General features: G+C 36.1%; 3 protein-coding genes across 7 annotated transcripts; 1 reads left to right on the top strand and 2 right to left on the bottom strand.

Annotated features, from left to right (window-relative positions):
• Positions 1-8,493: 8,493 nt before the first annotated feature.
• On the bottom strand, positions 8,494-10,124 carry LOC149941231 (uncharacterized). Its single transcript, XM_090179434.1, has 3 exons — positions 10,013-10,124; positions 8,894-9,959; positions 8,494-8,839 (listed from the first exon to the last, which is right to left on the bottom strand). The coding sequence occupies exons 1-3, from the start codon at positions 10,122-10,124 to the stop codon at positions 8,494-8,496; spliced, it is 1,524 nt and encodes a 507-aa protein (XP_090035560.1).
• Positions 10,125-16,307: 6,183 nt separating this feature from the next.
• Positions 16,308-28,233, top strand: LOC149941232 (phospholipid-transporting ATPase ABCA1-like). 5 transcript variants are annotated; one of them, XM_090177028.1, is made up of 45 exons: positions 16,308-16,358; positions 16,478-16,628; positions 16,685-16,767; positions 16,828-17,057; positions 17,118-17,266; positions 17,322-17,458; positions 17,549-17,743; positions 17,795-17,890; positions 18,095-18,350; positions 18,414-18,553; positions 18,623-18,916; positions 19,318-19,526; positions 19,585-19,819; positions 19,889-20,053; positions 20,115-20,169; positions 20,227-20,393; positions 20,452-20,656; positions 21,164-21,274; positions 21,337-21,475; positions 21,536-21,574; positions 21,656-21,787; positions 21,844-22,121; positions 22,181-22,420; positions 22,502-22,678; positions 22,740-22,765; positions 22,835-22,898; positions 23,370-23,462; positions 23,523-23,659; positions 23,715-23,772; positions 24,091-24,157; positions 24,350-24,448; positions 24,507-24,752; positions 24,935-25,288; positions 25,349-25,526; positions 25,590-25,705; positions 25,770-25,914; positions 25,974-26,097; positions 26,159-26,594; positions 26,647-26,788; positions 26,842-26,976; positions 27,068-27,171; positions 27,227-27,319; positions 27,381-27,612; positions 27,672-27,753; positions 27,819-28,233. In XM_090177028.1, exons 3-45 carry the CDS (start codon positions 16,702-16,704, stop codon positions 27,914-27,916), a joined length of 6,744 nt encoding a protein of 2,247 aa, XP_090033154.1. In that variant the 5' UTR covers positions 16,308-16,358; positions 16,478-16,628; positions 16,685-16,701; the 3' UTR covers positions 27,917-28,233. The 5 variants fall into 5 exon arrangements, 4 of the variants coding, with proteins under 4 accessions (XP_090033154.1, XP_090033157.1, XP_090033158.1 ...); XM_090177031.1 differs by having other exon boundaries at positions 27,822-28,233; XM_090177029.1 differs by lacking the exon at positions 16,308-16,358 and having other exon boundaries at positions 16,383-16,628.
• An 8,901-nt stretch (positions 28,234-37,134) lies between these two features.
• Positions 37,135-50,699, bottom strand: LOC149941233 (uncharacterized). Its single transcript, XM_090179435.1, has 9 exons — positions 50,616-50,699; positions 49,569-49,707; positions 49,197-49,515; positions 48,674-48,864; positions 48,411-48,620; positions 48,248-48,358; positions 37,932-38,037; positions 37,229-37,345; positions 37,135-37,159 (listed from the first exon to the last, which is right to left on the bottom strand). The coding sequence occupies exons 1-9, from the start codon at positions 50,697-50,699 to the stop codon at positions 37,135-37,137; spliced, it is 1,302 nt and encodes a 433-aa protein (XP_090035561.1).
• Positions 50,700-57,520: the final 6,821 nt, after the last annotated feature.

Raw genomic sequence — 57,520 nt, forward strand, 5'->3', positions numbered from 1 at the left:
AGCAAGACTAGAGGATTGCGAGTTTGAGGCTTTGAGGCCAGAGGGGGTTTGGACCATGGATTATTCAATGTATGCTTGGACAGTTTGACTCTTTCGAGGGATGCGAGCGAGGTACTCTGCAATGCCTCGACGTGCAACGGTAGTACCAAGGATTCTATATTTTTAGAAGGATAGGATGCGACTAGGTTCCCCTGTATAAACGGCCTGGCGGGAAGAGCGTGGATTTTTACAAAAGAGTGACGTCACTTTTAGCGCTTTTATTCAGCCCCAAGGTCAAATCGCTCAACGGCGAAATGGGCTTTGGCGCCTTCACGATAGCGATATTTGACCTTGGCTGGGTAATTTTTGGAATGAGCTACTGCGCAGTCGCGCGTTTTCTTCCCGGCGCGAAAGCGCCATCACTTCCTATCCTTCTAAAAATATAGAATCCTTGGTAGTACGCGGTACATAGAAATCCGGTGAAAAGGGAAATCAAAATTGATAGAAACTTTTAATTATTAAACTGGTCATCTCCTATTATTTGATATTATTTCGAATTAATAAACTGGACATGGTGACCAGTGACCCCCCAAATTTTGAATAAATAAACTGGTCTTTGACCACCTGACCACCGTTATTTCCAAGGCTGGTTGCGATTGCTAACGTGACGTAGTATGCTACTGAACGGCTCCAGGCAAATTGACTGAATTTTACGTTGAGTCGTCTGCTATTTTTTTCTGCATCTTAAAAGCTCAATTAAGTTATTTTGACCGAGGCTTATGCTAATTAAAGTATTTTGAATAAATTTGGTAACTTAATAGCTGAAAAATTAATAAAACAACACTTACTAATTAGTATCCTGTCATAATCGTCCGATGGCACTGCTATGTTATAAATATTTCCTTCATTATCGGACAAATCAATTTGTTTAAAACTACTAGGCAGATTAGAAGTCGCCATGCTTGCAACGTCACGATTGCGTTTATCAACAAAATAAGCGCGGCTCTTCCAGCCGCTTATTTCGGGTTCGTTCAGTAACGCTCATCAAAAACATCGCTGAGTAATCGATGCCAACATTTTGTTACTGTACGATTTTTCACGTTTCCGATTTGACGTCACGATAGGCATCCGATGCTCATCAAAAAAACCATCTCGGTGAGAAGGTTTTTTTTATGACTTGACGTCAAACGCGTCTGTGTTAACATTTATAGCCGCCATCTTTAAAAACAGCGCTGACTAAAATAACACCGTTCAGTAACTTCCTACGTCACTATGACGATGAGTGGTCATCAAGCAAACATCAAGTAAAAACCGTTTTTTCCCAGATTCGCGTTACTGAACGTACCCATGGATTGCTATTCGATTGCAAACGTGACGTCAATCCCGGAAGTGAAAAAAGTCGTACTGTAGCGAATGCGCATTCAACGGTTAAACCGTTTGCTGTTACTGAACGCGGCCTAGATATGAGCGCCAATTCCATGGAGCAATGAGCAATTTCTAATCCATTACCCTATAGTATGCTCTATAGTCTATAGTGAGACTAGCGCGAAGGTAGAATTGACACACTTTGGGGTCTTATGTCGCTTTTGCTAGTACCAAGAAACTCTTGCAATGTCTAAGCAAGGATGTATTGTAGTCGGGGCTCAATTAACAAAAAGCTCGCATGTTTGGCCGAAAGGGATTTTATGGTCTTTAAAAATAAATAAAAATACGGAGAATCTGATTTTGCTTGTTGTCCAATTGTCAAACCACTACAACATGTCTAAAAATGGCCGCCATTTTGTCTATTTTTGGTTTTTGGCGTCTGGAGCCCTAACGGTTAGCGATACGCCGTTTTGGTCGATTAGACGAAATAGTCCTTGGACTGTTTCCTATAAAACGATAGAGGGTGCAGGGGGACAAATATCAATGAAAATTTCAATGACCTTGAACCAGGTCTTCAAGGTCATTCAAATTTTATCTCAAGAACCGTTAGGATTAGAAGAATAGTTCCAATTATAAATGTGTTCTACGTTTAATTTTTAGTCTAAAAACCTTTGACCGATCTAATTTGACCAATGGGAAGCCGATAAATGTTAGACCAAATACCATAAGGTCGTGTGTGGTATTCTAATCAAGACACGACATTTAAGGGCTTATAAATCGAAAACTACCAGATCTTATGGATAAAAATTGTCGTGACACTCTAAACTGAGTGGGGGAGTTCGTCATTTGTAACTTATGATGACCTTGAAACATTAGTTCAAGGTCATTCAATTTATTTTTAGTTTATTTTGTGTTTAAAGGATTTAAAAGTTAATAAAAATACTTGGTACGTCTTAAATAAATTAATTTACGTTTATTTTTTAGTTTTATTGGTTTATTTACCTCGGGTAAAAGGTAATTTGACTTAAAAAAACCTTGGCGAGCATTTTTCTAATGGTTCTCGAGATAAATTTTGAATGACCTTGAAATAATGTTTCAAGGTCATCATAATTTACAAATTACGAACTCCCCCACTCAGTTAAGATTGTCACGACAATATTTATCCATATGATCTGGTAGTTGGCGATTTATGAGCCCTTAAATGTCGTGTCTTGATTAGAATACCACACACGACCTTATGGTTTTTGGTCTAACATTTCTCGGCTTCCCATTGGTCAAATTAGATCGGGTCAAAGTTGTTAAGACTAAAAAGTAAACGTAGAACACATTTCTAATTGGAACTATTCTTCTAATCCTAACGGTTCTTGAGATATAATTTTAATGGCCTTGAAGACCTGGTTCAAGGTCATTGAAATTTTCATAGATATTTGTCCCCCTGCACCCTCTATGTAACCTGAAAATTTCAAATTCTTACATAAAACACATTTTGAGTAATTGGCTCTGTATCGTTTTTTTAGTTAACACCCTGTATAACACTTATTAATGCACTAAGCGCCACCTAGTGAAAATGCAGAAAAACATTTGTAATGGGCGCCATTTTGTCTCTATAGTCTTCAACAATCAGTGATACACCTTATAACAAGGTAAATCCCCATTCGTTATAACATAATATTTTAGTTTAAATATACAAGTAGTGCCATCTAACGGGAGAAAGCTTTAATTAATTTAATTCTTTAAAAAATCTATTATTATCAAATTTAGAAAATGTAAATAAAAAATAAAGTTTTATTTTACACATTTGTAATATAATTTTTTAATATAGCTTGAGTTATTTGAAACATTTATAATTGGAAATTATGTTCTTTAATATATCAATTAGTTTTTAAACAAAGTCTACATCACAATCTTGAAAACTTTCTAGTTGACGGTTTTGGCAAAGGTCATCGCATGTGCACATATCGGTACATTGCAGGCCGTTCTTCAAACAGTAACAGGTTCTAGCACTGCTTCCACATTTTCGAAGTTCAAGCAACGCTTTGGGCGCTGGTAAATTTAAGCACATTACTGGCTTAAAACCATCCACAGTATCTTCAAAGTGATACTTTGTTGGAGAAGGTATCGTAGGGCATGGCTTGCAAGATAATTTCCAAACAAGTGCCATATAATATGCCCTAGAAATATGTGGAAGTAGTGTACCTTGAGTGGGGGGAGCTGTCGACCCTCTTTTCCTCCACGTGCAAATAGAGTCCATCTAAGTTCGGCGAGCGAGTCGATATGGCTTCCAGGTGTACCGTACAAGGAACAAAAGAAGCGTTCCATTAGTAATTAAATGTTTTCGGGGATATGTTGTTCCGTAGGCTGTAAAAGCCTCAAGTATATCTTTATCGGCATCCATGTACGCTTGGAACTGTGGTTTTATCCCTTTAGTAGCAAATGAACCAGTGTTGTCCGTACCTTTGAACGCGTACCACCAGGCTCCCCGCCAGCAATAGGCACAAGTAGGCCTACGTTGAAAAAGTGTAGGCCTACTTTGTGGGCCTCTAAATTTTTGAAACGGTGCCTATTATAACCCTCAATATTTTTAGTTACTAGTTTGTAAAATAAGATTTGATATTTCCATTTTTAGCCTACTGAGAGTAATATAACAGATTGGAAACGAAGAAAATCGAAAGTTAATTTTATCGAAATGTACTATAATTAGAGTACGGTTGGCAACGCTGTCCGTGATTATAGATTTTCCCCTTGAAAAAACTTTTTCTTTTGAATTGACTGATACGAGATAGTGACGCCGGGAGGGGGGAATACGTCATGCTAGGCCGCAAAGGCGGCAAAGTGCAGGGACACCTGTCTTTTTGCCTCGGTGTCAGTGAGAAGCTACAATACACACAACCAAAGAATTTAGCGTGTCAGGTTAATGGCCACCATAGACTTGACGTAATTAGAAATAGAGTGGTATTATCTGCACACGTGGAAGTCATAATTTTATGTTCTCAACAAGATTTAGCACTTCAGGGGAATACATCTGCCGATAAAATTGGAAACAGAGGAAATTTTATTGAAATTTTAGAACTTCTGAAAAGAAAATGTCCTGATTTGAAAGCCAAATGCGAGAGTATGCCCAATAATGCAAAATATATTCACAGCACTGTACAAAATGAAATAATTGACATTTGTGCAAATTTAGTAAGGAAAATGATTGTCGAAGAGGTCATCGAATCCGGTGGGTTTTACTCTGTAATTGCCGATGAAACCCGAGACAATGCAGGGGTGGAGCAGCTAAGCGTTTGTATTCGATATACTAGAATAGAAATAGTTGTCGTAGAAAGATTTCTAGGTTTCACTGATTTACATAAGTTCGATTCTGAGAATATCAGCTTGGCAATTATAAATATTTTGACAGAGGGTGGTTTAAAACTGGAGAATTGCGTTGGACAGACATATGACGGGGCAAGTGTAATGAGCGGACACGTAAAAGGAGTGAAGGTGAAAGTAGAAGAGGCAGTAGGCGGACATTGTCCGTACGTGCATTGCTACGCGCACCGCTTAAATTTAGTTTTAGTTGACTGTTGCTCCAAAATATTGGCAGTTAGGGAACTACTTGGTTTGGTTCAGGCAATATACAATTTTCAAAACAATTCGGTTATTAGAAGCGAATATTTTGAAAACTCCCAAAAAGATCTGGGCTATGAGATACTTAAAATGCCACAAAGCTGCGATACTCGGTGGTGGAGTAAAAAAAAGGTGTTAGTTATTTTAGAAATAGACTCGATTCCGTAGTTTTAACGTTAGAGAATCTAATTGAAAACGGAAAACCAGAGGAAGCTGCTGAGTGTCGTGGGTATATCCCAATTACATAACTTTAACAACTTAATATTAATTGTCGCACTAGACGAAGTATTAGGCGTAACGAATTCCCTGTCGGAATACTTGCAAAGTTCGAAAGTTATTTTAACGGAAGCCGTTGCCATTTGCCAAGCTACCGTTAAGACCTTAGAAGAATGTAGGAACTCGGAACGTTTTGATTTAATTTGGGTAGAAGCTACTAAAATCGCAGAATCTGCTTTTATTGCAATACCTGATCGTAACAGCGAACCGATAGCTTTACAGAAACGTAAAATAATCCCTAACAAGAGATTAAAACATAGTGTGGTAACGAGTACAACGGGTAGCAGGGAAACGGAAGCAAAAACCCTGATTGACCAGTTGAGGTCCACCTATTTCGAATTAGTTGATAAATTTATTTCAGAAATGAAAATTCGACTATTGGAAAACTCTGGCTTATTCAAAGGTCTGACCCTAACTCGGAAAACTTTCTTAACGAAAACGATATCGTAACCCATTGTAACACTTATAATCGGTTTCAATTCGACCTGAATTCGTTAAAAAGCCAAATTAAAATAGCCAGAAATTTAATTATCCCCAAGAAATTTACCAGCGTAATCGACTGCTTCCACTATTTAATTAAAATGGCAGATGGGTTCCCCGACCTAGTGAAATACTACAAAATTGTTTCTTGCATTCCTGTGGCAAATACAATCTCAGAAAGAAGTTTCAGTTCACTCAAAAGAATTGAAACACGTCTACGGACAACTATGGGATAATTTAGGCTTTCAAATCTGGCTACACTGTCGATAAATCGTGATTTGTCGAATTGTTTAAAAGAAAACCCAAAGTTAGTAGTCGACGAATTTGGAAAAAAAAACTAATCGAAGAGTGTCATTCCTTGATTAAAATGCCTTTAAAAAATTCAATGGGAAAATAGAAATCATGTCAAAATTTAAAACATTTAAATAAAAAAAATCCTTGAAACTCGGGAATTTTTTAAATAAACATTATAGATGGGGCCTCTAATTCAGGCTGGGCCTACGTGCATAAAATCCCTGGCGGGGCTACTGCGTACCACCCTATCAGAGCGTTAGCACGTTCTTCTCCAAGTCGGTGAAATATGTCTTTTAAAGATATCTTCTCTCCATTTCGATGTACAATTGTTGATCTTGGAAAAGACTTAAAAAAACCGACTAGTAACACGATAATATCGGTGTCCATTGCATAAACAGTCAATTGACAATTTGGTGTTTTCTTTGCCAAGTCAATGGCGTTCAACCAAATGAGTTGATCTGCTTCTTCCACAGTGTGTCTACCATAAGCCATATCTTGTAATGCAACGATATTCGTTATGTCCGAATTGCACAATATTTGGTCATGAAAAGCAACCATAACCTTCTTGGAACTGTTTTTGAAGTGCTTAGCACTTTATAAGCCAGATATTTGGTAAGTTCCTCCTTGGTTTCAACGTGAGCGAGAAACTCTCTAGTAGTTTTTATTGGGGTGTCATCGTTAACGTTTTAATTTAATGGACAGCGTTTTGCTTCTTAGTGCGCTTTTGTCTAGTGGCTTCCTTTAACGAACCTTTTACGTATTGGTCGAATAGTAATCTCATTTCTTGGTATCCTTTACTAATATTATTCAGGCGCTCAAGGAAATTGAGTGCTGAGGTATTGTGGAACGCATATTATAACTAGTGAGCCAGTGCTTGAGCTCCTGTTAAAATACAAATTACTTCGAGCTCCATAAAAACTTGTTGAGGTTAACGGTAATAGTTAGTGTAGGGAGCTGTTGGCTCGATCGTGTGGCATGCAGAGCTTGCCACCACCCTCCTACGCATTGTAACCCGGCCACCTGAATTAAAGGCTTCAAAAGTCGCTTGATGACTTAGGCCTAAGGTGGTGCATTGGGTATTAGCCTAGCTGATTATTATTACTTGAACCCATTTCATGCTTCACATTACTTGGAGCTCGAACCCGAGCTCGTATGAAAAATTAGCGTACTAAGAGCTCAATCTTGAGCTCGACGTAATACTTGAGCCCGAGCTCGAGACTGATTTTGGTAGTTTTCATATCTGATGAGCCCGAGCTCAACTCACGATTACTATTGAGTCCGAGAACGAGACTTATTTGAATACTGTTTTCGTATCTGAGAATGCGCTCGATCTCCTTCCAATTCACGATATTGTTTAGCCCTAAACCCACGTTCAATATTTATTTTGGCAAAGAAAGCGTTAGAGGCTAGAGTGGCCTAGCGCCGTCTGGATTCCCAGGCTCAGGGCTGCCTGACCTTGGAGGAGAGAAGGGGTTACTCGTGAAAATGCCACGTATAGTTGACCATTGGCGAAAACGGGTTCTGGCAAATAAATGCCAACATTTTGAAGAGTTTGACCCTGCGCCTTATTTCTAACCGGAAATTGGCGGCGCCTCAAAACGAACGGCATATTAGAATCGGACGGCGCAAGTTCGATTCTAGGTATAAACACTATATCGCCTTTTGAGCGACCGGTTAAAACTTCGGCAATGATGACGTTTGCCTTTAACTCGGTGACAATCAATCTTGCGCCGTTACATAGTCCTTTTTTCGTATTTAAATTCCGTAGGAGCATAATGATGGATCCAACTTTTAACGTCAAAGCGTAAACTGGCATCCCAGAAGGAGTTAGTGTGTTTCAAAATTGAGTCTTTCTTGATCGTCGTCCGTTTGAACAGAGTCAACCGAATAATACACTTTTTTATTTCCTTCGCTGGCCATAAAGTAGAATATTTAATGGTTGTTTGAATAATGGCAACTTTGTTTTTCCGCGGTACAACCGGCAAGGTTTGTCGGAAATCGCCACCTAGCAACATGACTTTGCCTCCGAATGGAATACTTTTCCCCATTAGTTCTCTTAATAAACGATCCACAGCCATAAGGGCGTGGCTCGGGGTCATACTGGCTTCATCCCAAATGATAAGCGAGGCTTCTTTGATTTTGTGACCATCGTTAGTGTTGCTACGGATATTAGAAACCGAGTTTTCAAACAAAGGAACCGGAAGTTTGAACTGGGAATGGAATGTCCGACCGCCTTTCAACAATGTTGCTGCGATTCCGGTAGGTGCGACTGGTAGAACTATTTTGCCTCAGCCTCTTAATACGCTGAGAAGTGTGTTGTATAAAAAGGTCTTTCTGGTTCTACCGGGACCATCAACAAAGAAACGTCTTTGTGGTTCGTTTTCATCTTCCACGGCACGCATAATCAAATCAAAAGCGTTCTTTTGCCCCGAATTTAATTGCGATTGAAAAAGCTCTCCTTCAATGGCCTCAGATGCAGCGCAATATTCTTTATCCGCTACTGAAGAGATGGGCGCTATTGGTTCCATTAAACGAAAGGCTGAACAGTTCTTCCCATGAACCGCGAGAGTGATTCTCTGAATTTGTTTCTTTACGGAAGACAAAATCTTCGCAAAGGGATGTTTTGTTATTTTCCCAAAGCAGTGGAATATTTGTAGCCTCTCCGAATATGCATATGAAGGCGAAGAGCTGACGAAGCTGTGTAGGCATTTTGGATAAAGCCGCTTCTTTGAGCGCCGCATCCCACTCGGCGTCATCAGCCAGTAAATGTCTCTGAGATGCAGCCTCCTTGAAATTTTTGTAGACAACTCCATCCACGGTTCTTAACGCTTCAAAACTGGTCGCACCGCGCACGTTTAAAAGAAGTAGTCTTCATTAATACGGTTAATACCTTTCTTGATCGCACAGGCTTACAGTAAACATCCTACTTATGATGTTACCACTGAGTCTGGGTTTCCACTCGCACTTCTGCTTGTTGAAAACGTAATGGTCCGGAATTTCTGTATTAAGGTATTTATGAGCGTCCGGATCGAGTTCATTGAGCTTAAACCAAGCGGTTAGAGTCGTATTTTTAACGCTCGCTCTGTCTAACGCTTGTTTTTCTCCACCTTCCTGGAAATAGACGGGCTGCATCTTCGGCATGTGGATTGAAAAGCGTATAATGGGATGGGATTGGTGTTGCATTTTAAAAACATTTAACTTCCACATGGATTCTGGGGCGCTAACGTACCGCGAATCTACGAAAGATTTAATTTCATCGTTGTCGAGAGTTTTATCATCAGAATCTTCGCCAACTTCGATATTTGCGCAATCGTAGCCTTTATACACATACTTGGAAAGGTATTTCACGCTTTTGACGGAAGCGCAAATCTCGACGTTTATGTGGCAGCAGTTGTATTTTTTCGATAAATATGGGTTGAATGGAACAACCCAATTATTGTCGATAAATTTGTAATCAACCACGTAAGGTGAGCGACCAAGTGACGCTAGAGGTCTTCTTTGGTAGCGAGGATATCCATCGACATTTTCTCTTGTATCATTTTCAAATTCTTTTGGAAATTCTTTACTGCATTTGCCATCTACCATGCACGGCGAACTGGGATTTATTTTCCCACACGGGCCATGAATCATATTTTTCATGACTATACCGTGCAGAATTGGGTGATCATCAGGATTTGGTATTTCAGCCCAAACTAATTTGTTGATATCATCTCTTGATCTCGGTTTGTCTTCGCTGTGAAAAATAAGCAATATATGTGCATGTGGTAAACGCCTCTTTTGAAATTCAATTGCGTGTACTTTCCCTTGGACTCGACCCAAAACAGAATTGTCGGTTACATCTTGCAGCAGACTCTTAAGCTTTTGATGGAAAACTCTGGCGTTTATTAACAGCTTCCGTCGTATCCAGGAAGTATAGCTGAGCGTAGCGAGGAGCGTCACCGGTTTCTGGTATTGCACTTTTGGAAGTTAAGTGATATGTTTGACCATGGACTCTAAAAGCAATAGGGACCATAGTCAGGAACTTGAGATATCCCAGCACCCATTGACGTGAACGCTAAGGCACTGTTAAACTGTCTAATGTTGTTCTGATAGTTTTTACAGTGCGATTCATTGCCGGTCATACAACGTTGTAAAACATCTGGATATTGGGGTAATGGCGTGACCTTGACCTTCCCTTTCTAACAACAATATGTAAATTTGCCATCCGATGGGCGCTCTGCGCTGAAGTTTTTCGAATAACAAAATTGGCATAACTCATTAAATTCTCCAATAGAAAGTTCTGAACCATCACACGGTGCATTTTTTAAAATGCGCCTGGTATTATGGTGCCCACGACGATTTCTTATAATGTTAGTGTTCGAGATTCGTTTAGTAGTTGTTGCTCCTTGGATGATATAGCCGCTCTACTTTCGGCGTATGCTTCCCTGCGAGATTCATTAAAGCGTTGCAGTTCTTCGGGTGTTAATTTGTTAAAGCCGCTCTTAGCTCTACGCTTCAGCCTTTTTTCGTCGGGAGTGAGAGGATCCTGTAGTTGTTCACTGAGTTTGGTCTTTTTAGCAGCGTAGCTTTGCCTTGCCTGTTCGTTTCGCTTCAGCCTTTTTTCGTCGGGAGTGAGAGGATCCTGTTGTGGTTGTTCACTGAGTTCGGCCTTTTTAGTAGCGTAACTTTGCCTTGCCTGTTCGTTTCGCTTCAGCCTTTTTTCATCGGGAGTGAGAGGATCCTGCAGTTGTTCACTGAGTTTGGCCTTTTTAGCAGCGTAGCTTTGCCATGCTTTACTTCATACTGTGCGGTGTTTTTAAAAGATATGTAGACTTACCAGATATATTGTGCGGTGTTTTCAGTCTCAGGGCCTTTTTAGCAGCGGATTACCTGTTCGTTTTTACCGGATATTTCAGACACTGTGCGGTGTTTTTTCGGCGTTTGAAGAAAAAAACGCATTTTTTTATTTTGGCTTGCTACCCCCCCCCCCCCCCCCCGATTTCGAAAAGAGAATAAAACAAATTCCCCCCGATTTCACAACGCATGGATTTTTGAACTTCACCCAGTCAACAGTCAACTAAAGGGAAAAACCCCGAGAGCCTCCGTCGTGACGAATAGAAAACGACGCTCGTCCTTGAGCCCCGACTTCCCTCTGTCCCGCTGGCCGCTCTGACTATAGTCGAACCACCTCAGTAACGAAGCGAAAGGCAGTCTCGGTTTCCCTCTGTTCCGCGGGTCGCTTTCTCTTCGCCGGTCCGCCTTCACCTTCGTTATTGACTAACGCTGGCCGTGGGAAAAACCCCCGAGAGAGAGAAGCTCGAAAACGAACGAACGAACCAAGTGGTTTTTAGTTTCACATCGAACATATATTCGAAGTGACACTATTGCTATGGACCAAGGACAGTAGATACAGGGACGAGAAAGCAGGGGAAAAAAATCGATTTTAAACGTCTTCATATTCACGGGGAGTTAGATGTAAATAAACCGCGGCCATTGTTAAGACGTGGTTCACCATGGACAGTATTATTGTAGTTAGTTTTTACTATTTTGATGTTAAATAGACCCATGTTGAAAGTTGGGGGGCCAAAAATTAACATTTTTAACTGGCAACTCAGCATTTGGACGGAACATCCGTTTCCTTACTTCCGCCTGTATATTTCAATGGCGGTCACGTGGTTCAAAACGTCACAAACAGGATGTTCCGTCCAAAGGTCTCACTTAAGCCTCGTCTGCGGCCCCTCTTTTGTTATGGGTCTATTAAAAATAAAACTACGAGCGTAAATAAAACAAGTTAGCAAGCCACAATATACCTCTCCTCGGAAGAATTGTCCCTAGTGGTATTAATTTCTCGAAAGGACCCTTAAAGATATCTACCCAATTCGGGTCCATTAATCTGGCCCGCCCAAATAAGCATAACTAAAATAACATAGCCTATCAATACGCACCCATTATGTACCATTACGCACCGTTAATTTCAAATTATGCACGTGTAAAGCCCGCATTTGCATCCGCAAATGTAGGCTTTGTCCCTAACAGTCTTTCCCTTTACTTCAGAGAGTTATCTCGTTGTTTTGGGCCAACGCTGCTGGGGAAGGTAGGGATGACTCATCCTCGCTCGCGTCGTCCACCTTCGAAATTCTCCAAAAGTGGCGACCTCTGACCCGAAGGGTTAAGAGCGGGGTAAAGTTACCGGTGACGCTTACCCCCGCAATTCAGAGTTATTTACTAAAAACGTAATCCCGGTTCAATCCCGCCCGGTATAAAATTTTAATTTTAATTAAAATAATTGAGACGAAACAACCGAGTTTAATTTATTCAGAATAATATAACTTAAGTAGTTACAACAGCGAGTTAGACGTACTAAAACAATGCACAATTGAATTTAACCCTATTTACAGAACAAAATTATCATTTAAATATAATACGAAGCAAATTTTAATGAAAGAAATATCTACAGAGGGTATTTGTATTTTTCTCGCTTACGTCATACTTGCCGCATCTTTAACGCTCATTTTATTTCAACACTCGCCCTTGATGAAGATAAAGTAGAATAGCTATATTCGACATCTGGTAGTGGACGACTCGTAGACTTCCTGTTGACGTTGTGACACATGCCGCATGAAAAAGACCAATACCGTCCAATTTCCAATATCATATAATGACTCGCACACCCACTAAATCAATGACTGCATTAGGAATCGTAGATGTATAAATATCCACACCAATAAAAAATGAATTAACTAGAAGCGAAAAACTTACCATTCACAAAGCACAGAAAGCCACTTGACAGCTCGTATATCAATAAATGACCGTAGACGGAATAGTTAGGGCTCTTTATAAATAAAACAAACGAACCCAATTGATGAACTGCATTAAACATTTTAATCAGTCGAGAAAACGTTTAAAATAAATTACGAAGTAATGACGACCCAGTTAAAAACCCAGACCACTATGTAAACAACTCAATATTTTCTTCATAAATGAACTAATACGCTAAACACACAATATATTAAAAATAAGACTGAAAAACGAAATAAATTACAAAAAACTAACGGGTTCTACCCTTTAACTGCTGATTGCGCTAAAACAAGATTTGACGTTTAAATTTCCGTACGTAAATTATTTAGATTTTAACAAGTTCACAAAAATTAAAAAACAAAGTTCAATAAACAATATATACAGATATTTTATTCATCCGTTTAGTAAAAAAACCGCCTTATCATAATGATTCCTTTACTTTAATAGTTTCCCTAAGGGGGTCAATGGCTCGGCGGTGAACTATCCGCATTGGAACAATGCGATCCGATTTCAATAGGCGAAACTATAAAGTCTAGGGGGGCTGAAAAGATGGTAGTCACGTGACTTTGTGGAGAATAGCAACGCCATCTATCCTAAGAATTACGAACTATTATTTATTTTATTTTGCTAATAGCGGCTTAAATTTTGATCGATTCATCTAAATTATCTAATTATTATTATTGTTTAGAACATTTTGTAATATAAAAGTTTAAGTTAATTAGCTGTCTGCAGTATTTGGAAGGAATATTTTTTTCTTTACCGTCGCACGGCCACCTAGAAACACGAGTTACCGAATCGAAGTTGGCTGTGATATGGTAGTCACGTGATTTTGTTTACCCATTTTAGACCAAATTTACTTTATAGTTTCGCCTATTCCTGATCACGATCAAATTTTACATTAAAATACTAAAATATTTAATTAAATATAAGATTAATATAATTTATAAATATTTAATTAAATATAAGATTAATATAATTTATAAATATTTAATTAAATATAAGATTAATATAATTTATAAATATTTAATTAAATATAAGATTAATATAATTTATAAATATTTAATTAAATATAAGATTAATATAATTTATAAATATTTAATTAAATATAAGATTAATATAATTTATAAATATTTAATTAAATATAAGATTAATATAATTTATAAATATTTAATTAAATATAAGATTAATATAAGATTAATATAATTTATAAATATTTAATTAAATATAAGATTAATATAATTTATAAATATTTAATTAAATATAAGATTAATATAATTTATAAATATTTAATTAAATATAAGATTAATATAATTTATAAATATTTAATTAAATATAAGATTAATATAATTTATAAATATTTAAAATGATGTAGAATAAATTATAGTACCTAACGTTATAACTTCGTAAAGGACATAGGTCGTTTTAGGTGATATATTCCACCAGAGGCCGCCAATACACTTTCTCGTCCCTGTATCTACGGTTCTTTTATGGACGGAATGTCGTTAAGTGTTTGTTAGTTTGTTGTTATTAATTTTAAGACTTTTAGTCATGGTTATTTTTGAGATATTTAAAATTTTTTATTTAATGATAAGACACGATACTTCATGACCGGTTATAATAAAATTTTTATTTTACAATATATAAAATAAAAACATTTAAAAGCGGACAAGCTTTCGAACCGTAGTTCCTCGTCAGGTCCCAAAAATCCTTCTGATTACATCTTACAATCTTGTTTGATGTTGTTTGTCGTGGAAAGCGACGACACGGTAGATGGAGCTGCGAAAAATAATTTATAATATTGACGACACCGGGATTCGAAGTTTCGAACCGAGATTTCTGACCGCGTAGTCTCCAAAACCGACGTCTTATTCAAGTGAGCAACGCCGTCCTCTTCAGAAATGTTGCTTGGACTTTTAGCCTTGAACACTTTTATTGTTTGTATAGTTGGTCCAGAGATGTCACTCTTGTCCGAAAGTTTCAGCGCGTTTTTTTGTTTGAATATTTCATCGAGCAGTTAGTTTGGCGGGAAGTTTGAATTAAATCCGGGTCTCCTGAGGGTGGGCGGGTTGGTCTCATTCGATAGAACTCTTTTTTCTGCCCCCCTTCCACCAACCCCCTTAAAGGAAAAAAAACAAGTGGGTCTCATTCGATAGAACTCTTTGACGCGCACGCAGTGCCGTTAATTTCCACCCCCTCCGACCAACCCCCTTAAAGGGAGAGTGACCGAAAAAAACAAGTTGGTCTCATTCTATAGAACTCTTTGACGCGCACGCAGTGCCGTTAATTTCCGCCCCCTCCGACCAACCCCCTTAAAGGGAGAGTGACAGAAAAAAACAAGTTGGTCTCATTCGATAGAACTTATATATTATCGAAAATTAACATTAGTATGTTCCTTATACACGTGAGCCGACGCGTTTCTTATCTGACGCAAAATGCTCATGAGGGCAAAAACGCGTCTGCAATTGGCTTAAATGTGACTTTTTGGCTAGCCATTCTAACCGTTTAACCAACCGACCGGCAATAGTTCCTTCCCAGATGAATTTGGAGAGGGGAGTAGAAACCGAGTATCTTTTATTGAAGCGTCCATTAAAGTGTTTCCTCTTTGTGACCCAGATGGTGGGCGGCATCCACTCTTTAACTTAGGATGGCAATTTATATATCAAACATTAAGAAATCACCAAGCCTCAACAGCTTTTGTATTAGTTAGCCTACCTGTGTCTACTAAGGGTGTATGGGTTTGCCCACCCGAATACACCGATGTGGAACTAATATTACGGCCTGGGCCGACTTGTTATAATATAGATACTACCAGGAAACTATTTCTGCATACAAATGGAATTGCAACTGTGCTAGAATGCGTCTGGAGTAGAGCTCTGAGGAACAGAAAAACTAACCGCTAAAATTTCGATTATTCATAAAAATTTCGGTTAACTGTTTATTTATGGATATTATTTGCGTGTTCAATTGCGTTTACCCACTTCCTGCGGGAACTCCGAAAAATTAAGCTCTATAGTTACCATGGTAACTAGCTATAGAAAACGCCCTACAGCAACCGATGGAGGGAAGCCGAATTTTCGGAGGTCACATGCCAGAAGTGGGAAATCGCTTCGTTCTGAATTCGAATATAGGGTACCGAGTTCTATATTCGAAGCTTGATCGTGGGTGTGGCTTATGTTCGTCACCATGGTAACGAGTATAGGTCGGTCGGCCATGACATTAAGACGCCAATGGTGGTCACGTGATTATTTCGCTGGATCGTGTGGCGTTTAACCTCGTGATCTGTGACGTGAAACTAATGTCATGGCGGCCGTTTCAAGGCGGGGCTTAGCTATGACGTATGCCTTTGACGCTACGAGCCTAAAGTATTACATGTAAAATGGATTTGTTTGATTAGGATTATATATGAAACTCAATTTTCTTGAAACTTAAAAGTAGACTTTCCTTTAAATAAAACAAAATAATGTGGTATTCCGGTAGCATGCATTTGGGGATGCAAAAGTTTCTTTTTAAACCCCCCCCCCCCCCCCGGTGGATTCATGTAGCCAGTTTGGCCAGTCCTTAGCCCTAGGAGGATGAAAGTACGGAGTATTATAATATTCCTAGCTTAGCCAGACCTAACGTTAAAATCCCATTCGTTTCACACTTAGGGGGGGCCTTGATATTCTTATAATCTTATGATTATACTTCTATCCCCTAGGAAATATAGCGGTACCACAGAATGAAGGCTATTAAAATTTTGGCGAGCTATTACATTCCTTCCTTAAAGGAAAATTGTTTTAAAGCCTCAAACGATTTCTTGCATAATAAATCTTACTTGATAGTAGTAGGAAATAAATTCTCAAATTTGTGTAAGTAAATTATGACAGGGCATGGATTAAATAAGTAAATGTTTACTTTCTCATAGAAATAGAGACTCTCCAAATGGCAAATGGCAGAAAACTTTACCTTCTTCTTTGGAAGAACTTCACTCTTCACAGGAGGCATAAGGTTTAAATTCCATCTGCTCCCTTCACTATAGTTAATAGTAATACTTATGTTGAATTTCAGCTTCGATTATTTGTGGAGATCATTCTGCCACTGTTCTTATTTGTAATTTTGCTGGTACTGAGGAAACAGGGTCATCAATATGACATGCCGAAATGCCATTTTGATCAAAAGGCTATGCCTTCGACTGGTTTTTGGAGTTTTTTCCAAAGCATCTGTACGTTTAATAACACTTGCCACCCTTATGAGAGAAATCAGGTGGTGTTGGAATCTGTCCAGACATCTCAGCAGTTGTATGTTTATTTCGTTATGAGACCATTTGGATCTGCCAATAACCATATTTTATATTTCAGTGTAAATAATATAATAAATGATATAGAAAATATTACTACAAATTACATCACCGAAACAAAACTCAAGAAATTTGCGGTTATGTTTAGAGATTTAGAAGGTTTTAGTAAATTATTGCGCAAATTAACTGATCCATATATTGAAGTTCAGGGTAAATGTTTTTTCTAAGAAAATTGTTACAAAATACTGAATATTTATTGATACAGGAGTGCTGAATGCTTCTGTGATATTTGATAATGTCAGTGAAGTGGCAAATTCAATTGAAAATTTGAATATATCACTTTCATCTGACTCTTTGCAAACTCTCTTATCGTCTCAAATAAAGGTTTCTGGTATACAAGGAGTAAGGTTTTTTCTGTCATAACACTGTATCATTAATTGATTGTCCTTTTAACACTTTGAGCTAATACTTAACTTTTCATTTAATCTCCAGCTATTTGATCTACAACGTTTATCTGTTTATGCGCATTTGTGTCACAGAGATGGAATTAGCAATTTAATTTATGTTGAAAATAGGTTCCGATTTCGTCATTTGAAGATCCAACTTTGTTCATTATCAAACACAGAGGGTTCATCACTAATTTTTGAATTGTTGAAACAAATCAATTGGAAAAACTTTTATAAACAAGTAAGTATAAGAATTTTGTTTGTAAAATTATTTTGATGAAACATTTTTTAGCTCTCTGATCTAACATTTTTAAATGTTGGACAACGTCCTCCTAAAGCTGAAAGCTTTGTAGAAGTTATTGATACGGTCAATAGAATAGTCAAGGAGGTAAATACCACCTATATTATTTAATATTTTTCAAACTCTGTAAAAATAGTGATATGGAATAGAAATTGTAGGCAAAATGATTTTGAGCTACAACTTTTGTTACTTATTTATAAATCAATGGAGCTTATGTTGTAACATTACCAGAATTAAATAGTTCCGTATCTCCATTTTATTTGCTACCTCTGACTTTATTATTTTTAAAAGCTTTCAGACATTTCTAGTCTGTCTTTTATACGTGACAGAGTACGTTCGTTAAGAGAAACAAGAGGTTCCACTGAAATAGCTTCATTTGTTGCGCAAATGTTTCAAACATTTATTTGTGGTCGTAACTCTTCTGTGATATTTGACCCTGACAATCAAGGTGTAGAGAAGAAGTTTGAGGAGCTGAAGGAACAAATGAAAAAATCAACAAAGGGTGAAAAAAATGGAACTTCGAAGTATTTTTATGACAACACAACCAGTAAGGCAGGATAATAATATCCTTTATTCTTTTCATATTGAAATTTTTTTCTGGCAAAACTAGACTCAAAATGCAATGTCTTATTTGAATTTTTGGAAACTAACGAAAATACTTTTATCTTGTGGCAAATGTTCAAACCATTTTTAAGAGGAAAAATTCTTTTCACACCAGTTACGAAAGCTTCAAAGATAATTATTGAAAAGGTATTTAACAACAAATAATTTAAATTTGTTTTTGACAATTTTTTTAATTTACTTTTCCATTTCTCTCAGATGAATGAAACATTTCATGGACTGATTGATACGCGACAAATTTTAAAACGTATTGCAGATTCATTATCCCCTATGTCTGCTCTTGATATCGAAGATGAAAGTTCCCTCTCTATAGTGCAGACTTTTGAGGATATTATAAGCCGAACCAATGTTTATTTGGAAAGTAACGATACTTATTTTGGCTATACTAGACAAGATTTATTCGATATGTTTGTAGGACAAAATCTGGAAGCTTTTTTTGAATTTCTCAGTTATAGCTCTGAATTTTTTGAAAATATCCAAGATTATATTGAGGTATTTCATTTGATTCCACCCCAATTTTAGGTAGATAGGTCGCACCTGAGTAACATGCATCTCCCAAAATTAACATAAAATAAGTTGTATGATCCAAGTTTCATAAATACTGTTAGTATTGTTACAAATTCTGACTTGTGGCGTTTGTTAGTACCATGCTTTACTCAAACCTGTCGTGAGTTATCCCACGATACAACAGCAACTATCTTTAGTCATTGGCCAATCTATGTTTAAACTATAATTGCATAAATTTTGTTTGGTGAAATCAATACTTGAAGAAAAGTCCAAATCATTGCTAATTTGATGTTGCATTTACTTTTAAGTACTTTAAGCTGCGGCATATCTATCAAATATTATGGAAATATTAGTGATGAATTTACAATATGTGTACTTTTTTCTAGTGTATTGATCCAAACAGATTCCAAGGGTATTCCACTGAAAGGGAAATGACTCAAAAGGGGTTTGAATTGATGAAGGAGAACAATTTTTTAGCTGGAATTGTCTTTGAAAATTTAGCAAATGATGAAGGGGAAGAGCTTCCCAAATATATTAAATATAAAATTCGAATGGATTCAAAAAAAGTGGCCAGTAGCAAACGGATATTTGATTTGTAAATACAGTTAACATTCTGTTTTCATCAATGAAAATTAAGTAATTAATTTTTTTAGCTTTCCAAAACCTGGTCCACGTAGAAGGCCCACCATTGACTTGAAATATTTGACGTTTGGTTTTGCATATCTACAAGATCTAATCGAACACACTATTATAAATCTACAAACTGAAAATGAAGATCCAGTAGGAGTATACCTGCAACAGTTCCCGTATCCTTGTTATATCTTGGATCAATTTTTGTTTTTGATTAGTCTGAATTTTTCATTTTTTATGACTGTTGCTTGGCTATATGTACGTAAACTATTTATTTTACAAACACTTGGACTTCTTCTCTATCTCTGTATACATTTCTATTTTAAGAGTTGCTCCATGATTGTCAAAGGAATTGTACTAGAAAAACAACAACGCTTGAAGGAAGTTATGAAAATTATGGGTTTGGAAAATGGTATTTTGTGGCTAGCCTGGTTTATTGAAGCAATCTTAATTATGATCATCAGCTGTATACTGATATCTTGCATTTTTGTTGTAAGTATAGTTTTAAAAAATAAATAAAAATATAAGAATTTCCACTATTATGTCATTATAGTATGGAGGGATTTTGGAAAGATCAAATCCTACAATTATATTCCTCTATTTGATTGGTAAAAACCATTATTTTTAAATCTTTACACTCTTTAATGTAAGTTTCTTCCCTGTAGCTTATTGTGTCTCAACAGTATCAATAAGTTTCCTGATGAGCACTTGGTTTTCAAATGCCAATGTTGCATCTGTGGCTAGTGGATCCATCTTTTTCCTTCTATATCTTCCCAACTCGTTCTTAAATAAACATTATGAAGGAATGTCTAATTTGAATAAATTCTTTAGTGTAAGTGTCCCTTTTGAACTCTTGCCTAACATTCAAAGTAATTTTTTTTTGTATTCAGAGTTTTTTACCAGCTAGCTCTTTTGGACTTGGAGCTATTTATATATCTCATCTCGAAGAAAATGGAGAAGGTGCTCAATGGAATAATTTTATGATTAGTAATTGGCCTGGTGATGCATTTAGTCTTGCGCATTGTATTGGGATGTTGTTTCTGGATTCAGCGATTTTCATGCTTTTGGCACTCTACATTGAAGCAGTTTTTCCTGGTAATAATTATTAATTTATTATTTGCTACGTACATTGGTTTCTCTGACGCGGCACTGACACGGTTAGATAGAGGGAAATAATAACGCTAGAACAACACCAACTAAATTTTTAGCAATTGCCTTTGAGGAGAATCAAATGTTTAGCAGGGTCCCATTCGGACCCAAATACGTTGCATTTTCAATTGAGGGACAAAAACCCTCTTTACGTTATTAACAACTGCGTGGCACTGGCATAGTTAGATAGAAGGAACTAATACAGATGGAATGACACCCCAACTAAATCTTTATCAAATGCTGTTGAAGATAATTCAATGTTTAGCAGTGTACCATTTGAAGCAAACCCTGACAACGACAGTGTTAGCCTGTTTCACCTCTATAGCTAGAGGGGATGAGGCTAAATAAACCTCTCAAAAATAATGCCAATATAGTGCAAATTACTCAGATTTTCCCTGCTACCTTGATGTGGAACTAATATTTTGGATGTTAATTGTTGTCTTGAATTTTTAGGCCAGTATGGAATACCCCGAACTTGGTATTATTTTGTTACAAAATCTTATTGGTGTGGTCCATTAGCAGAAAGCAAAGAAGTTGTTGATAAAAGCACATGCACTATGCAATGTAATTTATGTTTTGAAAATTTCAATATCAGCTGGAATTTTGAATAAATGTTTTTGGTTTAGTCACTGATGATTTTGAAGATGAGCCAACAGATCTGCCATTGGGTGTTTCCCTTCAAAATTTGTCAAAAAGATACGGGAAACATGATAAGTTAGCAGTAGATAATTTATCGCTAAACTTCTATGAAAATCAAATCACTAGGTTAGTAAGAGCTGAAACTATTTGAAACCCAATAGGTATTCCAATTATTATTTTTTAAAGTTTTTTAGGGGAAAACGGAGCAGGGAAAACTACGACCATGTAAGATACCTATCTGTAGTTCGTGATTTGGATTTTAATGTTTGATACGTAATGTTTTATTTGGTGTTTTATTTGCTTTAGATCCATGTTAATTGGATTATATCCTCCCACCTCCGGTACAGCTTATGTTAATGGATATAGTATTACTGAAGATATGGATGGTGTAAGAACTAGTATGGGCGTTTGTCCCCAATATAATGTACTATTTGATAGGTAAATATGAGTTTCTAAATTAATCATTGCGTTTCTCATATAGTAATATTTTACAGTCTCACTGTGTCTGAACATTTATGGTTTTATGGTTGCTTGAAAGGCGCATCTAATGAAGATGTTACGAAAGAATCTGAGCAACTGGTAGTTGATCTTGGCTTAGAAAACAAAAGAAACGAACTGGCTTGTAACTTGTCTGGAGGAATGCAACGGAAACTGTCAATTGGCATTGCTTTTACAGCAGGGTCTAAAACTGTGATACTTGATGAGCCCACTGCTGGCGTAGACCCATATGCGAGAAGATCCATTTGGGAACTACTACTTAAATACAAAAATGGTTTAAGCATTAAAATATTTCTAGTATCTTTGTATAATACAACATTGATATTCTTTTAGATCGCACAATAATTTTGACCACTCATCATATGGATGAAGCTGATCTCTTAGGCGATCGCATAGCTGTCATTGCAAATGGAAAACTGAGTTGTTGTGGGTCATCCTTATTCCTCAAAAAAAAATATGGAAAAGGATATTATTTGACCATGGTCAAAACTGAAGAACAGTTGGGTGAATCTGATGATTATGAAACCACTGACGAAAATTTGGGGCTTTTTAAGAAAGAAAATACTGAGGATGGTTTGTTTTTGAGTTTTTTTGACCCAATATGATGTGATCAAAGTTTTTTTGAGTTTTTTTTTTTAAATTTCAACATTTCAGTTGCCATAAAAATGGAGTGGTTTGTTAAAAATTACATAAATGATGCAGAACTTGTAGAAAACGTTGGAGCTGATATGACTTTCTTAATCTCAAAAAATCATCAAGAGGACGGTAGTCTCCTGAAATTATTGGAAAATCTTGAAAAACATCAAAAGTATTTGCCCATTAGCAGCTATGGTATTTATTTTTGTTATAATATTTTAAACTTGTATTTTATTGATCTAATTATCATTAATAGGTATATCCGATTCCTCATTTCAAGAGGTTAATATATATATATAATTAAAATTAAATAATTATTTCATATTTTATTTATCTAATTATCGTAAATAGGTGTTCCTCCGAATTTCCGATTCAGCAAAAGAGAGCTTGAAATATAATGTCAATACTAATGCAGGTATATCGTAGTTTTAAGGCTTAATTACAACATTTTTGACAAACTTTGTTGGTTAACACATTTTTACACTTAAGTTTGTTCACAATCTCTACAAAGTTGACATTTTACGCGCTAACTAGTGAAGAAAATTACTTGTAATCTTTTACTACTTAACAATTTGCAATAGTGGGCAAGTATAATATTTTCATTTTGTTTTGTTCAATCTTAAGAAATTTAATAATTTAAATTTAATACTTTGTATGTAAGCCGGTTTCTAACTGATAGTGATATCCAAAAAAAGAAAGCTTTTTTTATTATTATTATTGTTAATCAAAAGGATATGAACTAAAATTCTTAGCTTTAAATATTTCAAAAATCTTCCATTAACACAAAGCAACTTTGTGCCCCGCAACTGTTTTACAAAAATGTTGGATCTTGTGAAAAGGCCTTTTCTGGATCTTTTGTTTTACTTATGTAAAAATATATTCTTAGATAGCCGCCGTAATGTGATACTATTTGCCTTCATAAATTTTCTTTCACTGGTTTGTCAATGTGTAGGATATCGGAAAAAGCCAAGCACAGAAGGTATTGATTGAAAAAATTTATTCAACTTCTTTCTCTTCAATAACAGTTTAATTTTTCAAGTGGAAACAAGATTCTCAGCACCTCCGTCTCCTTCTAAGCAAGTCACTGGAACTAATCTTTATTGGCAACAGTTTTATGCTCTAATTATTAGAAGAATACATCACGCAAAAAGAAATTATAAAGGACTCTTTTGCGAGGTTATTAAAGGATTTTTTTGTTAAGACTTGAGACATTTAACTTATTATGTTATAGATTGCACTACCGGCATTCTTTGTGTGCCTATCTATGGTTCTGTCAGAGTTTACAGCAGGTAAACTATTTTAATAATAATATTTTGGGTAGGTAGTTAGTATCCCCAAAATATACGCAAATAAATTCAAGGTTTATAAAAATAATTAAATCACAGAAATTATTTATTAATTATTTAAAATAAAAAACAATTATAAATGTCTAATGTTACTTTAAAATTTATTTATTTATAAATTTTCTTATTGTAGAAGTTATAAAATTTTGCCAAATTGGTCAATCTTTTAGTGGGTTGTAATGCAAAGAATATCTACCCAAAATTACGGAAATAAGACTATCTTACTTTCACATTCTTTGATTTTCCAACATTGTTGTTTTAAAGGTTATAGTGAGGAACCTCCCATTGAATTGCATCCATGGCATTATGGGCATAATTTCTTTTTTTTTGAGTAAGGCTCTTTCTTTTTCAATATTTTTAACCCTTTAATGGTAGAAACATAAAAATTCAAAAGTTGGGCAGTCACTCGTAGTTGGTGCCAAATAAGAATGAAATTGAGTCAACCAACTTTTGACTTTGGTACTGATGGAGTAATTTTTCATTTAAAGGTGCTGTGTCTCACTATATTAACATATTTTTTCAGAAATGAAAATTTATCTAGTCAATTGACTAAAACTTACGTTGAATCATTATTATCAAAGCCTGGTCTTGGCAATCGTTGCGTCCGTGATAATCCAGTTGAGTAAGTATTATAGTTTTTACATAATGTGCCTTTCTCTAATTAAATTATTTGCTCTTAGGGGTTTTGAATGCAGTCCTATCTCCTATATTAATTACAAAGCTTTAGAGTCAAATTACAACTTAACTTATGCCAATAAAGTGATTAACTGTTCTTGTTCATCTGGGAGTATGAAATGTCCTGAGGGGGCGGGTGGACCATCCCCACCCTCAATTGAAACAAGCACTGGAGATATTATATTCAATGTTACGGGTAGAAATATATCTGACTGGCTGTTGAAAACCACCAAGATGTTTTACAAGCAAAGGTTACATCTAAATATTATTTTTTTTTTTAAATTTTAAACTTCCTCTCAGTTGCACTTCTGTAACAAATTTTTTCTACAAGTGATGTTGATTATACAGTAATGTAAAGTGCAACTGAATGGAACTTTTATATTTGTTCATGAGTTGATGTTTATAATTTGTATAATAATATTTCTGTATGTAGATTTGGAGGTTTTTCCTTTGGAGTTCCAAACCCTGTGTCCCACGCTTTTGAAGATTTTCTTCTTAATATCAGTCACCGTTTTGTTACACCTCTGTCAAAAAAGTATAATATCTCCAGCGTTAATAGTTTTACTAGCAACTTGACACGAAAGATCAGAAATTGGCAACCAATAAATAACATCAAAGTTTGGTTCAACAATCATGGCTGGATTTCATCTGTTACTTTTCTAAATTTGGCCAACAATATCATTCTTCGCTCAAAATTAGGTTCTGATAAAGACCCAAAGAATTATGGTATATCAGTTACAAATCATCCAATGCATTATTCTGAAGAACAAATTAATGAAATTGTTCAGTAAGCTGTTTGTTGTCCCTTTTCTCTCTAAAAATTTTAATTTTGTAATGTGATTTTCAGGGATTTTGGAGATCTTGGTTTCCTCTATAGTGTTTGCATTATATTTGCTTTGTCCTTTGTCCCTGCCAGTTTTTTAATATTCATCATTGAAGAGAAATCATCTGGATCTAAACATCTTCAATATGTTAGTGGATTGAAACCTTTCCTATATTACCTCAGTTCATTTGTTTGGGACATTGTATGTATTTATTATTTATTAATTTTGATTTAGAACCTCAAATATAACTCTAATTGTTTATAGATGATGGCATTGATTTTAGTTGGACTTTGTATATTAATTTTCCTAGCCTTCAATGAGCAAGCTTTTGTATCACCCAATCATTTCCCTGGATTTTCACTATTACTAATTATGTTTTGGTGTGTTAAATATATACATTATGCATTGTTGTTCATGAATTGATGTCTTATTATAATTTTTCAGTTTTTCTTGTATACCGCTCATGTATATGGCCTCGTTTTTATTTAATTCAGCTGGCTCAGCTTTCATTACACTTTCCAGCGTTAATCTATTCATCGGAGTTTTAACAACTATTTCAATTTATATTCTTCGTATGCTAGAAGATGAGGTACACAAATTTGAACTCTTTCATTATTATTATTGAGGTAAAACGTTTCTATTTTATAGTTTCTAGAAGATTTGGCAGTGGTCTTAGAAAAAGTTTTTCTAATTTTTCCACACTTTGGGTTAGGCAATGGATTGATGAGTTTATACTACAATCATTTATACACAATTGCTTTTGCAGAATATGGTATTATTATTATTTTTTATATAACTATTCTAAGATTCCTTAAAAGTATTTTCCTTTATAGGCATTGATGCATCGAAAAATCCATTTTCATGGGACTTTTTAGGCCTGAATTTATTCATTATGAGCCTGCAAGGTGTCATATTTTTTATCATTGTTTTGCTGATTGAATACAGTCTTATTCGTGTCAGAAGTTATTCCATTACGTCGTCTAAAGAATTTCATGATGAAAATTTCAACAATTGTGATAATGATGTGTTGCACGAAATGCAAAAGACTCGTTATGCTAAGCCCAAAGATTATAGCCTTTTGATAAGAGACTTGGTTAAAAGTTATAACCCCAAAAAACCACCAGCTGTTAACAAACTGTGTTTATCTGTTGAATCTGGTCAGTGTTTTGGATTATTGGGGAAAAATGGAGCTGGCAAAACTTCCACCTTCCACATGCTTACGGGTAAAACATCCATGACTAGTGGAGAAGCTTTTATCGGTGGATATAGGTAAATATAAATGTCTTTTGTAGTAAATGTTATAACGCTACTTTTTTTTCAGTATTAAATCAGACTTGGAACAAGCTCGAAAAGTTATTGGATTTTGTCCTCAATTTGATGCTCTTGATAGTCGTCTAACAGCTGTTGAACATTTAGAGTTTTATGCTCGCATTTCTGGAATTCCAGAAAAGCACGTTAGAAATGTATGAATTCACTTTAACTGTATTATTTTTTTCTTACTTTTTTTTTTACATAGACTGCTTTTTGGGGAATTAAAAAACTTGGGCTGTCCCGTTATGCAAACATAACTGCTGGAACTTATTCTGGAGGAAATAAAAGAAAACTTTCTACCGCTATTGCGCTTATAGGTTATCCAGCCGTTATCTTTTTGGTAATATTTTTTTTTAATTATCTTGGTACGTAATCCAAGTAAATGGTTTTGACTATACATATATTCAATGTGTTCAAATTATTTAAAAAAGGATGAACCGACAACAGGAATGGATCCGCATTCCCGTAGATTTTTATGGAATTGCATCACTGATATTGTTAAAGATGGTCACTGTGTTATTCTAACATCTCACAGGTAATTTATGTCTGAATGAAATAAAAATAATTCAACATTTTCTCTTACATTTTAGTATGGAAGAATGTGAAGCCCTTTGTACCAAATTAGCGATTATGTCTAATGGCCAATTCAGGTGTATAGGTAGTATTCAACATTTGAAAAACAAGTAACGTTAATTTTTGGTAATACTTTTTTAATATAGAATTATTCATTATCATTTATCGCAGGTATGGAGCCGGCTATACAGTCATTTTAAAAGCTTTTAATGAAAATGAAGTAACCAAAGTGATGGAAGAAACATTCGGCAATAGAGCTAATTTGAAAGAAGCCCATTTAAACCAATTGCAGTATCAACTTGATTCTTCACTCAAACTATCACTCATTTTTCGACAGTTGGAGGATTTTAGGAAAAATGGCCTCATTGAAACATACTCAGTCACCCAAACCACTTTAGAACAAGTATGAAATACACAAATATTTAAAGTTTTGAAAATTTATTGTCAAACTTCAAATTTTAGGTGTTTCTCAATTTTGCCAAGGAACCAAATGACACTTCAATTTCTTTACCAAATGAAATTTCCCTACCAGCCAGAAACGAAAGTAAAAATTAATTACAAAATCATTTTACATCCCTTATTTCCATTTTAAAGTACTTTTCCCACAAGCAGGCTACTCTGATACCAAAGAAAGTTCACCAGAATTAAATTTCCTGATTAAAAATGGGAATGCTATTTATGAAATGGACCGTGAAACTGTTGTTTAGCTTAAAAATAATGTATTTAAATATTTTGATTGTTAAAACAATTTTTTAGATGTTCACTTTACAGATTAATATTTACAACACATTTTCTTATAAATTATTTGTGCTCTGAATAATTGGTTATTCTTCTCTGTTATTATTGAATTACATGAAAGTAAAACTAAACTAAAACTTAGGGAAATCCTCCAGGAAAGCTAATAAAAGATGGACATAAATGTTAGCCCACATTAAAGGAGGCATATAACGTTCCAGCAGCTCAATGTGAAAATAAGAACAGGCCAGTGTGATCTCAAAACATAAAACACATAATGCTCACACTTACGAGGAAACGACCCAAGGAGGTTCTCACTGATTTTGTTCAAAGTTTGGGGATTGTTAGACCTAGATGTAACATGAAACCCGTTAAAGGGAAAAGTTACGCTGGGCTTCCGTTTTGCCATGGCAACCAAAAATATTTTTGACAACAAAATGAGAAAAAGTCTACGTAAAATAGAATAAAAAAGTCCTTTCTATTTTGAAAGAATTCCGAAGCCATTTTGCAAAATGGCGCATGTCTGAGAAGTTCCGTAATTATTCGTAAATATTCTGAAATTTTCTATTTCTGACCGTGTAAATTAGTAGTATTTCTTTTGAGAGAAATACGCCGTTTTTTAAAATAACGCACATCAATGTATCCCTTGGTGCGATAAATTCCGTATTGTTTTAAAAAAAAATTATAGGAAACTTCATAGAAAATGGGTGAATTTTAATACATTTCGGCAAAATACAATAATATTGGGTAAGTTCTTATATCATTGGATTAATAGAAAATAATTATGGTTAAATTCATCATTTAGGCATGATAATTTGGGTAAATTGAAATATTATTAAATTAGTTCAATTGGCATTGTAGAATTATTGGTAATTTGGGAAATTATTGCTAAATTTGGGAAATTTTTTGTAATTTGGGAAATAATTTGTTATTCTGGAAATTATTGGTAATTCTGGAATCTATTGGTAACTCAGGAAATTATTGGTAATTCGGGAGATTATATGCCAATATCTAGGAATATGAAAACTCTAGCCAATATGTCAAAACATGGTCAAAATCAGTTATGCCCCAAGGTAAAGTAGAACCATATGTAACACTAGCCGAGAAGCCCGCCTTACAGGCGGGCCCTCAGCTAGTTGTGTGTTTCGAGGCACTCCACCCCAGTACGCCCCTTAACCCCTTTTTCCCATTGGATAATTTCCGTGCCACCCTTTACCCCATAGACGAACCACCGCAGTAAGGCACCCTACCCCTTTTACCCTTGAGAGATTCCATGCCACCCTTTACCCCATAGTTGAACTACCGCAGTAAGGTACCCTACCCCTTTTACCCATGATTTAATTTCCGTGGCACCCTTTTCCCCATAGTCGAACCACCGCAGTAAGACCCACTCCCTTTTTTCCCATGCGATAATTTCCATGGTACCCTTAACCCCATAGTCGACCTCCCACCGTAAGGCCCCCTCCCCCTTTCCCCATGCGATAATTTCCATGGTACCCTTTTCCCCAAAGTAGAACCACCCCAGTAAGGCCCTACCTCCCCTTTTTCCCATGTGATAATTACCGGGGTACTCCCCATTTTCCCATGTGATAATTACCGGGGTACTCCCCATTTTCCCCATGTGATAATTACCTTTCCTCCCCTTTTTTCTCATGTTATAATTACCGTGGTACCCTTTTCCCCATAGTAGAACAACCCCAGTAAGGCCCTTCCTCCCCCTTTTTCCCATGAGGTAATTACCGGGGTTACCCTCCCCTTTTGCCCATGTGATAATTACCGTGGTACCCCCTCTCCGCTTTTCCCATGTGATAATTACCGTGGTACCTCTCCCCCTTTTCTCCATGCGAGAATTTCCGAAGTACTGCCCTCCCTCTTTCCAATGCGAGAATTTCAGTGGTACCCTTTTCAAACTCGCAGTCGTACCAAACCCCCCTGTACCCCTTTAAACCCCCCGGTATCCAATGGCTGATGAATAAAGGCCACGGGAGTAACATACGCCGAGAGAGCCACGGGACTTTCAAATCGGAACCGAAACCACAAGTAAATAGGGGGAGAAAGTATATCACTGCCTGCAGATTTTACCTTCCACCATGCTTGATACCCTTTCTAAAGAGCTACTGATCACGTGATATTTCTAACCAATAAGGATAGCACATTACGCGCGAAGTAGTGCATTTGTGGTATTCCGGTCCGCGCTCAAGATGAAATTTTTGAATTTTATTCCCTGGCAACCATGTTACCGCCTCGCTATTTCAAATAGTCTCTCTGTCAAATGTTGACCATTATTTCCTTCGATAACGGTTGATTTTAATTAATAATTACTATATCAATTGTAAAATAAACAATAAAAGCTTGTAGCTATATCTATTATTTCAGTTAAACTTGCAAATTTCTAGGCCTTAACAGTAGCGGCGCTAAGGTTTTTTCACAGGTGGGCTAAGACTTTTGTGGCCCTTACAACTTTAGTGACCCCTTATAGTTTTGGGGCTTGCCCTCCCAAATGTCTTTTATAACGTATACATCTTTAAAAATTTAACTCGAAGTATAAATTGCACTCTTCTCTTTTTTTTACTAAACTCGTCAAGAACCAACCAAGGATTTTTTATTGTCTCTCAACCTATTAGCATATGTAACATAATTACTCATAAGTATGCCACTGTACCTTTATTCCATTCAAAAATCTTCACTAACGGTTTGTTTCACCATGAACCAGTAAAAAGGTGGGCTACATTAGATTTTAACCTTTTTATTCATCCTAGTAATTTTGGGAGTCACACTATTTGCTACTAACATATTTATTTAAGCCAATGGAAAACCTCTAAATTGAAAAGGAATTTTTAGCGTCGGAATTTTAGTCAGCCCAATGTAGCTTTATTGAAATTTATAAACTCGCTCGGTTTGTGCGAATGAAGTTAAATTATGAGTAATTTAGAAAAATAAAAGGTTGGGGAAAATGACCAATAAGTGATCGCTTTCCGAAAATGGAACAAGTCGTCGAAGCGGGATATTCCACCAGCGTTATTAAAACCCATATCAAGCCTAGAAGAGTTAGGCGTAGGATCAAAAGAATCTGCAAAGTCTCTAACCTTATAGATGCGCCAGAAAAGCTCAAAAGAATTTCAACTATTTTTTCCAATAAACCTGCTTCTTTTATTTGACAATGCAAATTTATTTTAGAACGTGAGTCTCCGAGAACTTGGTTAATTTGCAAATTAATTACATTAATAGAACTTGACACTATATAGACCCATAACAAAAGAGGGGCCGCAGACGAGGCTTAAGTGAGACCTTTGGACGGAACATCCTGTTTGTGACGTTTTGAACCACGTGACCGCCATTGAAATATACAGGCGGAAGTAAGGAAACGGATGTTCCCTCCAAATGCTGAGTTGCCATGTAAATATGTTAATTTTCGGCCCCCCAACTTTCAACATGGGTCTATTGTAGTTCATTTTAGCTCCTAAGCCTTGGTTGTTCAAACCGGTTTTTTTACTAAAATAATGGCCGTCGGTTTATCAGACGTAGAGCTAATTATACGACGACATAATCGGCATTTGAGATTCGATGACGTCAAATATGACATCAAATATGACGTCAAATATTACGTAGGGTACGGATGACGCAATATCTGTGAAACAAACCGTTAGTGAAGAAATAGAGCTAGTGGCATACTTATGAGTAATTATGTTACATATGCTATTAGATAAATCTCTATTTATAGAGAGCAAGGCTAAATTTGTTAATCGATTTTCAGACATAGTTGTTCTTAAAATGATTCGAGTCTATTAAGTGTACTAAAACTACGCCCCGAAATAGTGTATATCTACTAATAGTTAATTAGCTTTGAAAAAGGCTGTTGAAATAATTTAAAAAATAAAATATTATTAACTAGTCATTTAGCTAAGTGTTTATACATTAAACAAGCGCATTAAGGCTTCTTTAAACCTCGAGGTAGAAGTCCGCCCTTGCTAAAATAATATAACAAAAAAGACTAAACAACAACTTATAACTCGAGAAAGACTTGCAAAAGAAAACTACCTCGTTCTGGAGCTCAAAACGAAATAGAAACTGTTAAAAAAATAAGCAGCTTAGCGGGAACCAAAGACTATATAACTTCGCAAAAGTGGTGAAATCGAAAAGACCCAAAATTTTCCAGGAAGCGAGAAGAGCAAGGTCGTTTTATTGTTGCGGCTCTCATCGCGTTTACTGGACCCCCTACTGACCTTGTATCCGTCCTGGAGGGGACACATGAATGTCCGGTGTATTTCCCTAAATTCCCTTCAGCCCTTTTCTTTTCTTTCCATTGTCCATTTAACTTTATCTCAATTTCTGCTCCCTTTTTCTATCTGTTTATGGTCTTCTATCATAAATTGAAATATGTGGCCTCTTAATCATAAATATGTGGCCCTTTTAATAAAAAAATGTGGCCCCTCTCAGAAATGCAGGGGGGCTTAAGCCCACTTCAGCCCACCCTTAGCGCCGCTACTGGGCCTTAACAGCGTAGATATTCCAATTAGTCCCGATCTCTGCTCTTAGATGGCGCCACGCTCTCCACGATTTAAGTGAGCGTTTTTCTAGTTACGGTTTATTTCTTTTCCAAAGTCGTGTTATTATTTTTAAAATGTCGCATTTCAGTTTCTATCATATATCAACTTTATTTAGGAACTAAATTAACCAAATTATCGAAAGCAAAAGTTTAATATTCACGTATTTTATAGATAACTATTTTTCATCGTGGCGGAGTGCAACCGGTACCTTTGTGACCCTGTAAAGAGGCGAGGGGGAAGTCATTTCCGAAGTACAAAAATTTTATCCCTCAAATAAGACGTCATGCGGTTGGACCCAAGCGCCAGCCTTTCTCCCCCTATTTACTTTTGCTGAAACTCACAGGCCTTCTGAAACTACCCCATGCGATCCCCCCCTCCGAAATTCGCGGCGGAAATAGAGATAAAATTTCGGGTGTATTGCGGGTTGGGAACCACCTCAGTGAAAGGCTTTTTCCTCGCCGGGCCGCCTTCGCGTTCCTTACTGACTAACCAAAAGCTCGAAATAGATAGTCGAACCACCTCGGTAACGAAGCGGAAGGCAGTCTCGGTTTCCCTCTGTTCCGCGGGTCGTTTTTTTTTCGCCGGCCCGCCTTCGCCTGCCTTACTGACTAACCAAAAAGCTCGAACGAAGAAGACGACGACGAAGTGGTTTTTATAATATAGATAATCACTCATAAGTATGCCATAAAAGTATTTTCGTTAATGAAACCTTGTTCACGGGATATGACGTAAATTACGTCACTTACAATTCCGTGACGAAATACGCGTCATCAACTTTACTGATTGGAAACGGAAATTAGCCCATGTCAAGTTTAGCTCGTGTCTCGCGATCACGAGATTTTGTTTCCTTGGTAACCTTTTCAATAGCGCAAGGATTATAAGCATTTTTGCATTTTTGGGTCCGCTTAATGTATGTTCCGCGTGAAACAAGGTCTCATTGAATTTTTTTCAATGGAAATGTTATACAGAGGCATACTTATGAGTAATTATGTTACATATGGTAGAACTAATTAAAAATATTTTAACGTTTGGACACTACAGCAAAAGAGTAGGGTTAAAGTATCCCCTATAGGAGGCGTAATATTGGTCTATATATTTACTAATTTGTTTAATGAGTAGTAAGGTTATGTGTAGACCCCTGAAATAGCCAATCACTTTATCTTCTCCTTCCCACAATTCCCTCGGAAAATCGTTGCAAAATTTAAAAGCTGATTTCTTTACTCGTCTATTTACAAAATATAATATACATTTTTCCGATATTTATTTTAACCAAATAATATAGTATAATATAAACTTACCAAAATTATTATAATTCGCCCAATGGTAAATGAACTTACACTATATAAATTGGATTTAATGAAAATTAAGAGACTGTAAACAAAATTATGTGAATTGCACATATTATTGGAATTTTCTCAATATATTCAAATATACACAATATTATTTCAATTTACCAATTTTATATAAATATACACAATATTATTTAAATTTGCGCACTATTATTTCAATTAACCAAATATTATTGGAATTGACTCAAAATTGTTCCAATGTAATCAAAATTATTTGAAGTTACTCAATATTATTAAAAACACCAAATATAGCTTGAATTTCTCCCAATTTATATGAATGTCGACAATGTAATTTGAACTAATTTAATGTTATTTCAATTTACCCAAATTATACGAATTTACCTAAATGTATTCCTTTCCTAATTTAATGTTAAATTAACCTGAATTATTTCAGTTAACCCAATGATATAAGAACTTATCCAATATTATTTGAATTTGCCGAAATATACCCATTTTAAATAAATTTTCCGACAATTTTTCTGATAACAATCAAGAGATACATTGTTATGCGTTATTTTGCAAACGACAGATTTCAAATTAATGGACAAATAATTTCGGCAGTTATCGCATTATGAGATATTGATATCTGCCATTTTGTAAAATGGCGTCAGATTTCTATTACAGTGCAAGGGGCTTATTTATTCGGTCAGATAAGGTAATGTAGAAAATTTCACGTAAATCGACAAATAATTTCGGCAGTTATCGCATCATAAGTTATATTTATATCCACCATATTTCAAAATGGCGTCGGATTATTATTGGAAAACCCATAGGTCTAATTAACTAGGGCAGATAATGAAACGTAGAAAATTTCTGATTAATCGACGAATATTTACGGAACTTATCGCACGATGAGTTTTTGATATCCGCCATTTTCCAAAATGATGTCGGATTTCTATAAAAATCTATAGTACGAATTCATTCGGGCAGATGTATGTAACGTAGAAAATCTCAGGTTAATCGGATACAAATTACCTAACTTATTGCACCATGATTTATATTTGTATCCGCCATTTTATAAGGAGTGGACAGCCTATGTTTCTAAGGAAGTGCAGGAAGCACACTCTCGGAAAAAACGCCGTTAGAATAACAGCAGTTACTGGCGTTCGCAGATGCCAGCAATAGCAGTAAATTAAACAGTAAAATAAACCTGTTAAAACAGCAGCACTTACCGTTCTATTAAAAGTAAAGGAGCTGTTTTCATACTAACAGAATGCTGTTAAATAAACTGTAATTATTACATGTTTTAACACAGTATTTGCTGTTTTAAGAACGGTCCATTGGCAGAGGCTTAACCATTATGCCGACTGTTTATATAGCGTTAGTTACCGTTTTAATAACTCTTTTTTGCAGATTTTTAACCAGTATACCGACTGTTTACATAGCATCAGTTACTGTTTTAAAAACAGTTCAGTTGCAAATTTTAACCATTATGCCGACTGTTTATGTATCATTAGTTACCGTTTTAAGAACAGTTCAGTGGCAGATTTTAACCATTATGCCGACTGTTTATATAGCGTTAGTTACCGTTTTAAGAACAGTTCAGTGGCATATTTTTAACCATTATGCCGACTGTTTATATAGCGTTAGTTACCGTTTTAATAACTCTTTTTTGCAGATTTTTAACCAGTATGCCGACTGTTTACATAGCATCAGTTACTGTTTTAAGAACAGTTCAGTGGCATATTTTTAACCATTATGCCGACTGTTTATATAGCGTTAGTTACCGTTTTAAAAACGGTTCAGTGGCATAGTTTTAACCATTATGCCGACTGTTTATATAGCGTTAGTTACCGTTTTAAAAACAGTTCAGTGCCATAGTTTTAACCATTATGCCGACTGTTTATATAGCGTTAGTTACCGTTTTAAGAACAGTTCAGTGGCATATTTTTAACCATTATGCCGACTGTTTATATAGCGTTAGTTACCGTTTTAATAACTCTTTTTTGCAGATTTTTAACCAGTATGCCGACTGTTTACATAGCATCAGTTACTGTTTTAAGAACAGTTCAGTGGCATATTTTTAACCATTATGCCGACTGTTTATATAGCGTTAGTTACCGTTTTAAAAACGGTTCAGTGGCATAGTTTTAACCATTATGCCGACTGTTTATATAGCGTTAGTTACCGTTTTAAAAACAGTTCAGTGGCATAGTTTTAACCATTATGCCGACTGTTTATATAGCGTTAGTTACCGTTTTAAGAACAGTTCAGTGGCAGATTTTAACCATTATGCCGACTGTTTATATAGCGTTAGTTACCGTTTTAAGAACAGTTCAGTGGCATATTTTTAACCATTATGCCGACTGTTTATATAGCGTTAGTTACCGTTTTAATAACTCTTTTTTGCAGATTTTTAACCAGTATGCCGACTGTTTACATAGCATCAGTTACTGTTTTAAGAACAGTTCAGTGGCATATTTTAACCATTATGCCGACTGTTTATATAGCGTTAGTTACTGTTTTAAGAACAGTTCAGTGGCATAGTTTTAACCATTATGCCGACTGTTTATATATCATTAGTTACCGTTTTAAAAATAGCCTATTGGCAGAGTTTTAACCCTTATTTTGACTGTTTATATAGCGTTAGTTACTGTTTTAAAAACAGTAGATTGGGATAGTCTTAACCATTATGCCGACTGTTTACATAGCGTTAGTTACCGTTTTATAAACAGTCCGTTGGCATAGTTTTAACCATTATGCCGACTGTTTGAATAACGTAAATTACTGTTTTAAAAACAGTCCATTCGCATAGTTTTAACCATTATGCTGACTAAGTATAAAGCGTTAGTTACGGTTATAACGTTAATTTCTGTTTTAAAATCAGTTATTTCTAAGTAATGGTTAAATTTTCCGAAACGGTTTGCTGACGGATTTGTAGCAGTGCCTCTACGGTTATTGCACTTTTGGTCTTTGTTTCATAAATCTGAGGATCCCTGTATTACCTTTGATGTTAATTTCATAAGCATTCCCATGGATATCACTTAAAATCTTTCGTTGGGAAGTGTTTCACTTGATTTGTTTCTCCGTTGTTTATATACTCTAAAACTACAGTCTTTAATAAGTTAATTCACTTACTATCTAAGAAAAAACTGTTTGTGAAAGCTTCATTTGATGTTGTTTATTTTGCCCTTTAAATTTGTACATTAAGCTATTTCAAAATAAGGAAAAAGTTCATAGAAAAATTATATGAATATCACAAATACAATTTCAACTACGGCAAATATTTTTATTTTGAAGTCTAGGCCTTTCCTTAAAACCCGTTAAAAAATAATTTTATTTAAATTTAATTTTTTAATCTTCTTCACCTTCAACATCACTGTAAAGAAACAATTGTCAAAAAATGGTATTTTCAAGAAAAACAGCCGACGTATTTGTTAAATCTCACCTCACGTTGGACCAGTCATAGTTTGCTATTTTATTAATTAATGATAGCACTTTTGGGTTTGTCGGTGGAGGCTTTTTACTACCCTTTTTGTCCGATGGATTGATTTTTGCAGCGTACCTTAATTTACAAAGATCATAATGATTAATACGTATTAAAAGTGATAGTTCCACAAAACCTTTAAAACTGAACCAAGAGTAATTTGAAGGGAAGAGAACCTCGGGTATCAGCGAATCAGCTAAGCTACTACCCAAGTTATCACTAAAGGGTTAAGTCAAATTGCCTTTGACATATAAAACAACACTAGAATACTTAATTTATAAGTTTTTACTTAAAATATTTATTTAAAATGAATTAAAACCGTTCTTCAAGTTGTTCTTTTCCCAATGACATAGAGGGTTAAAACGAGGGGCAGATCACTCCCATGATTAAATCTGCCCTCTTGGCCGATTAAATCCGATATAATTTAATGTTTGTAGCTTTGGCTATATAAAATTTAAACCGATTAAATTTAAAATCTGTAGCTTTGGCTCTATAAAGTTTAATCGTGAATAAATTTTTAACTTTGATTATTTCTTCACTCTGCGAAGGAGTGAACTACCCCTAGGGTAAAGAGAAAGATATTTATGAGAAGCTTTACCTCTGTAAAAAATCGAGAGTACATTAGCACTCTTCTGGGTACTCTATGTTTGTCATATAATATAACGAAAAAAGAGCACTCAGTGCTTCTATGAAATTCACGCCATTTATGTGATAATTCACAATATGCCCATCAAACATGAACATCAACAATTTCACATCCGAAAGGTTACCTAAGGAAGATACTAAAATTATTTATATACTATAATACTATAATATATAGTTATTCATCTAAAATGTTTTTAAACATCTTCATTAAAAATTCCACCCTTCAGTGTCGAGTCACACAGAATTATGTAAATTATGAGCTTTCTTATATATAAAATCACGCCCGGTGCGCCCCTAGGAGCCAAAAGGCTCGGTGCTCCGAAAATCCAAAAATATAATCAGAAATTCTATTTTTCATCCATTTGTCAAGTATACAGAATGTTTGAAAATTCAGTATAGAAAATTAAAGGAAGAAAGAATTGGACACGCGCTACTTTTTAAAACTTAGCCAAAAGACGTGTAAACGTTGGCTGCCACCAATAGGAAAGCCGTTTTTAGGGGAGGAAGAAAATGGGTAACTACAAAAGAGCCGGGCTCGGCTCGCCTTTGCTTCCGGTCTCCAATAGACAGGGAGGTTTCGTGTCAAACCGTTTCTCTTTGAGCTTACTTTTACTGTACTAAATTTTTGCCCCCTTCCTAACCACCCTCGTAACATTCACAAACTTCGACCCCAGTAGAAGGAAAGTAAGGGTATGGCATCGATCCCGGGGACGGGGTCAGGTTCGGGATCGGGGTCCGGGATTTAAGGGGTGAAATGGGGGTTAAATCGTCGAAAAGTCAATGTATTTAGGGTATTTCTCGCGACGATTTGTTTTCCCGTATATCAGCATATTGTGTCCAGGCCAACTTGTTCATTTATCTCTGCTTATCGCGAAAGACACTTGAACGTATATCTTATCGCGTTTTATCGTACGGAATAAGTAGAAATGATGTAAAAAGTGATAACCTAGGCGGCGCGTGCGCAGATTACCCCGGGAGGCGCGGTTAATTTGAATTTAAGAGTGTTCTGACGTCATGGAATATGGGACGCGGTTAACGAGCGCGGATTGGGGCGCGGTTAATTTGAATTTAAAACATGGATTTGAGTGTTTTGACGTCATGGTATATTCGTTAAAATGACGTAGAATGGAAATATTTTTAAACTTCATTTTAATATCATTGTAGTACTTAAATATGCTTGACACTTGAACCTTTCTCACAAGTATTTCAAACGAATATCTAAAGTTTAAGTATGAGAAACGTATCGTTCTCAAGTATTGTAATTGTATACGTGATTCCGTATGAGGACCGGGTAAATTCCTATATACGTAACGCGATACACTTCAAAATGCGTATACGTAGAATGGAATTAATTTTAAACCCCATTTTAATAAAAAAGATATCGAAGATAAATAATTTCAGAGTATAAAAAGGGAAAACCGTATAATAGTAAGACCATATTTAGAAAGTTCACCATCTGAATTGTATTGGAAGTGACTCCGGGGAACCTTAAAATGTAAGTAGGAATACTCAGTGATAATTCTTAACTTTGTCTTAATGTATTTATTTTATAGGAATTGTTCATTTCCTGTGTCTGCTGACAAAGGGTTAATCGTTTATGCAGATGAAACCATCTACTGCGGTCTATTAGATTTAACAAAGGGTATCAAACTAACAGAAGCGGAACTGCAAGAGCTATGGACAAAGAAAGATGTCATTGAAGCTTATTTCAATAACGAAGCTGAAACTTCGTGGGTTTTCACAGGTTCTGAAACCAAACGGTTTTCGGTTCATAGATTTGCCGAACAAAAGGTTTTAGATGTTAGACAAATGTACCATGGTTACGGAGTAAACTATGGAAAACTGTTACCGACTAAAGAGGGGATAGCTTTCGCTCAATCTTCTTGGTTGAATTTCCTCGACCAGTACGAGTCTATTCAGAAGTGTTTAAAGAAAATCAAGGAAATAAAGGAGGCGATGACTAACGTTGTAATTAAACAATTACACGGAGCTCTTAAGAAAGCGTGCAATGGCTGTCAAATTGATCATCCATCTCAACTCCAGCATGATTGTATCATGACGGATTATTCTAAGCGTGTAGATTTGCATTTTTATGAAATAATTATGTCGGTAGATTGTGAAAATATTATTGAAATGTTTACTATTCGCTGTGAATTGTCGAAAGAAATTTTAAGTAATATAATGTCACTAATAATATGCAATGCTAAAAACTTGTTAAAAAACTAATAAAATTGATTGCACTAATGTTCCGATTCTCATTTACCATTATGGATTTAAGCTTACAACATCCAATGAATGGGCTTGTAGCCGGGTCCACCCAATGCGGAAAGTCATTCCTGGTGGGACGGTTGATTCAACATAAGAAGACCTGCATATCCCCTCCTCCGGAGAGGATAATATGGTGTTATACCGAGTATCAGCCGAAACTATTTCAATCAATATTAGATCACACACCTTCAGTCGAGTTTCACGAAGGGTTACTCGATGTTAATATATTAAACCCGCAAATTAGGAATTTAGTTATTTTAGACGATTTATTATGCGAGATATCTAATAATAAAGATGTAACTAATTTATTTATTCGTGGATCTCATCACAGAAACACCTCCGTACTAATTTTAATGCAAAACCTTTATTACCCCGGAAAAGAAATAAGAACTTTAAATTTAAATGCTCATTATCTATTTATTTTTAAATCACCACGAGATAAATCAACAATTTATCATCTCGCGAGGCAGATATCTCCAACCAATAGCAAATACGTTATTGATGCGTTTCAACAAGCTACGTCACGGAAATTTGGGTATTTATTAGTTGACTTGAAACCTCACACCCCAGATCAGTATTTACTACGAACAGGTTTAATACCGGGTGAAGAATCGGCTGTCTTTATTCCAAAATGAAGTGTATTATAGATGGGAATTTTTTTAGGGTTAATCGAGAGTGGATTATTAAAGAATTAGCTTACGTAGTATTAGAAACTGAAGAATCGGAAGTGTTTACTTTCAAATCTCTATACCCTTTCAAAGAGCTTTCAAACGAAGATAAAAGACAATGCAGATGGATATCTCATAACATTAGTCATCTTCGATGGAATGACGGCGAACGTCCTTACAGAACGAGACGTGACATTTGCAATCAGATAGCGGAAAAAGCGACTTCGTTTTTCACCAAAGGTTTAGAAAAAGCTGCAGTATTATCGACACTCCTCGGTGTTCCAGTAACTAACATCGAAGATACCGGTTGTCCTAAATTATCAGAACTAGAAGACGTTGAATTAGACTGTCCTTTTCATTCCGAAACTGTTCATTGCGCTTTAAGAAAGGCTAAGAAAATCTCTAAATGGATGTCTCAAAACGAGTTAAGAAAAACATAGACTTTCTACGTTTCCTAACATCCTGTAATCTAAATCAAAGAAAGACAGCTATTAAATACGCTAGCCAGGAGGCTATATTGGCTCTCGTTGAATGTTGTATAAATGTATTGCACGGAACAATTGAACTGTCAGAACGTCATCGTAAGCGGTTAAAGAAACATAGCGCGGTTATACGAAACGTGTCGAAGAAGAATCCTATATCAAAACGACGAAAGATACTGGTACAAAAAGGTGGTTTTCTTCCATTTTTATTAGCGCCACTGCTATCTATCGTTAGCTCAGTCGCCGGAAGTGCAATAAGCCGAGCTATAAACCGATGATGGCTCGAAAAATGCTTCTAGTACCTGAAGATGTAATGGAGAGATTAAAAAACAATACACCTTCCAAAACAGAAGAAACACCTGAACTTCAAAAAGAGAAGACACTCGATGATGAAATGAAATCTATTCTAGATAATCCAGATTTAAACGAATCAGAGAAATTAGCATTATACAATCAAACTCTCCAACGACGGTTAACTTACGTACGTAAAGAGCAAATCTCTCCCGTTATTGAAAACTCTGAACGACCTAAAACTTGGTTCGCGCAAATATCTTATTCTCTACCTGCAACTTATGTTAGTGATGCAATTTCATTATACCGAGCGACTACGGAAGATCCGAGATATATTAGATGGACTAACTCAGGAGAGCTTTCTATTCGAGGACAAGTGATTGGAGGATCTAATATAATCGATCTTTTGTATGACGCTGTGAGAAAAACACCTGGAACAGTGATTGATCCTATAGGAGTTACTGAGTTTTACGAGGGCATTCATAAGTCAAATATTTCAAAACGTTTAATTAAAAATCCTGTAAGATTGACACTGTTAAAAACATTCGCTGTATTTCATACACCACCAAGTAGTTCAATGTTATCATCATCTTCACCTAGTCCTCTAAGATCTTGGATACATACTAAATAAAATATATTAACCTGATAATTTTGTTCTCATTTCATAGTATAAGCCTACAATGGAAGGTTGTACAGAAACGGTCTCTTTAGGACTTTTAGCCTATTTATCACAATCATTTTCAAAATCACCGAAAATTATCACAGCTGTATTAATTATCATAGTTATTATAATATTATAATTATTTAATTTCCTTTTTTGGCGTTACATGCCATTACATCAAAATATTACCCAATATGGAGAAAGAACTTGAGCAGATCTATACTAACCCCGCAGACCCAGGGTCATTCGCTGGAGTTCGAGCGCTCTATAATTCAGCTCGACATAAAGGTTTAAAGGTTTCATTGGAAAAAGTAAAACAATTTCTAATAAAGCAGGATACATATACGCTGCATAAACCTGCTAGAAGACGATTCAAACGAAATCGAACTATTGTTTATGGAATTGACGAACAGTGGCAAGCGGACTTGGCAGATTTTCAGAAGCTGTCTAAATATAATTCAGGATCTCGCTACGTATTATGTATTATCGACATATTTAGCAAATACGCTATGGCTGTAGCGGTTAAAAATAAGAAAGGTGTAACAATTTTAGAAGCGTTACGTAACGTTTTTGAAAAAGGCCGTCAACCGAAAAGAATTCAAAGTGATCATGGAAACGAATTTGTCTGTCAAGAAGTGCAGAGTGAATTACAACGAAGGAACATTAAATTTTTCGCTACCCGATCAGAAATGAAAGCGTCCATTATTGAAAGATTCATTAGAAGTTTTAAATCTCGTTTATATCGCTATTTCACGCAGAATAACACCCTTAAATATATCGACGTTTTAGATGATATTATAAACGCTTATAACAATAGTTATCACAGATCAATTAAATGTAAACCCGCGGAAGTTACTCTAGATAACTCTGCTAAAATATGGAAAAATCTTTACGGTTCGGTAAATTTTTCTCCTCCGTTAACATACGCGTTTGAAATTGGAGATATTTGTAGAATAAGTAGAAATTTATCAATTTTCGATAAGAAATATAACCCGAATTTTACTACAGAATTGTTTAAAATAGCTGAGAGACTACCACGTGACCCACCTGTATATAAGCTGATGGATTTAAATTCTAACCCCATTTTAGGAGTATTCTATCGAGAAGAGGTTCAGATTGTTGGTCGAGATTTAAAAGACTGTTACTTCATAATCGAAAAAGTAATAAAAAAGAGGAAAAAATCGGACGGCCGCGTAGAACTGTATGTCAAGTGGCAAGATTACGACCCTACATTTAATTCTTGGATACAAGAAGTGGATTTAAAATGAGTTTTTACGTAACGCTACCTTCAGATTCCTCGTCATTATATTACCAAGATAATAGCGTTGGTAAATTTCGAACGTATTTAGCTGAACCGTTAAGATTTGAGGAACAGTACGAAGTTGGGTTAGCGGAAATAAGCTATCCTCGGACATGGCATAACGTTCGAAAACCTAATCTATTGGTTATTAAAGACCCTTTCGAATATGATAAAATGACTGATAACCCTCTAGTTAAAGACCCTCTCGAATATGATAAAATAATTGAAGTTCCCGAGGGTTTTTATAAAACTCCGGAAGAACTATTACATGTTATGAACGTCCACAACCAAGAAGAAGAACAAGTTACATTCGCTTATTTAAATTATTCTAATCGAATTAAAGTTAAATTGCAACCGAAAATCAGAGCTGTAATTGGCCCCGATCTATCGATTTTACTAGGTTTTAAGGATAGAAGAGATAAAGATTTCACCATTTTAAATTCAATGATAACCCCCTACCCAGTTGATATGAACGCTGGGTTACATTCCTTATTCGTTTATTCTGATCTGGTTGAAAATAGCGTTGTTGGGGATAGTTTAGCACCTCTATTAAGAATCATAAGCGTCGAAGAGAAAGCCGAGTCTAATGGGAAAACAACTACAAAAATATTTTCACAACCTCATTACCTACCAGTCGTGTGTAATAATATTAAGACTATAGAGATTAATATAACAGATGATTTAGGTGAGCCAATACAGTTTCATAGTGGAAAAGCTCACGTTGTATTACATTTTAAACCCCGTAAAATGTGGACTTCACTATAAACCTTTAATCATTCAGGACACACCATCATTCTAGCTTAAGAGAGCGAACAGTTAACATCATGAGGTCTGAATATTCACCTTCAAGAACTGATTATGAAAGTTACTATTTAAACCAGGTTGGTTTCGGTGGAATACCTGTATATAGAGGTTTAGCCGTGCAAAGAGGACATGGACTAGGAAATATATTATCTTCAGCGTTTAGATTCGCGGTACCTTTACTGAAGAAAGGCGCTTCTTACTTGGGGAAAAAACTTTTAAGTACCGGAGCGAAAGTAGCGACCGATGTTGTTAGTGGAGTCCCAATTAAAACAGCGCTTAAATCGCATTCTATTAACGCTGGAAGGGAAACTTTAGCTTCAGCAGCTGATGAAGCCATGAGACTAACATCTTCAGCTACGGATCATATTAAAAGAATGACGGGTTCCGGAAATAAAAGGAAACGAACTCAGTCGAAAAGCGCCATTTCAACAGCAGGCAGGATAGCGAAAGGACGGTTCCCTAAACGTTCCGATATATTCTCATAATGTCCCTTTTACACCCACACTCGGTTGAATGTATAAATTCCGAGCTAGATTTGTTTCAAGTACCTATGACACAATCTTCGATTATTGGTGGAGAATGGGTTGAGTATAATCCAATATCAAATATAGTTGATAACGCATCAATTACATTTTCTATCAACGGTAACTCTGAAACGTATATAGACCTTTCACAAACTTTGCTGCACGTTCGAGTTAAGGTAACTAAAGATAATGGTCAACTACCGCAACCCGCGGTTCCAGGTGTTGCGGGTGGGGCCGCCGGAACTCCAGCCGACAATATCGCCCCCGAGAATTTGTTTCTTCATTCGCTTTTTAGCGACGTCCACGTATTTCTTAATGAAAGATCAGTAACACCTTCCAGTCAAAATTACGCTTATAAAAGTATGATACAAACTTTATTAACGTTCGGAGATTCTGCGAAAAAAAGTTATTTAACGAGTTCACTTTTCTATCGGGATACGCCTGGAAAGTTCGATTCATTTTTCGATAACGATGGTTTCTCTAAACGAGCGAGTTTAGCGCAAAAACGGGCGATTGACTTGTTAGGCGTAGTCCATACTGATTTATGTCAACAACCACGCTTTTTATTAAATATGGTTGATTTGAAATTTAAATTCGATAAAAATAGAGCAGCTTTTTGCGTTCATTCCGACGTAAAATGTAAAGTGGAGATTTTATCAGCTTCCCTTTATCTGAGGAAAGTTAAAGTGATACCGGAACTATCGCTCGCTCAAGCCAAGGCGTTACAATATGGAACCGCTAAATATCCTGTAACTCGTTCGGAGTGCACCTCATTTTCTATACCCGCTGGTCTTATGGCTAGTGTGCAAGATCATTTATTTACCGGACAAGCACCTAAGAAAGTTGTTATCGGGTTTGTGGAACAAAAAGCGTTTCTAGGAGATTTGAAAAAATCCCCGTACAACTTTCAACATTTCGATTTATCAAGCATTGGATTGTACATTGACGGTAGCAGCGTCCCTCATAAGGCGTTATCTCTAAACTTTGAGGAAAATCTATATATTCAAGCGTATTGCAATCTTTTCATTCAAACTAATCAGTGGAACGTAGATGAAGAGAATCAGATAAGTCGGGAAGATTACCCTAACGGAAATTGTTTATTCGCGTACAATTTAACCTCGGATCTTAATAACAACGCTAATCACTTGCATCTTGTAAAAAACAGTAACCTGAGATTAGAATTAAAATTTGCAAAACCGTTACCGGAGACGATTTCCATTCTAATTTACGCCGAGTTTCAAAATTTGATTGAAATTGATAAAAATCGAACCGTGATTTTCGATTACAGTAATTAATGGATTCGCTACAGATAACTAAAATACTTGAAAAAGATTTAAGTACTAAAAGTATATTTCAAGGCGTGTTCGCGGCTGACAAGCTACCTAAATACGTAAAAATATTCCCTTCTCTATTTATTGTAAATACCGATACGAGTGCTGAACCTGGAGAACACTGGGTTCTAATATATTTTTCTAAACATAAAAATTGTGAATTCATGGATTCCTTTGGAAACCCGCCAGATTATTTTAAATTTAATGACTTTATTGAACGAAACAGTAAAACTGTAACTTTTAATTCTAATCAATTACAGAGTAATTCTAGTAATACGTGTGGAGCATTCTGTATCTATTTTGCTATAAACAGGTGTAAAGGAATAGAAATGTATAACATTGTGTCTAGGTTTAAGAAAGATAAATATGTAAACGATATATACATAAATACAAGCATTCATTATAATTTTTCAATATCTTTATGACCGTGCGCTAATGTACGAACCCCGCAGGGTAGAATGTATCTCTTATCATCATTTGGTGATAAACAAAGTTTTCTAGTATTTAAAGTAAATAGTTCATGCTTGAAACTAGCTATACGCATCATCTCGGCTGACATGGTTTCTTGATTAAAAAGACAACGTTCATAGTCTTCGTGGCGGATGACGTTTCTAATAACGTTCATGGCAACGCCCTTACAAACCTTTTTATGGTTTAAAATTGACTCTAAATATTTCCCCAATCGCAACTCCTTTTCTATCTCTTCAGCGGTCTTAGACTCCCCGTACAATTTAATAGAATAAAGCTTTGGACGAAGTCCTACAAAGCTTTGAATTAACTGCGAATTTGTCTCGTCTTTAAAATAACCGAGAGCTTTTTTATTCTGATTAGAATGAAGGAAATGCGAAGGTGGATAATCAGAGAAGTCAAAGCGGTTTTTATGAACTTCAAAGTCTTTATAAACATCATCCGTCTTAATGTTGTACGTTAAACTGTCTGTAAATATTTTATATATTAGTACTATTTAAATAAAAAATGCATATTAAATTAAATTACCAGTGTCTGTAAATAATAGTGATGCTTTGTCCCCGTACGTATTTTTTATGAATCCATAATGGAACCGATACATGAGCTCCTTGGATAAATCTAGAATGGTGAATCCGGTAAATATAGGCCGGTTAAGAACAATTTTAGCTCTCTTCTTATGAGCGCCGGCTAACTCTTCATTAAAGATGGTAAAGTGTTCAAACTGCGGGGAACTTGTAACTTTTAACATTCTTTCTGGTTTATGAATCAACTCGAAATTTATATGCTTCCGTAAATTTTCCATTGTTTTTCTAAAGAATTAAATGAAGTAAGGGAAAAAACAGCAATAAATTATTTAAATTGATTTACCCGAAAACAGAGTTAACCATTAGTTTCCAGAAATTCTTTTCAAATGAACTCTTGGATAATTTCCTCTGTTCAGTGTTGAATCTAACATATTTTTCTAACCATTTTCCTTGAGTGAAGGTTAGAGCTCGATGAACCTTGGTTATTTTCAAACCTAATTCTACATAATATTTTAAATTGCGGTAATGTACTATGTATTTCTCTTTATTATTTAAATTAGGAAGAAGTTTTGGTAGACTTTGATTCTCCTTAATATTTAATTTTCCTAAGAGATCTTTGGAGTATGGAGTTAGCATATCATGTGTAATAACTTTAGATTCCGCCGCTACTGGGAGATCGTTATGTAAGTCATGCAACTCTGGAGGATATTCAAGATCCACCTGCAAAGGAAACAATTCTTTAAAAATATAATTCAATAATTATAACACTTGTTATTTACCTCTAAAATGTATCCGTTTTCAACGTTATTGGGAATACTCAGAATATTTTCACAGAGTGTTTGCAAATCATCCTCCTGAACCCACTGGAAGTCGCCTAGCGGTAGTGGTTCACACATAACAGCACCGTACAAATTATTAGCATCTTCAATTAAGTTAAATTAAGTTAATTAATATAATTAAAATTAAAAAAATTAAAAAAACAAAAAAAATTATTTTTTTAAAAATGTAAATTACCTAAATAGCATATATAACTGCTCTCTTTAGACGAATCATATGTGTCGGCCATATATTTGTTATTCGCTTCAGAATAACGAGTTGAGATCATTGAAACACCGCCTCGAATCCCTAAAAATTCAATGTAAATACAATAATATTTAAAATATCACAAAAGCGTTACCCTTTTCAATAAATAAGTGTTGATCTATATCAAGTATGAGATCGAGGCGAACATCGGTCATCTTCAAAGCTGCTTGCCAGGCTAAACCTGGTGCGGTGTAAGCGTGAGCGGGATCTAATTTATAATGAGTTATAGATAATGTTCTAAAATTTTCAAAAACGTCGGCTAAGAGCCACGCATCGCTTTTCACATAGAGGTCGGTGTATTCCCCTACGAAAACCGAGGTTAAGAGATTTGAAATATTTATACTATAGTAATTTTACCTAATGTTTGAATATTAAACGCTGTCCAAACATTTTGGGCGTGTAAATAATCAGATTCTAAAATATTTTGATTTTTCAATGAACTGAAAAACGCTTCTCTAGGTGGCAGCATCGTCTCGTCAAATTTCTTTTCATCGTCCATATACTCGTACGGGTAGACCCCCTTCCGCAAAAGCAGTTGAACTTTCTCACTTTCAAAATATTTCTTAACAATGTGGAATTTACTGGCTCCTTCCAAAACGAGATTAGATACTAGAGCATCCAGGCTATCACTTAGAAATCGATAAGAGTCTAAAAACCGAAATCTCCCTAAAAAACAATAAAATTAATGTTAAGGTTAAATTCATAATTAAATATATTTTACCTAGTTTCAGCGAAATATAATTTTCGCTAGTGGAAGGAATACAGTCAAGTGTCTGTTCCTTAAAATGACCAATCTCCTGACATATAAGATGTAAATCGTACCTATGAAGATTTATTATTATTAGGTTTATTTCCTCGTTAATTAACTTAATAAATTCACCTGCTAAGGTTATGAAGGAAAATAGGGATAAATTCTGGAACTTTCTTTTGAAGATTACAGACGTTATGCGCTGGCCCCCTATATTTGCCGCTGAAATGACAATGATCTCGAACAGCGGGCATATTTCCCTGATTTAGCTGCTTCTGACAAATGTAGCAATGCGTAGCAGCTTGAAACTGTTCCTCCTCCTCCGGGGTAATAATCATTGGTACATTTGTCTCAATGAGTTCCATCAACTCCTTCTCTAATTCCAGAATAGACTCCAGAAATCTTCGAGTTGCATCTTGTCCTCGATAGCAATCGGTTCGAACAGGTACACCTATAAGTATCCTATTGTAATATATCTAAAGGGGATTTTGTCAAATAACTTACCGTTAGGCCCAACAAGCACCCACGAATACGCGCAGCTGATGTGCATGTTTACTTTGCTGGTATTTAAATCGGGATCTAGATCACATCCTTGAACTCTCGGTAGGATTGCTTCAAAATCGGCGTAAAATACATACTGCACCTAATAATTTCATTTCATTAAGAGTTAAATTAAATAATTTTTATTTTTACCTTTTCTGTCCACTCATATTTATCAAAATAAAGCGTCTTCTTCTTGGTGGGGAAAACTGTTTTTTGGACGCCGTGGGTGGCGCATTCTTCGATATGCGCATCACGTCGCTGTTCCGCGTTGTTTCCACTGAATCGGTGAAGACACATTCTAATAAAGAAAATAATTAGTAGATTGCACACTAATATATTGGAAACTAAATTACCTGCAGTAATAACTTGTGCTTCTGTTTTTTGTTAGATGCTGTAGCAGTTTTCCTAGGTCTCGTATAAGACAGTAATGTCTATTCCCATCGTCAATATCTTTAGTTTCGTCGGTGATGTATAGCAAATCAACCTCCCTTTCCTTACAACACTTGTTAGCGCTTACGTAAAGGGGGAATATGTCTCCCGAAAAGCCGAACACAGATATTGATAAATTATTCATTAATTCAAATTTTTTAAGTTCAGTAGCGTTTAATTTGAAAGGAAAAGATATATCAGTGGTATCAAGTTCGTTTTCATAAGGTGTATATTTGGAAACACGATTAGCGTTTTGAGTCCGAGGAACTGGGTGAAGTTTAGCGAGAATTGACCAGAGAAAACATTTCTCGTCATTTTCGTTTCTAATATTAAGAATCGCGTGACGTTGAGATAGTTTTTCAGGTAGTTCCATATACGATGACCCTCGCAACGGTTGGTAAGATGCTACATTTAATTCTACATACAGAACACGGTCAATTACCCAACCCGATCCTATCAAAAATATAATGTTTTAGTTCAAAATATAACTTATAAATTTTAGTACATACCTGTCGCTTCAAAGTTTTCCGCCGCTGACTGTATTGTTTCAATGCAGTCATTCAGCTGGTCTTCAATTACATCGAGCGTTAATGTTGTTTGCATAATGCTCCGGAAATAGGGTCTCACTTCCGCACTTTGTTCCGCACCCCCCAAAGGTCTCATATAAACAGATCTTACGAGTAAGAACCATTTAATTCCACGTTTACTAGCAAGTCTTTCCATTAGAAATTTACGGAAAGCGGCTCGGTAACGTCCGATAAACATAGCCACATCAATATCATAGTCCTCGGCATTGTAACGGATAGATGCTAACGTATCATTCAAGGCCTGGACCATACTTGGAGATGCTGGTGGAGTTTCATCAAGTATTGATGAGGCGGGAACAGGTGATGGCGTTGGGTTGTTGGGTAAAGCTGATGTAGATGGTTGGATAGATTCCAGTTGAATGTCTTGAAGCAGGCTAGGTGACGGTGGACGGGTAGATGATGGCGAACGTTGCATTGGTGATGGTGTGCGAGACAGGTCCATGGGTTCGGAAGGGCCAGGTGCGTTCAAGTCATGAGTTCGTTGATGGCTCTTGAAATGTTCCAATCTAGCCATATTCTTACCACATACTTCACAGACAAAATTATGTTTATCACCGTGTACTTCTCTAACATGCCGATTTAAGTGGGACTTGGTAGAAAAACTTTTCGCGCATGTAGGGCAAATATGTTGGGCTTTAGGCATCTTGAATATAGCTACAGCAGTTAACCGTGGAATGACCTCCCACAACCCTATACAACCCCTTTTATAGGATATTCAAGTATCATTTGAGAACGATACGTTTCTCATACTTAAAATATTCGTTTGAAATAGTCGTGATATAGATTCAAGTGTCAAGTGTATTTAAGTACTACAATGATATTAAAATGAAGTTTAAAAATATTTCCATTCTACTTTAACAACAAATATTCCATGACGTCAAAACACTCAAATCCACTACAATGATATTAAAATAAAGTTTAAAAATATTTCCATTCTACTTTAACAACGAATATTCAATGACGTCAAAACACTCTTAAATTCAAATTAACCGCGTCCCCCGGGGTAATCTGCGCACGCGCCGCCTAGGTTATCACTTTTTACATCATTTCAACTTATTCCGTACGATAAAACGTGATAAGATATACGTTCAAGTGTCTTTCAAGATAAGCGGAGATAAATGAACAAGTTGGCCTGGACACAATATGCTGATATACGGGAAAACAAATCGTCGCGAGAAATACCCTAAATACATTGACTTTTCGACGATTTAACCCCCATTTCACCCCTTAAATCCCGGACCCCGATCCCGAACCTGACCCCGTCCCCGGGATCGATGCCATACCCTTACTTTCCTTCTACTGACCCCTTTAACGAATTTTTGGCGACGCCAATGCCGGCCCTACACCGGAAATTCTTGCGATCGCCGCCCCTGATTTTCTCACCCGTTGTGCCTTCTAGTATCCAGCCCGGGCCTGCGTATCATATCAAGGATTAATTTCGGCACCTAAGAATATATGATAACTAAGAGCCTGTACCCCACTCACGTGTACTTTATAGCGAAAGTTCGTCAGTACTTGAACCCCCGCCCTCCTTGACCAATTTCTGGCTACGTCCAGTGGCGTAGTGAGGTTATTTGGCGCCCAGGGCAAAACTCAAATTTGCGCCCCCCCCGTATGCCCTAGCAATAATTTAAATATATAATTCAATATTCGTTTTAATACTTTGGGCGCCTTTTTGGCACCCCCTGACAAACGGCACCGGGGCGGATGCACCCCCTGCCCCCCCTCTGGCTACGTCACTGTGTCGCCTCGGCCCACCAAAAACTTTTTAACACACCCCAGATTCTAATATCATTAACATTATAATATTAAATGTAATTAAAATTCACTTACCACAATTGATCAAAAATGTAAACTGTATCCACGATGAAAGTCAATGCTTTGTCGGATGATTCACGAATAATCACTTGTACTTCGCAAAGCGGAATGGCGAAGGGAATATATTACACAAATATTTGTTTGTTCCTCCAAAATTATGAACGAGGGTTATTTATTTTGGGATTTGAGCCAACGGCCAAGCGGCTACTCAACGTAAACGCCACATCGCTAATGCGCACTGAAGAAGCGTAAAAAATCTGATTTTCTTATCTATTTCGAAAAGTGGCGGGACAGCTTCAATATACCTACCTAAAAGTAAACAAGTTGGCAAGCCAAAATATACCTCTCCTCGGAAGAATTGTCCCTAGTGGTATTAATTTCTCGAGATAACCCTTAAAGATATATCTCCGCAATTTAGAGTTATTTGTTAAAAATATTAACCCATTTCTATCCCGCCCGGTATAAAATTTTAATTATAATTAAAATAATTGAGACGAAACGACCAATTTTAATTTATTCAGAATATCATAAGTTAAGTAGTTACAACAGTAAGTTAGACGTACTATAACAATGCACAATTGAATTAAACCCTTTTACAGAACAAGTTTATCAGTTAAATATAATACGAAGCAAATTTTAATGAAAGAAATATCTACAGAGGCTTTTTGGAATTACTCGCTTACGAAATACTTGCCGCATCTTTAACGCTCATTTTATTTCAACACTCGCCCTTGATGAAGATACCGTAGATATCTGGTAGTGGACGACTCGTTCACTTCCTGTTGACGTTGTGACGCATACCACATGAAAAAGACCAATGCCGTCCAATTTCCAATATCATATAATGACTCGCACACCCAAGAAATCATTGACTGCGTTAGAAATCGTAGATATCCAAATATCCACACCAAATGTATTTACAAGAAGCAAAAACCTTACCATCAACAAAGCACAGAGAGCCACTTGACTAACCGCCAGCTCTTAAAGCAATTAACGTTAAATTATCTCCTTTGAATTAACAGAACTATATATAGGTCGTTAAGAAAGTGGACCACCCACAGGGTCTACCCTTTAACCCTCTAATCTCGGCTGACTGCGCTAAAACAAGATTTAACCTTTAAAAAATACCAGATTAGGCCTTCATAAATTCATTAATAAAAAAAGACTTTATTACCTATTATGCTTACGATGCCTGTCTTAATTTCAGTGAATCTAAGCAGCTATCGGTGGTTCTGTGGTAGAGCGCTCGACTGCCAAGCCGAATGGTCTGGGTTCGAAACCTGGGTGGCGCATTTGTTTTTAATCAATAGAGAAACGCTAAATTAGAATTTCTTCGATGCAATAATTTCAATTTCAATTCTATTTCAATTAAACCAAAATTTCCTACTCTATTAAATACGCTTCCGATAAAGCTGAAGGTCTAATTTTCAATAAGGCGTAACAAGTGTCGGTGGTTCTGTGGTAGAACGTCCGCCTGTCAATCAGGAGGTCTCGGGTTCAAATCCCGGCCGATGCGATCGCAAATTGATACTAAGACGAATACCGTGTACAACTGGTGGAAACCCTGCCATTGGACGTTGAGAGGTAGCATTACACTCAGCACTCGGTCCGTCCCAAAGTCATTAAGAAGAAGTTGGAGAGAAAACGCACATATAAACACAACAGACTCAACATGCACAACCATCAGAACACAAACACCACAAATTCAACACTCACAACCTACGCATAAACATTACAAAAACGTAATACACCAAACCGTCACGACGGTGAGCGAAAAAACACCATCCAAACCAAACCGCAAATGCATCCGTTAACGCTCACCGTCACACGGTGGTTTTGCCAACCCTTTGAGAAACTGCGTACGCAGTGATTACACTTTGCACCGAAAATGCGAACGCGTTCGCAGTCCTGACAGACAGACACACCCACAGACCCACCCACAGACCCACCCACAGACCCACCCACAGACCCACAGACAGACACGGTCGTTGTATAACCCCTCCTAGGGGACTTTGTCCCCTCGGAGAGGTAATTAGCAGTAAGAATAAAAGACCATAAGAAATGTATAAAATTAGGAGAACAACACAACGGAATTGCGAACCACGTTTGGAAAACAAAAGGACACGACATAAAGTTTGACGAAGTGGAAATTATAACTAAAGAACCACAATATTATAAAAGACAATTTAAAGAAGCAATAGCTATAAAAAACCTAGGACAATTAAATTTAGATAAAGGAAAAATTAGTATAAACAATTGGGGTGTTTTAAAATAAAAAATTTTTAAATTTTTTTTTTTTTTAAATACTAAATTTAAAAAACTAAATGTTTTAAAAAATTAAAAATTAAAATTTAAAATTGAGAAACTGCGTACGCAGTGATTACACTTTGCACCGAAAATGCGAACGCGTTCGCAGTCCTGACAGACCCACAGACCCACAGACAGACCCACCCACAGACCCACCCACAGACCCACCCACAGACCCACCCACAGACCCACCCACAGACCCACAGACAGACACGGTCGTTGTATAACCCCTCCTAGGGGACTTTGTTAGTGTAAACCAAGCTTTAGAGTGTTGTCCCAGAATGTGGAAGGCCGCATGAGGACGACCGCTCACCACTTATCGCGTGGTTGTCAGACTTCCGCCTCAGGTGTTCTGTCCGACTGTCCCGATACCCTTATATGCCCCCGTTGGCGTAGCCCGGACAATTATCTCATCCGTGTTTATTCACATATTCTGATTAATCACATAGCGAGTTATTGGTGTCTAAGGCTTTTAGAGCCGATACCGCGGTGTGTGATTGGACGACCCCCTGACGTTTTACGGAATGAGGAAACATCTGGATTAAGTTTTGAAAATACATTTAAATTTTACGTGTCAAAATTTGACACAAAACCTTTGAATGAGTAGGCCGATTACTTGTTAAACGACTTTTACGAACAGAACACACGGTTTTTTAACATAATTATTATTACGGCCGGTAACAGAGTATCTGCAGTCGTGTTGCTAGGATATTTGGCACCCTGGGTAAAATACTACAATTCAAGTCACGTCCCTAGCTTCCCGAATTGCGCAGCCACGAAAACTAATCATTATCAGTTACTATTGGGCGTCTTCTAGAATCCGATGGCCGGGGCGTCTGACCCTACCCTCCTCGCTACGCCACTGTGTATTTGACGTATAAATGTCAAGTTTTGAAAATAGATAGAGAGTTAAATAGAGCTAGATAAGATTTGAGTGTTGGTTCGAGCGATGAATTTCTTGATATAGTAACGAGTTAACGGCTGACGAACGACCTCGGTCCGAAAGCTCCAAGAAATAAATAAATATTTTTAACCATGAAGTATCAGTTCCTTTGATATTTTGTTTGGTAAGTTTAAATTAACCATGGATCGGAAATTAAACATTTATAATTCTTGATATAGTTTCTGTGTATATTGTTGTTTATGCTTATAGTTTATCGCGGAGGAAAGATGAGGTGGGTAGAGTAAATCTAGGTCGTCCAGTGGTGTAAAAAAGGTCCTCGCAGACCATGCAAAGCAGGTGGGCCCCAGGGCTTAAGGGGGTCCCTATATTTTTATCAGATAATATGCTAGTTACCGACTAAAACACTGAAAAGAATTTCTCGCGAGAAGGTAGGTGGCTTCTACATCTACTTTAAAAATATATAGCTTTAAAAAATAACTGGCAGGTTTAAGTTCAGCTCACGTTGATGCGCAGTATATCATAAAACAGAGAGTCGCCTACAAAAAGAAGCTACTTTCATCTGTTGTTGACTAGAAATTTGAATTAAATTGGAGCTTGATTCTTTACGAAATAATTCTAGGTTCACGTGAATTTCTATCATACAAAACATTTAGGTTTAATACGTTAAAAGAGAGGGGGCAAAATTTGTAGGAATATGGTATACGTAGCTGAAGATTAAGATGTTACGTACATCTGAGTACACACAATCTCAATTTTTAAGTACATCTTCCATATTATAGTTCAATTTCAAGTCATTAACTACTGTGTACATACATTAAATAGATCTTGCATGTGAAATTAAATCTTGAATAACATTTGCAATCATACTATAATATACAATTGCAAGAAAATTATCACCACGTGTACTAAACCTTCCTGTACATAAATCACAACAAATATTTAAAACACCCAGTACCATTAATTATGAGCAAGTTTTAATCACCCTCTACATCAATTATGATAAATATTTTAATCACACTGTAAATAAATATGGGCAACATTTGAATCACCCGGTACATTAACTATGAGCAATATTTTATTTAACCTGTATATTAATTGTTAGTATTGTTAGTAACACTTTAATCACTCTGTACACTTACTTAGAACACAATAACTATGTACGAAAATCGTCTACCTAAAAAACGCATATCGCATAGAAAAAACGTAAAATGTACCAAGAACCGATAGACGCGACTGAGAACGATCAAACGTAGCCTTGGGCTTTAGTGGCGAGACCGACTAGTTATTCTGTCGCCCTCTATAGACTGATATCGGAACTAATTGTCATGTGATTGTACATGAAAATGGCGGGTGTAGAAGGAAGTACAGATTGTTTTCAAACTTCAGCTTCGCTCCAAATTTAGAGAAATTATTATTAGGAAAGCAATTATTAATTCCGGATTAACAGATCTCAATGTAAAGCTAGTGTATACCGCAAGAAAAACGGTAAGTTATTCATTAGTAATTACGATGACTGAGGAATATTATTTTCCAATTGTGCCATCACCAAAGAAGTTGTCAACTCCTATGCAGGTAAATTATACTAAAATAAAGCTTAAGCTAGGTTTCCACTCACGCATTTATCGGCCGTTGCTCTTCTTTGACGCGTGCTATTTTTTCGGTCTTAAAAATTAAAACGAAGGCTAGTGGAAACCAAGCATTAGTGTAACATAATTCATGAGGAGTCATTAAGCATGGCCGCCGTTGTTTTCCAAGATTTCAGTAAAACACCAATAAAAACGTTCATTGAATATTGTTTTCGTCCAAAATTTAATTTTTTACGGCATTTATACTAATTTCGTGCAAATATTTCAAGTAGAGTCTTCGAG

Source organism: Leiobunum rupestre, chromosome 6 (assembly GCF_980474605.1).
Source record: "Leiobunum rupestre chromosome 6, qqLeiRupe1.1.hap1, whole genome shotgun sequence".
NCBI classification, from domain to species: Eukaryota; Metazoa; Arthropoda; class Arachnida; order Opiliones; family Sclerosomatidae; genus Leiobunum; species Leiobunum rupestre.

Coding starts and splice junctions, on each gene's coding strand:
- LOC149941231 (XM_090179434.1), bottom strand. CDS start 10,124: ATGACCGGCAATGAATCGCACTGTAAAAACTATCAGAACAACATTAGA. Junction 9,960..10,012: donor ATCTCAAGTTCCTGACTATG/GTCCCTATTGCT, acceptor AACTTCCAAAAG/TGCAATACCAGAAACCGGTG. Junction 8,840..8,893: donor AGCCTGTGCGATCAAGAAAG/GTATTAACCGTA, acceptor CGGTGCGACCAG/TTTTGAAGCGTTAAGAACCG.
- LOC149941232 (XM_090177028.1), top strand. CDS start 16,702: ATGGCAAATGGCAGAAAACTTTACCTTCTTCTTTGGAAGAACTTCACT. Junction 20,657..21,163: donor CATTGAAGCAGTTTTTCCTG/GTAATAATTATT, acceptor TTGAATTTTTAG/GCCAGTATGGAATACCCCGA. Junction 23,463..23,522: donor GAAAAAGCCAAGCACAGAAG/GTATTGATTGAA, acceptor TAATTTTTCAAG/TGGAAACAAGATTCTCAGCA.
- LOC149941233 (XM_090179435.1), bottom strand. CDS start 50,699: ATGAGACCTTTGGGGGGTGCGGAACAAAGTGCGGAAGTGAGACCCTAT. Junction 49,516..49,568: donor GGTGCTTGTTGGGCCTAACG/GTAAGTTATTTG, acceptor GGATACTTATAG/GTGTACCTGTTCGAACCGAT. Junction 48,865..49,196: donor TTCCTTCATAACCTTAGCAG/GTGAATTTATTA, acceptor ATATTTTGAAAG/TGAGAAAGTTCAACTGCTTT.